Source organism: Trematomus bernacchii, unplaced genomic scaffold, assembly GCF_902827165.1.
Source record: "Trematomus bernacchii unplaced genomic scaffold, fTreBer1.1, whole genome shotgun sequence".
Taxonomy (NCBI): domain Eukaryota; kingdom Metazoa; phylum Chordata; class Actinopteri; order Perciformes; family Nototheniidae; genus Trematomus; species Trematomus bernacchii.
Window position 1 is genome coordinate 10467462 of NW_022987698.1, and position 71862 is coordinate 10539323.

The 71862-nt window shown below is 39.7% G+C and overlaps 5 protein-coding genes and 1 long non-coding RNA gene across 7 annotated transcripts; 3 read left to right on the plus strand and 3 right to left on the minus strand.

Annotated features, from left to right (window-relative positions):
- Positions 1–17429: 17429 nt before the first annotated feature.
- LOC117489663 (potassium voltage-gated channel subfamily A member 10) lies at positions 17430–19115 on the plus strand. Its single transcript, XM_034139127.1, has one exon. The coding sequence runs from the start codon at positions 17430–17432 to the stop codon at positions 19113–19115; it is 1686 nt and encodes a 561-aa protein (XP_033995018.1).
- Positions 19116–27298: 8183 nt separating this feature from the next.
- LOC117489913 lies at positions 27299–31800 on the plus strand. The gene is made up of 6 exons (XM_034139494.1): positions 27299–27585; positions 28329–28936; positions 29047–29157; positions 29516–29577; positions 30707–30967; positions 31171–31800. The coding sequence occupies exons 2-6, from the start codon at positions 28339–28341 to the stop codon at positions 31207–31209; spliced, it is 1071 nt and encodes a 356-aa protein (XP_033995385.1). The 5' UTR covers positions 27299–27585; positions 28329–28338; the 3' UTR covers positions 31210–31800.
- A 2548-nt stretch (positions 31801–34348) lies between these two features.
- On the minus strand, positions 34349–36330 carry rplp2 (ribosomal protein, large P2). The gene is made up of 5 exons (XM_034139320.1): positions 36213–36330; positions 35049–35172; positions 34897–34945; positions 34710–34808; positions 34349–34478 (listed from the first exon to the last, which is right to left on the minus strand). Exons 2-5 carry the CDS (start codon positions 35169–35171, stop codon positions 34402–34404), a joined length of 348 nt encoding a protein of 115 aa, XP_033995211.1. The 5' UTR covers position 35172; positions 36213–36330; the 3' UTR covers positions 34349–34401.
- Positions 36331–39519: 3189 nt separating this feature from the next.
- On the minus strand, positions 39520–42127 carry LOC117489787 (adenosine receptor A1-like). The gene is made up of 2 exons (XM_034139321.1): positions 41772–42127; positions 39520–40211 (listed from the first exon to the last, which is right to left on the minus strand). The coding sequence occupies exons 1-2, from the start codon at positions 42125–42127 to the stop codon at positions 39572–39574; spliced, it is 996 nt and encodes a 331-aa protein (XP_033995212.1). The 3' UTR covers positions 39520–39571.
- Positions 42128–49488: 7361 nt separating this feature from the next.
- LOC117489788 (adenosine receptor A1-like) lies at positions 49489–53172 on the plus strand. Of its 2 annotated transcripts, XR_004556625.1 has the most exons (3): positions 49489–49861; positions 50112–51098; positions 52073–53172. XR_004556625.1 is itself a non-coding variant. In XM_034139322.1 (2 exons), exons 1-2 carry the CDS (start codon positions 49533–49535, stop codon positions 50758–50760), a joined length of 978 nt encoding a protein of 325 aa, XP_033995213.1. In that variant the 5' UTR covers positions 49489–49532; the 3' UTR covers positions 50761–51245. The 2 variants fall into 2 exon arrangements, 1 of the variants encoding a protein (XP_033995213.1); XM_034139322.1 differs by lacking the exon at positions 52073–53172 and having other exon boundaries at positions 50112–51245.
- A 429-nt stretch (positions 53173–53601) lies between these two features.
- Positions 53602–60282, minus strand: LOC117489790. The gene is made up of 2 exons (XR_004556626.1): positions 60115–60282; positions 53602–55031 (listed from the first exon to the last, which is right to left on the minus strand). It is a non-coding gene; the product is annotated as an uncharacterized LOC117489790 (long non-coding RNA).
- Positions 60283–71862: the final 11580 nt, after the last annotated feature.

Sequence of the window (71862 nt, forward strand, 5' to 3'; positions counted from 1 at the left end):
CCATCAACGTTGGTACAGTGGATAATGGATTTTCTTTCTATGAAATGAAATGTGAGAGAATAATGTAAATAATAACTAATGGATGAAGGAGCAAAAACCATGTACAATATACTGTATGTGAAGTCTGGATTTAAAATGTAGTATTATCTGCACTTTACAAGACAAAAAGGACAATCTAAGGACAAGAAAAACATGTGAAATAAAAAATGCATATAATCCTTCCAAATGATCATAACCCTGACGAAGTAATATCAATAATGAAGCCAATAATAATTCAACTGAAATGCTGTGGTGTCTTTTTTTGTTTCACTTTCTTTGCTTGAAATGTGCTTTTCAATGTGAAGAAGAATATGTAAAAGGTATTTGTTCCCAAGTTTCTCCAGCCTTTTCCCTTCACATCACATTGTTGGCAGGGGTATTTAATCCAAAAATGATTTAAGGAGCTATTTTTAGCCGAAGAGCGTCTGCGCTGATGCAAAACGCCATGCATCGATCAAAGGCCTCTTTGTTGTTATTCTTAGGACATCCAGCGTCTTTGTAGCCAGGGGCTGTGTGGGAGACATTTTCAAACGCCTCCTGGTATCTTCAGCTTCATCCTCCCTTTAAGTGCACGGTATATGCTCCCTGCAGTTAAAAGAGAGCGCGGGGTGTTCTATTAATAGCCTTTTTGTTGGAGAAAGAGGAGGATGGATGTGAGCAGAGGAGGAGACGGAGAGAAAGGTGAAGAGGAAGGAAAAACATCTTAAAAAATCCTTCATAGTGAACTCTTAAAGCAGCACAAACCTGACAACCATGTGCAAGGAGCCACAATAGGAAAGATGACACTCAAAATGACTGTGTTTTTCGGGGCAAAATGTTTACTTCAGATTTTCTCCCACTGCAATTTGGCCATTATACACGAAGGTATAATTTATGTCTCTCAGGTGATGTTATACTCCTTTCTTCCGATGATAAATGTTTGCATCTGCTCTCCTGTCACATTGTACTATTTTGGAGGTAACTGCCATCTGGTGTTGTGCTGCTGTCTGCTATCTTTAGTCCGCTTGTGGTTAAACCACAGCTCTGCATTGCTAGCGGGAACTCTTGGGGCCTCGGTGCTTTAGCTACATCTCTGCTGTATTCATTCATCTTGCTTTGATCCGCGTTGCACCACTCTGCAGCTCTGTGTGCTGAAACCAGGGCAGACAGGGAGAGGCAGGTGGGATGGAGAGCACAGGCCTGCTGCAGGTGGCCAACACTGCCTGTTGTGGTTGTTGTTGTTGTTAGGGTATGTGTGTGTGGGTATTAGTCAGCGAGGGTAGCATGCCCACAGGAGCACGGTTGAGCAGTCAGACTGGTTTGCCCTGTGAGTACCAGCTTGTAATTAGGAGAGCGCTGTGGGACTTGTGCTAATCCAACAGGGCTGCCCTGGCACCGGACCACACCCCGTTATTAGGAGTCCTTCAGCTTTTCACACTCATTAACTCCTGCCCTGATATCATCCACCAGTCCTCCTCACTGAGAAGCCTTGCTTCCTAAATATACTTTCATCATCAAGAGAAACATACTGTAGCCGGGACTGGTTATAGTTGTTCAGTGAAGATTCAATTGTTGGAGATGTTCAGTTTTATTTGGGACCTTGTTTGTGCAGTGATGAGGGGGAAAATAAAAATGCATTACCGCCCTCTAGGGGTGCTGCTGCAGAAATGACACAATGTGCATCAGTCTCTCCCTGATTAAGACTAAAGAAAGGTACTTTTTTTTCATGAGGATATAAGTCAGTGAAGAAATATACTGATTCTTTACTTAAAAACACAATAACCCCAAATACTTTTTCTTAAAAATGTATATTATATTTAAAAACGATCTACTAGATAGCAAAAGTAAAAGTAGGCTTCTCATTAATGACCCCGTATACTACCTTACAATAAATAAATAACATTTTCTAAGTACTGTAGCATATTACTAATTCAAACTGTTATTTGAAAAAACAGACATGGGTATTGGGAAATGTATATCTGAAGTGTAAATACAGGCCCAAATGGTGTTTTTGTGTGTGGCTACAAGAATTGTTTTTCGCAATTTCTGCCCAAATTCTTAGAAATGCCTCACATTAAAACTTAATCATACGGTGTTATGCTGAATCTTTATCTGGAAATCCACAATAACTGCAGATGTCAAATAACTACAAAATGGTACTCTGAAATGTAGTACAGTTGAAGTATAAATGTATAGGTATTCAGCAGCAAGCTCAAAATACTTGTAAGTATACCTCAATATTTATATTATTTAAGTATAGTACTTTGATGTATATCCCTTCCACCACCACCTGAAACAAAATCAATCAGGATATATTCTGCACATTACTCATTGGTCTAATCTGTAGTTAAGTCTCTTCTCATGATGAGATAAGTAACCCTATCGTTGCGTTTCCAGACATAATGGCACATGTCCACACTCCCTCCAGAGTCATATAGAGGATCAATACACTTATAGATTGTGACGGCCGCATTGAGTGGGATCGAGAACAAATACACACTCTCACACATAAACACACTAGCACACTAGCACACACGCACACACACACACACACACACACACACACACACACACACACACACACACACACACACACACACACACACACACACACACACACACACACACACACACACACACACAGCCTCCTCCCCCTCTCTGGGGGTGAAATATGGGCTGGGTTAAGGTCAGTGAGCCGTGCATCGCATCTCACAGGGGATGGTGAACCTGATACAGCACACACTGGACAGATGCTCCTGAGCTCATAAGCGCAAACATCAAACCAGGAGACATGAAGTAATATGAAAGCCCAGCTGGTATGGAAACTGGAGAAAATCCTCTATACATAATGACTAAGTGGGCAGAGTAAACAAAGTGGGCAGAGGTCACAGGGGACCCAGTGATGGTCAGGCTGTTGGACTGGATAAGCGTCACTACCAGGTGTCAGTGTGGTGTTTGCACTGTATACAACGACCCTCTGACCTGAGGTGAGGAGGGCTGGATAAACACTGACACCATCCTGGTAGAAGTGAGTTTAATCTGAGTAACGGAAGCACGTTTGCCAGTCGGTGTCACATGAGGCAACACCATATGGAGTAAAAATAAAGTGAGTTTATGTTTAGGAGCCCTGAGCTGTTTGTGCTGAAAGGTTAGAGGGTTAGTTCAGGTGACTGTGAGGTTATCTGGTCACCTTCCAATCAGCAGGTTGTAGGTCCGATTCCAGCCCTTGGGCAAGACACGCCCCAAATTGTTTCCGATGGCCAACGGTATGTGAATGTTGACTTCCTTAAGCAGGTGGCAACTCTTACCTCTGCATGACTGTTTGTGAAGGGGTGAATGCTGTATATCAGGCGTGTTCAAACCTTTTTCAGCGAGGGCCGCATACAGAAAAATATACGAAGGGCTGGGCCACTCCCTAGAGGTGAGGTATATTGCCTCATAAGTTCAGTTATAAGTTGGAAAAATCAATCCAATGTAGGTAAATTATTCTTAATACTTAAAAATGCTGTTAGAAAAAAAACTGCCTAAATCACAGTTCTCGATAGGGTTTTATTTATTGTGTTGGCAGCTCATTCCTTAAAACAGAAGCTTCAGATTGCTTAAAATAAGAGGAAATATGAAGGGTACATTTCAAGGTTGTTGTCTAAATTTGTTATTGTGCTTTTTCTTATCAACTTAAAAACATGTTCTTACAAATTTAGAACATGTTTTCAACTTTAATTGACTGAATTTATTAGAAAATTGGGCTAATTAACACATGACTACTGTGTAATATATTTGAACATGTATATTTAAGAAGTACAATATAAGACAAGCAGAAGTTTATTATACTTAAGTCATTATACTTTTTTAATTTGCTGAGGGCCGATTCAAAATGGTCCGCGGGCCGCATTTGGCCCCCGGGCCGTAGTTTGGACACCTCTGCTGTATATGTAATAGTGCTTTGAGGAGTCGTAAAGACTGGAAGATGCGCCTTATAAAATGCAGTCCATTTATTATTTTGTATGGAGAGATTTATGAATGAAAGGACAACAAAACAAAATAAACAACAACAGTCTATAAGCTAAAGATGCTGGGAATGGGTTAATGTGGTGCAGGGTATAAGGTTATGTAAAAAAAATCCACCTGCTTATAAATTGCTTTTTATACTCTGTAAGTAATGGCTTTGCTCATGATTGAGGGAAAAATACATAATGGTGCTCATTCTACTCAACATTTGACTTTTAGGACTGCAAAGAAAAACAGACTCAAATTACTTTTCTTAAAACGTATTTAATGAATAATTAATGTCATTTTGGGGAAATTTTCTTAGTTGCTTTCTTGCTGAGAGGTAATACTAAGTTAAGTCTTGTATCTGAATGTTTTAGTATGAAGACAGTAGCCTGGAGAAGGTTAGCTTATATTAGCATGGACACTCAAACAAGGGGGAAAGAGTAAGCAGGATCTGGACTCCAGCATTGGTTGCTGGCAAAAACTAGTCGGGCATATAAAACTGCAACTTAATACTTTTTTAGCGGGCTTGTCTGTGTATTTTCTGACCCTGGTAGATGTTCACCACCAATTTGTTCTTGTCTTTATGCTACGCTAAGCTAACCAGCTAACGGTGCCTGCTTCATTTTTAATGTACAGACATGAGAGTAGTGTTATTCTTCTTATTCACTCTCAGCATGAAAGCAAATAATGAATGTCCTGAAATAGGTTTATTCCATTTACTATAAACACTGATACCTCAATAGAAAGTGAAATCCCAAAAGCATACTTAATGGATTACCATAATTTCTAGTATTATCAATATAAAGTATAAACACCAGCAATAGGGATTTCTCACAACTGGTAACCCATTAGTGTCCCATATTGATTGTTTAAAACTGATCTACTGTATAACGCATTAGGGAATCATTGATTAATCAATCATAAATACATTAGTTACAACATATTAAAAGGTCATATTAGAAATTGATATAACAGAAGTCTAATTAAACTTTTTTTTCAGGATCATTCTTCACTTTGCTTGCCACTTAAATACCAGAATAGTCACAATTTCTCCACATTGTATATCTTTGAGCCCTGGCAAAGAATGCAGCGCCTAGAAATGGCATGAAAACACTGCACACCATGAACATAAAACATTTATAAATAGAAGCAAGTCAGTGCATATTAAAGCTGAGATGTGAAAGCACCTGAAAGCAATACAAAAAAAAGCTCTAAATTGTATTTAAAATGACAGGCAATAATGTGATTGCCAAAATAGATAGTTATGATGGATTAAAACCTTGAACCTTGAGCTTCCCATAACCAATACAGTAAGTTGTTAAAATAAGTCATAGGGATAATTTCTCTTTCTTTTCCTTAATGTGAACATCATTCTTGCTGCTGGCTACATCTGGTGGAGGCCATTTCTAACACACAGACCAGGGAAAGAATGTCAGGAGCTTTAAATATCCTGCGTTAGTTAATATTTTATTATCATCTAAGTCCCAGGGCCTCTCCCCTTTTTACATCCCTCTTCTAACTCTGAGATTGTGCACAGAGCAGGAAGGGGAAATCTGTGATGCCTTCACTGCATTTTGTTTTACTCCCCTCTCTCCAACACTATGTATTCATGTTGTGCTGCAAATAATTTGGCTACTGTCTGCTTATCAGCACAGTAATGCATGTTTCTCTCTAGAGAGAACATTATGGCGGCTGATATGAGACACTGTCTTATCAGAACAATTAGAAGAGAGAGGAATCTTGTGGAGGAAAATTAAATCTTGATAAATCGAAGACATCCAAATGTGCCTGAATGTGCTTGATAAGAATTTCAATTTAAAGTGACAAACAGAAAATCAGCTCAACAGCAGCACGAAAGCTGCGTGTGAGCGTGGTTGTGTGTCTGTGTTTAAGATGAATTTGTCCCTCAGTGCTCAAGAAGCTTATTCATTATGTATGCAATGATTTCATGATGAAGAGAGGGCCTCACTGTGTGGATAGTGCAGCTTGTGCTCTAGGAGCAGTGGGCAGCTATCGTACAGTGACCGGGGAGCGGAGGTGGGGGGGTTTGGTGCCTTGCTCAAGGGCCCCTCGGCAGTGACCAGTAGGTGAAATGAGTCCCTACAGACTGAAACACTGCTGCTCCTAAAGAATTGTTAAGATTAAGAAGAAAACCTGCATAAGGTGCCTTAAAGGTTAATGGGTTCATCAAAACGTACGTCTAATTTTGTTGTTTTGGCCATCATTTATAATAACATTTATTGCCTTCAGTCACTTAAAGGTGGGGTAGGTAAGTTTGAGAAACCGGCTCGAGATACACTTTTTGTTATATTCCATGGAATGCTCTTAACATCCCGATAGCAATGAATATATTAAATGCTTTGACAATAAATACATACAACATTTCATCTGTGGAAGCCGTAATACTGTAAAAAGCACGACCAATCATTTTAGCCGACCCCGGCTAAAATAATTGGATGGCCTACCTGCCTGTCAGCCTTCCATCTGTGCACAAACTTATCTCGTGCCCTCATTGGTCATGTGCGCGTTCGTGTGTGTTGGAGGAGGGGCTCTGTAAGGAAGTGGCAGATTTTTTCCGGCTGTGTATTTTCAAATTCTAGCGCACTCGAGCTGGTTTCTCCAAAATTACCTACCCCACCTTTAAAGTAAATCCATATCATATTTGCTGTTGTTTTTGGTGTGTTAGCTTTGAGAATTGCCTTTAAAAAAGAAAGGAGTATAGTTAACCTAGGATTGACTGTCATCTTGTTTCCTATCATCTAATTTTAATACAATTCTTCCCAGAGCAAAATGTTATCATAACAAATACAAATTTGTCCAAAACAGTCGGAAAAAAACACATATTTCCAGTAAAAGGGGCCCTATTTTGCCTTTTGGGGTTTACCCTTTCCTGTAGTGTGTGATATTGGTTTGTGTCTACAAAGGCTTTCAATCCCAAAGTTCCCTAGTAAGGGAGTTTCTGCTGCAGCACAGGCAGTCTGAGAAATCAAAATACCTTTTTGAACATTACCCATTACATCATTTGAAAATATTGATTAATGCAGCTAAATATTTTTCCATTCTATACCTGACCCTAAAATAAAATAATAAAAAGTCGACATCTGCATCCTGAAGGAGACACTGGAGCTGGTTGCCTGCTGACATAATGGGGTTCCTGGTGGATCGTTCATGTCAGTTTCAAGCAACAGGGAGGAGAGATAGTGAAGGAGGTTTAGCAGCTTGCCTTCATTTATAATTCATGTTTGATCAAAGAGAGTGATGCAGTCGAAAACCTTGGAGGTGAACAAAGCCTAAACACAATGGAAGAAATTATGTTATATCGAGCATGTAATTACTTTTACAACATTTAATGTATTTTTTCCATCACATAAAAAAGATACATGTGATAAATGAACACACTGCTTATCAATAAACTACCCCTTTTTTTCCCGACCTATACTAAAGCGTATTAAACCTGTGCCATTACTTCTGCAATCTTAAAGATTTATAGCAGCTCTTTTCTTCCGAAGCAGCAACCCATGCAGTCCCAGCACGGCAACAAAGGCCAACAATGCTCCACTGGATGAGGAGATAGCCTGTGTGGCAGAGTTGAATACCTGCCCGTCTGTCCCCGGCAACACGGTGGCAACCTGGGCTTTCTCAGTACCTTTGAGACACACATGCCGTGGTATCTATTTCCTGCACGTACCAATACCAATGGAAGCTACACAAGGCACAGCGCAAGTGTTTGGTGCAGAAAGATTTGATAAGCCAAGAATAAATCTAGTTCCAGCAGAAAATAGCATTTGGATGATGGTTATTGTGCAGATTTTAAAGCTGCACTCTGATAACAAGGCATATTTTGAACTCAAGAGAATGAGATTATATGGGAGGTAGAGGATGAATGCATTTTCTTTCTTAGGGATACAACAGTACCATGTTTATTGCTGAATGTTGGTAAACAGCAAATAACACTTACTCATGGTTACTATAGTCCTGCATTTAAAATGCAATATTATATTGTTGCCCTGGGATGTTTTCACCTATGGTTGTCATTGTATGTGTTGGCAAAACCACCAATATCATGACAGCCTCATACTGTATCATGCTTTTAGGAACGCACAAAACTGTGATTCAAGCTATGAAATTATTTGTTGGTTTCAGGAAACATCCCGATTATCTGCAGACTTAGGAAGACCATGCATTTAAAATGCCAGAGTTGGGCAGGTCAAATGTTAACCATATGCTCCATCTTAGCTTAGCGTGTGGTAATGTCATCAGTTTTAAAAGTCTTTGGTCATAAACCACAGGGTTGGACAAATTAAAATGTTGACGTGATTGTGGCACAAGGTTTTTTTTAAAGTCAGAGGATTACCAATTCTTTCTAATGTATCCATAGGGGGAAACTCATTTATGTACCAAATGTTGTGACCATCCAGATGTAGGGATATTTCACTAGATAAGTAAACACGTTCAATTGCTGCTGGCAAAGACTCAGGCTCCAATTTGTAAAGATGCAATCTTGAACAAAATTGGTCAGTAATCCCAGTGATGGACCAAACAACAGACCAACATGGTCAACCCAAAAGCTACACCACTAGCATGACTAAAAGTCATCGTAAACAAACTTTGTATGTCAGATATGCCATGTTAAAGTAAAGCAAAGTATTTGTCTTTCTGATGCCTCAACCAAAAGGCATCACTGTCATTGTTGCTTGTTGTGCATTTAAACTGTCAACTCCCACTGACTTTCACGACAGGCTAAAAGAACAAGAGAGAGGGCAGAGAGGTGAACGCACACACACACAAACTGGCGTGTGACCAATGAATCCTACAAACGAGTGTGAAATGTGATAGAGAGCCAAGCAAGAACACCTGGCATGCAGGTGCAGGGATTCAGGACTTTACTAGCGTTGAGAAAAATGAGCCCTGTGCTGAACAAACAGAAGTTCACTTTCACAGTTTCTGGGCGCCTCACACTGAAGAGAGGACAAACAGACAGACAGGTGAAGGGACCAGGGTTTCTATTCTGAGATGACAAAGAACTTAGAGGTATCGAGTGACATCTACTGTCCTCATGTGAAGGTCGTGTGGATTGTGTTACCTTTGAAGTATTATTACATTATTGCAGGATATTTAAAACAAAACAGGAGAGTGTCTTCTGTACAAACTCTGCAATAACACGATGTAAACAGGAAGCTCTGTGAGGATTTGGAAGTTACCCAAATCGATTGAAGCTATGTTGCTCAAAACATCTGTCTTGTTTAAGGAGTATTTAACTCTATCTGCCCTGCCTTCTGTCAAAACCTCTCGCTTTAGAGAGATTTAAAACTGCTCCTTAAGACGCTGCCATTAACTGTTTGGATATTTAATGTGAGAGGATGTGTGGGTGAGTTAGGAAAAGCTTCTTTCACCACTGGATAACAAGGTACATATAATGTAATGCTTTCTAACAGTGCTTATAATGAAATAAAATGCTACTCTGATTATTTGAAGACAAAGTAGCCGTAGTTTAGGTATTAATGTATGTTTCATTTCATGTAATCATTTATTTGGCAGGGACAATGCACAGTAATGAACACTTAAAACATTAAAATGTATCAAGCGTAACAGTGCCAGATTTAGCTTTGAGCTAGTTTCCATCCCTCACATAAAACATTTAAGAAAATTACATTTTACAAACATAGCAAAAACTAAATACATGATATGCAAAAAGTGCAAGAGAGCAAGAGCAGCATACACAAGTATGTTACATTGATTATTATTTGTTTTAGTTGACCAAACGTTCCTAATTTCCTTGGTTGTGGATTGTCTTTTAAAAGTGTTTTACCCAGATAATCATAATTGAAAAAAGGTTGTATTTGATGATCCTATTGATAATTCCTCACTGTTATCATGTTTATAATCTACAGCAGGCCATATGGGGAAATGAGGAGGAGGCTCGGAAATTCGGGAGGCTTGCGCTGAGCTTGGCACGCCTGCATGGCCTCCATGGACCCTCCCCGTCCAACGGTGAGCAATGTTGATATCCAAATAGTGGGTGGTGCATGGCATTCATCCTCCCTGTGTGGGGCTGGACAGAACATGATTATTCTCACTGCGTGTGATAGGTATCCTCTATCTGTGGTCTTTGTATGCTCTAACAGAAGAAGAAGTGCGAAAAAAATCTGATGCTGTTAAAAAATTGAAACCACGTAGGATTGCCGTGTTAAGCACTCTGATTGGTTGTGATCAGAAGCCTCCTCCCCACCGCGTAGGGTCCAAAGAGTCATGCAAGATTAGCACTTGTCTTTTGATTAGTGCGGCTGGAAACCATCCAGACATTTCAATTAAGCCTGTAGTATTTAGAACACACAGTTTATCTGTGAGGGTGATTCTCCGGGCTGATCTCCTGTGTTTTATAATCTCCTTAGTGGAGTAAAAGTCCTCAGTGTCAGCTACAGGCCAAATCCTTCTCTCAAAACAATAAAGGGAAGTGTGCGCTGATAGAGGAAAGAACAAATATTGTAGTAATCCAGAATTTGTTGACAAACCAGCTGACTACAGTCACAGAAAAATAGGTTCTGCTTGTTGTTGAGGTACTTTAATGTTTGACCCTGATGGTGGATGGTTTCCGGTTCATTTAAAGGTGAAAGGTTTCTCTGTGATAATCCTAAATCTGAATTAAAGACGTGTAGGCATGAGCAGGGCTTTGTGACATCAGAACTAGTTTATAAATGAATCCTGGTCAAATATGTAATTTACCTCAGTGTGATGTGAAAACGTTAAACCTCCAGTGCTCAGGGACTGGGAATGTTTTTTTTAGACACCTAGTGTTTAGCAGTTTGAATACAAAATATTTCTACATTTCATTCTATATATTTAATCAGGCTAAATCATTGGCTAGATATAACTTTTAGCATTTGGTACTTACTAGGGCATTAAAGAGTTTGGTAAAAAGAAAAAAGCACGAGACATAAACTACAATTCAAATAGAGTACTTCTGCTTTAGGTTTGTAACATTGTCAATGTTATCAGCTTTGTTGCAATGAGGCTGTATACAGGTTAATTACACCTGTGTCATTGTAGTAAAACTTTTCACAGTCTATATAAGGTTAGCAAGTTACAAGTTGTGTAAAACTCAGGAGCGTTAGGGCAGGGTTTTTATGACCCCATCCAGATTTCAGCTTGTCACAGGAATTTTCTCTTCCAGGCATCATACCTTCATTTGATAGCGTAGAGAGGACAGGAAAGAAGGGGAGAGAGGAAGGATGACATGCAACAAATGTCCACACTGAACTGAGTTAAAGGGCTTTTATATCCTGTTAACCTGTTAAGCCCGGAGCCTGTTTTTCAGGCCTCAGGCTCGAAAATGACGTGCCCAGAATAAATGACTATATCTTCACTTCTAAAAGGGGTAAATTAATAATCTTTTTTCTCAAAGCAATGATAAACCTGTGAGTTGGCTGTAGAAAAGTCAGAATCAATATAAATGTTTTTATTTCAAAGTAAATTCAGATTGAACATAGTAAAAAAATGTCCGCCTAAAAAAACAAAACATTACTTATAGTGAAAACCACCCTTGAATGATGGGATAGTAGACTTAAAGCTTTAGGAATCCAAACTATAACATATAATAAGTACCCTGTATCAAGATTGATGTAAAACAAGTGACATTTGACCTTTTTAGAGAGGTTTAGAAAAAGTAGGACTCACCTCTGGGTACATTTGGGTGTATTTGCCGTATCTCTGGAACCCATTGGTTGATTTTGGTGATTGACACCTCTTTGTAACCGTTAGAGCCAATAGAATTGAGAGGGCGTTCCTAAATCCATCTAAACATTACCATTGCGGAGTGAGAGTGATACGCACGTAGCCTGCCCAAAACCGGAAGCTCCGTTACACTCTATATGAAAAATACGTTTATTGCCATAAATGTTATTATCAATAATCATTTCAAAGTAACACAGAGACATTGGATTTAACCTTCAGCAGCGTTGATATGCGTTGTAATGCCCTTGAACAAAACTTTTGATCAGAAAACAGCAAAGGTAAGACGTATTTGCCGTTTTGGCCCCGTAAAGTGAAGTTGTGTGTTGTCTTTCCTGGCTTTCGCTGCCGTGAGTTTTGGTCGCACAGTGATGATACTTATACCAATGGAATCTGTGGAATCTCAGCTTTCATATGCTATCTAGGTTGTGCAGATAGCATGAAGTATAACATACCGCTACCGTGAGTTATGTGCTAAGTGCGTTTGTATGATTGTAATTCAACTTTTTTTAAATTATATTTCTACAATTGCATTTCTGTTTTATTCAGACTTAAGGTATATTTTTTCTTTAGTGTCTTCTGTCATTGTTCTTGCTGCGTATGTTGGCCGGGACAGTCTTAATAAAGAGAATATTTAATCTCATTAAAGCTTTAAATTAAGAAGCCACACATTTAGGGACATTGGAATTACATGGTGCAGTTTTGTTAGTTTTTTTGACCAGAGTAGAAGTTCCAAAATAATTTAAAATAAATTAAAATGCATATTTACAACCTATCTTTTTTGATGAATCATCTCTTAAAAATATATCAGTTTAAAAAAAACAGTTTTATGTGTCCACATCTAGGTAGCAAGTGACCCGACAAGGGATCACCAACCTGTGATTGAGAAACCCTGGTCACTGTTTGACACTGAATCCATATGAACTTGTTTTCTTCTTTGAGCTGCGTGCGGTTTTCTATACTGTGTCTGTTATGCCCTTGTATGCTCCTGACCCAACCTTGTATGTTATTTTCAATGAGGAGAACCTCTGCCTGAATATATAGGATTACTAGACTGGAATAACCAGCTGCCTTTACAACTGCTATAAGATTACCAGGCTGGAATATCTAATCCGTGCTACCTGACATGCACTTTGAAATTATGTCACCCTTAATGGACTAGCATATGGGCTTTTAAGATAGAATTACTCAGATCATGTGCACGAGATGAGAGCCCACAGATTTAGTTACTTTGACATTTACAAAGACTAATAGAGTGTAGGGAAATAAGTCTAGAGGTGCATGTCAAAAAAGAAAAACTCAGACAAAAGACCCTAACGTTTACCCAGAGATTCCCCATCAAGCAACCAATCACTAGAACCAATAACCATAGACACAAACACTCCGGTGGCTGTGATTTTTATGATTGAGAATAATGTGTACTCTGACTGGATTCATCAGAGCAGAGCTGGATAATATGAAAATATATTGACGGAGGGGAAATCTAGCTGATACAGCACCACACAAAAAGAAAATACAGACAAATAGACAAATTCAAAAATTCAAATAAATCAACAACAAATTGGATTAGAAATTAAACTTAAAAAAAGTTATTATCAATGGACAAATCTAATCTACTTCATCAACAATTCACTCAAATGTAAGGCAGGGATCCCACAAAACATCCAACAGGAAACACTTATCATAGAAAATATGTCAATGTACATTAAAAAAGCAGGACAGTAGAGAATGATAATGCATATAGCTTGCCCTAAAAGGGTTTGGATTGGCAGACAACTATAGTAAGCTTTTATCTGCTGAAAATAGTGGAGCATTAAGGAGATAAAGAACCATATTGTTCTTTAATGAAAACCAATGTACAATACATTGGCTATGTGGCAGGAAACACGTCTCCAAATGAATGCTGAGTTTAAATAATATTTTGTTGACCCCTTAGTGGCCCCCAAAAAAATCAGCCATTGCAGGTTTTGACTAGTCCTTTGTATTTACATATCATGCGTCTTTATATTATTGCTCTTCTTCATTTCGTATGACTTACTTTAAAAAATAAGAGTGCCTGGTGCACGCGTCCATGTTTAAGCCGGACCAGGGGCTTTTTTTGCATTACATCCCTCCTCTTCTTTCCAGAAACAAAACTTGAAACAAGAGTTTATACTAGATGAGTGTTAGGAAATATAATGCATCTTTTTTAAATAATCTACCCAACAAAAAATTATAAAAACTGGCCCTAATTATAACATAAATAACACTCACAGGAGCTACTTTCCTGTATAAAGAGTTAATTGTTTTAAGTAAATCCATATTAATTATAAATGTATCTAACAGAGACATTGCTGTAAATATGCAATAACTGGTAAAACAAAAAAGTTATTATTCACAGTTACAAGATTAGCAAAAAACAAGTATCAGAAAACAAGAATACAAGGAAACAAATATTAAGAGTAGAGAAAACTACTTTATTATCAGATTAAAAAAAAACAATACAAAATCCCCTAAAAATATATTACTCATAAAATATTATGAATGCAGGATCATAACCTGTTATTAAGTATCTTCACAGTCGTTCATTTTACTTTGACTGAACACACTAGAGCTTTTTAGATCACTTCGGTGTTGAAGTTTATTTCCCTTATATTCCTATCGCACAAAGACGAGCTGTGTGAAGGTGCGCAGGACGTGTTTATACCTCTGCACCATCAGTACATGCACAACCAAGCTGATCGAGAAACTGCTTCGTCAACACTGTTAACGGGTAAGGTGACGGTGTCATCGGGGAGGGATGGACGCAGGGAAGGATGGATGAAGGACGGACGGACGGAGGGACGATATCCCTGAGACGAGTGACATTGCAGTAGCTGCAGCCCACCTCATCCTGTGGCTCGTATCTCACCCATTAACCTCCCCTCTCCCTCTCTTTCTGACACAAATCGTTTAGCAGGGGAATGGATCGATTATTTACCCTCTCAGTCTGACTCCTGCAGTCTATGATCCCTCCATCACGGTCTGTCTTCCTGTCTCTCTTTGCCTGTAGCAAATTATATTATGAAGTGTTTAAGTGGCGGGTCATGCCTCAGCTGACTGCGTTCTCAATGACATGTCTAGGACATCACACAAGAAAAAGATCCCTTTAAATCGTGCATGTCAAGTCAGCTGGTGTTTGTTTGTGCACTTGAACGTCTCTGGCACACCTTTATCTATACCTTGGGTACAAACAAATGAAGTGTATATTCATCGATGAGCATCATGTCCCCCGTGAGGACACATCATGAGATTTCTTGAGGTGACAGTGCATGATGATGTATAGCAAAGTCTCGAAACAGTCTTCTGTGACCTTGGATGCATCTGCTCGTGCCTGCAGTGGTGCTGCTCGCGCCGCAATGTTACAGAGGACCTGCAGGCAGCTAACTCCAGGCTGCGGCACGAGCGGAGTGAGAGAGGAGGGGGTGATTTCTTCCTGACTTTAGGCAACTGGTTCTCTATCAGGTAACACAATATTCAACTTATGTTGCCAAATTGGCCGCTCTTCTGAAAAAGAAGATTAACTTTGATTAAAGTTTGCACTCCTTGAGGGTATTCAAGTGGAGTAATACAAGGAAGTGCAGTCTTTGTGTGATTATAATGTGACCTTTGAATTAGGCTTGGTATATATTGCATAATTCTATGACATATTTTTCACAGCCAGAGAGCTACTGTTTTAATGTGACAGATTTTCAGTAGCGGGCAGGTGCTGGCAGGGACAACATAAATGAGAAAAACACATCTGCAGAAAAGTCTGTTATTCTAAACACAGTAAACACTCCTATAAATCTATAATTGACACCTCTGGGGGAAACGAGTGCCCAGAATAAATGACCTCAGTGAAAACCTCAAGTATTCATCAATGGTATCGATCCTAGAGTGCTGCTTGATTCTTGTTTTTTTGGCACGAATTGGCATGTGTCTATGGATTTCAGCAAAGGCATACAGAAATAAAGTAAGATTTAGATTTCAGGGAGGAGTTGGAAAACCTTTGTGACCGTTTCATAGAAAACTGGTATCGCTAAGGATATAAACCAGACAGGGCTGAATCCCCTGGGCAGATGTATGCTGCTGCAGGTATTGTGCAGCTGTGACAAGTGCTGTATCAGGGGAAGAATACAGTATAATCCCCAAGGTGAGGCTGGATTGGATGATCCTGCATGTGGATGCTTACTCTGCAGGAAAGTGGGGAAAGAGAGGGTCCCACTCTCCCCTCACCACGTCAAACAGTGATTGGCTCCTTCAGGAGAGCTACCTTTATCTTCCTCACTTATCCCATGCAGAGGAGAGAGCAGGGAGAACAGAGCCAGGTGACCCCCACATTCAAAACAGTGAGTTTCCTTAGTGTGTGTGTGCGTGTGTGTTTGTCTTAGTTTGTGCATGTGTAAGTTTGTGTGTGGTTACCTCTGGGATCTCTGGTTTCATATAGGGTGTTACATTACCCAATGGGAGCTTTAATAGAGCTAGAGACACTCTCAATTGTGAGTCTGGATGCGAGAGATTGAAGGGAGGAAGGGGGAGCAGAGCGGAGCTGCCAGGCAGGACAGAGCGGGCACAACAACTGAGAGCAGAGCCGGGGACACGGGTGAGTGGTGCGGACCTACGCATACAGCTGGATTTAAACTTTACACTTACAATAAAAACATATTTGTATGTTTTTGTGGGTGCTTTGATAAGGGTAGTGATGTCATGTCAGTGTATCTGTTTTATTTCAATGCTGTGTGAGATGAAGTTAGTAAAGTAAGATTTTAGTCACAAAAAGTTAATTTTAGAAAGAATAAAAAGTGTCTAAGACAAGTGTAGATTTACAACACTTTTGTTCAGTTTGCTGTATCTTCACCTGTCCTTTGTCTTGGACTCAATAACACCTCTTTGCTGAAATGGTACAATCAAATCATTTATCTTTTTGCTCATATCGTATCATGATGACCTTCGATAAGAAGATACAGGCAAAGATACGTTATCTGCTACGATGCAAATGGAAATAGAACCAGATGAGTGTCTCTGAGTGTGCAGGGCCTTTGGTGTCGAGTGGACACAGGGGTTGCAGCTAAAAAGTGTGTCAGGATTTAGTTACCTGTCTAAATGACAAATGGAATGATAAACAGCTACTTAGAGATAAAGTTAATGTGAGCAGGGATTGGCCGAAACAGTTTAGACACTGACGTTCAAACAAAAGGAAATCAATGGTTTCTGCTTCCAGTCATAAGATATGATGTCTTTTTTCATTAGGAAATCAAACATGTTCAGTTTTGCCGCACATGATCAGCAATAGCAGGTGCTACCTATACCCCATGTAAGCACTTTCATGGCTCATTTTGCAGAGCTTGTGTTTTCATTTAGTTCATGCTTGGGAATTGAAAAAGAACTATACAAGCACAGCATCCGATGGCCAATTCTCTGCTGATGCAAACACGAGCTGACAGAAAATCTCTTTACCGACAAAACTGTTTTGCACTATTTGACAAAATATTAAATGCCATTTTTCCTTCCGCCTCTACAGATTACACCGAGGACTAAATCAAAACGTGGCGTACGGCTGCCTGAATGATAACCAGGAGGAGGGAACCCCTGCCAGCCTCTTCAGCCTGGCTCTGGTCGCGGTGCCCCCTCTGTCTCCTGCATGTGAACCGGGCTGATAGCCGGCGCTGTGGATAGCCACAAGACGGACAATGGAGGTGCCCCTTGTTAATTTTGAGAACATGGATGATGTTGGCATTAACCTGGGGGACCCGAATGACTCCGGGTACCCGACTTCACCCCCCTCAGAGGCTCCCGATCAGAATCTTTTGCCCCACCGCCTGAGTTCACCTCATCAGTCGCCACACAGAGGACGACGTAGACATCATTCTGGTCATGAAGGACTCTCACCTTCCACTCCTCCGTCTCTCACAGCTAAAGCAAACTCCAGCAGTGGCAGCCTGATCTCTAATCTGAAGCTCCTGATCCACAGTGAGTCTCCCACTGACAGTGTCTTCAGTAAGATGGCTAAGGATTGCTACGAGAATGAAGATTTGTTTGAAAAGCATTGTATTGAAGAAAAAGACGAGAAAGTTGTCATCAATGTTTCGGGTCTGATGTTCGAGACCCAGCTTAGCACCTTGAATAACTTTCCAGAGACACTGCTGGGTGACCCAATGAAGAGGATAAGATACTTTGACCCGATGAAAAACGAGTACTTTTTTGACAGAAACCGCCCATCTTTTGATGGCGTTCTGTACTACTACCAGTCAGGGGGGAAAATCCGCAGACCGGCCAATGTTCCCTTAGATGTTTTCGCCAACGAAATGGTCTTCTATGAGTTGGGTCATGAAGCGATGGAGCAGTTCCGCGAAGACGAAGGGTTTGTCACAGAGCCGGAGGTCCTTTTACCCACCAATGAACTCAAACGGCAATTCTGGCTCCTGTTTGAATACCCAGAAAGCTCTAGTGCAGCCAAATCTGTCGCTCTGGTTTCTGTGTTTGTCATCGTCATTTCAATCGTCATCTTCTGCCTAGAGACTCTGCCGGTGTTCAGAGAAGACTCTGACTTTCATCCAGCGTTAACCCAACTCATCAACGGGACCCAAGGTTCTGGTCCTCCCATTAAAGACGTGTTTGCATATTTAACAGACCCCTTTTTCATTGTGGAGACTATCTGCATAATTTGGTTCTGCTTTGAAGTCGGTGTCCGTTTTATCGTGTGCCCCAGCAAAAGAGATTTCTTCAATAACATCATGAACACCATCGACATTGTCTCTATAATTCCCTACTTTGTGACCCTTGGAACTGAGCTGGCTACGACCCCTGACGAGGATTTGAACTCCAGTCAGAACATGTCCCTGGCAATCCTAAGAATCATCCGTCTAGTGAGAGTCTTCAGGATTTTTAAACTTTCCCGACACTCCAAAGGGCTTCAGATCCTGGGGCAGACCTTGAAAGCCAGTATGAGGGAACTTGGGCTGCTCATCTTCTTCCTTTTCATAGGAGTCATCCTGTTCTCAAGTGCCATCTACTTTGCAGAAGTGGATGAGCCGGAGACGCACTTTGTGAGCATCCCCGACGGCTTCTGGTGGGCGGTGGTGACAATGACCACTGTGGGATACGGAGACATGTGCCCCGTCACAATGGGAGGCAAAATGGTGGGCACCCTCTGTGCCATTGCTGGTGTCCTGACCATCGCCTTGCCCGTCCCTGTCATCGTCTCTAACTTTAACTATTTTTACCATCGTGGGAATGAGCAGGAGGAGAAACAGATGATGGATGCGGCTGCAGAGGCTGCCCAGAAAATATCAGCCGCAAACAAGTATGGAAGCACACCCTCACTAAACAAAAGTAACGGCAACTGGCAGAGCGAGAAAAATTGCACAAACTGCTAATATAGTAAGAGAAACTCTTTATATTTATTAAGGGCAAGAGAGACACATGGACAAATCAAACCAGCAGTGAGATGCGCTGCTGTTTAACTTTCTCAGTATTTTGTACTCGGAACATGGCAGCATTATTTTGTTCATATGATGACAGTATTAAAAGGACCTGTGTGGTGGGACAGCCTTTACACAAGTTGTCTGTCCGCTTGTGGATGTGTCAAAGTGCAATTAACACAACTACTCAGCAATTACTTGGTCCGTTAACTTCCAATAGAGGTTTATTGTCATCTTTCTTTCAGTGCAATTTAAAGACATTCACCTGTTATGACTGTTAAAGTAAACAAGAAAATAGTCAGTTGTATATTTGACCCAAATGTCCTTGAGGGTGTGTGTAAAACTACTGTTATCCCACAAAAGAAAACACTGCTGTGATCATCGAAGCACTTATACTGTAAGCATACTTAGAGCTTGTATTACCTCATCGCATTTAGTCTACACTTTAGTATAATCAGCAAAACCTATATAAAACTTGGCATGATTTTCAAGGTCAGGCGAATGCATCCAGTGTAAGGCATGCGGACCTGAGCACACACTTTGTGTTCTCAGCTAATCTAAAGTTGTGAACGCTCAGCCAGCAGCACCTCTCCATATGACACAGCGTAACAATATCTGTGCTGTGTGACAAATATTTTGCACATCTGCGGTTGCTCTTGTAAAAAAAGCTGCAAAAATAAATATCTGCAATGACATTCACTGCATTATAGTACATGCCCTATTTACATGCTTTTAAAATGACAAGCTGTTTTTATTCTCATGGTTTCAATTTTTGTATTATCTGGCATTTTGCACTAGATTTTAATCTTCTACCATTATTATGATGTACATATACACTTTCAAATCATATTAAATTATGCACTGAGAGTTTTTTCCCATATCTTTTGAGCACTTTTGGAGCTTAACACCATCAGCTGCTGGCTGGAAAAACAAATGTCTTAGTGTTTAGCAAAGGGTGATGAAATATGTATTTGTGATCAGATGAAGGGAATAGCAGAGAGAGCAAAGACGTTGCACTCTTTTTTCCGTCTCCGTTTACCTTTGTTCTCTCACTTGTATTGCATGGCATAGTGCGCTGAAACAAGGTTTAATCCGTAAGAGTTGTCAGTTATTATCAGCAACTGATAGTTTGACATATTTATTGTACCTTAATATATTATATCAATCATATAGTAATGATCATTATATTTCATGTGATAGGAAAAGCCAATACTTAAACTGGATTTGTAAAATGATGTGGTTTGTGTCTCATCAGGAAATTGGTCCTATACTGTATATGCATGCCACATTTCAAACTTGTATGTGAGTTTATTAAATATATGAACACAGCTTGTATTGGAATGGCAGTGGATGTAACACAATCAATGCCTTTATAATAATCCTACAATATGCAATAATGACGACAAGTGGGTGTTTTTCCCCCATGGAAAGAGCAATACTTGTAATTAATTGAATTGATATGCAATAAGGTGACATCAGTTAGTCACGTTAATACTCAGCACTTTACTATGTTATGTTATGTGCCTTTCATTAAACATGTATCCTAACTATGTAAAGCTTCCCTCTGATGATTTCCCTTCTGGGATAAACTGTTCTTGTGACATCGAGCCAATTTAAGAATTTACCACAATGTGATGAATGGAGGTGTGAGTGTCTGCAGAGCTGAAATACTCATGATCACCTCATGTTAGCATTTATTAACGCCTTCTCACTTCACTGATATCATGATGGCATCCCTCTCTCACTCCCGTTCTGCCTCTCTTTCTCTCTCTCTCCAGCGTGTCACATTATTTGAGGGATTAAGAGCCTGGTTAGTGTTTTTTTTATATATCTGGTGTCGTGATGTAGATGGCAGGCTGGAGGAGCAGACGTTTTCTCACTGTGTGTGTTCTGTGACAACATGCTATCTAATTAAGAAATGAGTAGGATACAGAAGGGACCATAAAAAGTGTTGACCAAATCATGCATACAGTATATGCAAAAGATGCAAAGCTGACATATTGAGATGTTTTTGTAGTTGTTGGGCGCTATCAGGAAAATACACTTTTTTTTTTCTATCGTCAGAAATCTTCACAAGATGGAGAAATTGTGAGTGCTGTGAGCTTGACAATGTTCTGACGGGGATAGCTTCAAAAGCAAAAGCACCAAATGAAATATGCAGAACCAAATGAATCATTTATAAGATTATCTATCTTGGCCTACAAGGCTGCAAGCTGGCTGTTTCATTTGATGCTTTTCTGTCCAAAAATGTCTAATCATTCTCAAAGTTAAAACAATATCTCATGATGATTATCTCGGGCGATTACTTCCTCTGTAAGCTGTTAAAGTCACTTCCTGCTGAAACATGCTGCCTGTTTTTTTTGAAGGTCTTACGGGTCTTAGTGGTCAAGTCAGCGAGCTGCCCTTTTGCCCCTCTGATCACTGATCGTACAGAGATACCCCAAAAACAACTCCAGATAGCTTTTTAGCATTTAACAGACAGGTGGCTCAAGGTCAAAGCTAATGTGATGCTGCCATTTATAATTCATCGGGTGTTCCACAAGGAGATCACATCCATCCTGCCTTAGATAAAGATTTACCCAAAGAAATCTATTCAAAGACCGGCAGAGTGTCCAATCACTGTGACACAGCAGACTGTACTGCAACCCTTAATGGATCTAAAAATATAGTATTGTTGCATGACTTTGTTCTTCCCTTCACTCTTTGACAAGCTGTGCCCCTCTCCCTGAAAGGAAACAAAGGATGGATCTCACACGAAAGCTCAGACTGTGAGTCTCATATCAGTAGATTAGGTTTCTGTTTCGTCAGCAGACACTTTATAAGTCAATTTCAGATCTGCAGAGACAGCAGGCTGTACTGTAGTTCACTCCCTCCAGAGGGCAAAGTCAAAGTTGGAGCTGGGCGGCTTGTGTTTATTTTAAATCCGTCCAAGGTCTCCTGTTTCTTCCACTGACGCTAACTCTCCTGCACGCAGGACAGAGCACAGGGTGGCATCAGGCTGCAGCACTGCTGTCGTGACCTTGCCATTATATTTTTGATCAAAGTGCCAACGCAGTTCTGCTTTGTAGCACAGCAGGTGTAATATTGAGTGACAAAGCAATCCTCATGGGTTAAATATTGATCAGAGTTCAGCACCTACTGTATTACTTGAGCCATTGATTCTCTGCTCTGACTTTGCTGACCAAGAATATTTAGACATGGGTTTTGCATTACTTGTATAGCTTCTTTATTGACGCCAGGGATAATATGATTGAACAGGAAATCAGACGTGGTTTTCACCAAAAGGGGAAGGCTGCATTAAGGCAAATGAGCAGCACATTTTTGGCTTGAGGTGAACTAAGCTTGTGAGGCTCCATCTGCTCTCTCAGCACTGGAGCGGATGGAGGACAGACAGGTGGACACAACCTGCTTCATACGTGGGTGATGGGAGATCAGCCATCCTAAAACAGTGTGATAAAACACTCATGTTCTGGAAGTAATCCAGTTTTTCTGATATCATTAAGGCATCCTGCACGTCCTCCCATTTATTGCTGTCTCAGATATCACTTTGACACATTACTCAACTTGAATATGTCATATAATATTATCTCGATAATAGTTAAACAATAAATGGGCATTTCTTCCTCTGCTGTTACTTTAATGCATGGGTCTTCAAACGGGGTTATGTGACCCCAAGGGTTACTACAGGGGCCCCCACATGATTGTTTGATAATATTTTGAAAGGTTAGGGTTTATCTTTCTTATATATGTAAAAGATAAATGGGTCTATATGTGACAAAAACAAAGCATTTAATCAATCCTGTGACTGTAACCTATGCTAAAGCACTGTGTCACAACTATTCATCATGGCAAAGTTGTGGCTAAGAATTATAATTTGTTATAGTTTCGTATTGAGTGCACCATCAAAAGGTATGTTTATACTGTACATGGCACTTTAGGCCATTGTTACTGTATGCCCAGTTTAACATGCAACAGAATGTCTAAACGGTGACCCCATTGACCCCTGCTTGAAAGGATAAAAATTATGATATTATGAACTATCATAAAAAATACTCAGGCAGGGTTTATGTTTGCCTGGCCTGCATTAACAGTAAGAACACTATTTAATAGTGTAAAGTTGTTACTATGAGAACCAGGGTATCTACCTTATTTCTCTGTGCTCCATTGTAGAAAAATGCGGCCCAGTGAGTAGGCTTTAATGTTCTATAGTTACTCAACTACTGTAGTTTGATTTCGACACACAAACCTGATGCTGTCAAACAATATGTGACAGAAAATAGTCTCCAACACAATACGACGTTAACTTCTGTTCTCAAAACTTCTATTTAAAACTACAGTGCCCAGTTAGAGCTACTGTACTTCAAAGCCCTTTCATGATATCTGTTGCATTATCTCTTCATTTAAAGTTGTATATTAACTTCCATTTGTTCATTTTAGCCTTTGTGGGCAAGATACTAGTATTTCTGAAGTTGTCACGGAATATATGTCGCTTACAATAATGTATTCTCTCTTACGCTCGCCTTTTACTGATATAACAAGAAACTGCTGTGATCTTATCGAGACTTCATGGCAGAAGGGCTTAAACTTAAATTATTCAAATGACATTTTGGTCTACTTTAATAATTCAGAGTGGCTTGAGGTAACGCTTCTGATGACCAGCTCTCCATATATCAAATACACCATTATAATTAATGTCATCCTAAATCAATAAAGCATTTAGGGTACATTCTATACACAGGTAGTTCATAATTTCAGTTTATACATTACTGGAGTACTATAATGCTTTGTTGCTCAGTTTTGCTCTACCTGGATGAACCATCTATCACTTTAAGATTAGAGAGGGGAGTCCCAGGACAGAGAGGGCGAGCAATGATTCAAAGCGATAAAGATTTATGACAGATAGCTGCACAGCGCCCACTCAGCTGCAGTGCGTCAGCCTTGGAGGTCAGCGGACAGAGTTTGTGGGCCGAAATATGAGTCCTTCATTTGCCCTGCTTAACACCCGTGACAAATGAAGAGGGTCACCTGAAGTGGAAGATCAGCTGGGATCAGTGTTGCCTTCAGGTGCCCGCAGGGTGCTCTTCACATCTCTGACAGGAACAAATGTAAATAACTATTAGAGAGACAATAAACAAAGAACAGGAGTGATCCAGCTGTAGTACATAACAAAGATGAACCTGGAACACAACATAGAAAAAATACCTTATTTATTCTGATAATAAGAAAAACTTCTGATTACAACCAAAGGCATAGCTTCCAGAATAAAGTCCTGTATTTCAATTTAATTGTTTAGTTAATAACATGATTGTTATTGGTATTGTGTATTGGTCGCTTCACAAACTAACAATTTTTCTTAACATTTGTTTCAATATCTAAAAATGGACTGGGAGAGCGTGATGAGAAAGTAATCAGCTCACCCAAGTAAAAATACAAATACTGCAACTTAGAAATACCTCATTTCATGTTACGGTTAGAGCTAGGGTTAAGGTTAGGCCTGCTTTGAAAATGGGAAGTATTATATTTAACTTAGCGGCAGTGTTATTTTAAGTTAATTATCAGTTTCATTTCTATATGATTTTGGCCTGCTACAAAATGTTTAAATCATATCCACAAACATATTTAGTATGAAAACTTTATTGATGCCAGATTTGTGACAAAAAATAAAATAAGTCAGGCGTTAAAGTGCCTGTGTGCATGAGCATTATTGTATTATATTATAATTTATGCATCAATATGTGAGTAATAAATGACCGTTTTACATTGTAGCTGGTCAGCATGGAGATTATTTAACACTTTTACATTTCAACAAAGTGCTAAATGTATTGGAGTAGAACCTAAAATATTTAGTAGTAAAAATAGTAAAGTACAAGTATGGGTACATTGTATTTTTATTTGTACTGAACAGGGTTAGGCAGCATGTTAGCAGGTATCTTTTTTCAAAGTGTTTAGCGTGACACCTTGTGGTATTTCTGTGGTACTACACTAAAGCAAGCTCTTGGAAGGTATTTACTGATTTGTTTGCTTTTGATAGCTATATATTTTATATATATAGTGTGTTGGCTTGTTTTAAATACATCATTTCCTTTATAGCTACCATTCTCCTTTTTAATACCTAATACAGGTCCTGGATTAATTCTCACTTCGCTGCTTAAATATTAGGATAAGTGCGGAAAGCCATATTTGTATATGTAGGAGTATTTCTAACTTTCCATAAGAGCATAAAATAGAGATATTTAGGCCAATCTGTATCACAAGGACACACTCATTTTGATAAAAGTGTTCTGTCCTCTTTGGAAAATGCAGTACAAACCAAAATAAGATGATGTGTTAACTCTATACCCAGTTACACAATAACAAGCTCGACATTAAAGCCGTGATGTAACTGAAAGCGTCTTGTGTTTCCAGTAAACCAGTCAGATAAGAGATAACTCGTGAAATCAGAGTCATAAAAACAGTTGCTCAATAGGGAAATAAGCAAGAGGAGAAGCTATGCAAAATAGATTAACTTTGCTCACATTCACTACAGCTTTACATTGTACAGTTGTATCAGGCCAATCTTAGTCCATGGAGGAAAATGTAGGCATTACAAAAAGTACAAAAATTCCCTTTAGGTGAAGTTATAATAACTTGGTCCTTTAACTGGAAGCGTGTTGCTCGTTGTGAATGACTAACCAAATTACAGGTGGTGAAAATGTATTTTAGATCATCGATATAACCATAGAAATATGTTTTCAACACTGCCTTTCCTTCAAAAGTAACAAATTAATCAGCAGCTATATGGATAGCCAAAACAAACCTTAAGTTTTGGATAACTTTTTTACACCAAACAATTCAACATGAAAAATTATTTATCATATTTAAAATAATTGCTAAATTATAACATAGTCTACTTGTACAATATATCCCATACATAAACCTAATTAAGTAGGCACAGTTATCTTAAGGTATTCAAATATTAGGTATTTACAAAATACTTTTATTGATAGAAATATATAAAATGTATATAAAATACTACAAACTAAAGACACTGAGTTGACCATAAATTGGAATTAGAAAAACAAAATGATCGTATTAAGTGTATTCAATACAATTGCCTGTCACATCTTATTCCTTGGATTGTGTGTTTTGGAGATTTACAAATAAGTCAAATATAGACAGACAAAAAGAAACATATTCAGAAAATGTACAACAATAAACCTGTTGTCAATACAGCTAACACAACATATATATAAAAAAGGTTAATTGCTCAAGTAAAATGTAATAATTCATCTTATTCTATACATAAGAACTATAACCTCAGACAATCCCTCTTGTTTTATTCAACTGTATATTTAATGGAAGACTATTCTACCTATAGTGTCTGCTGTTTACTGTTGTTCTCTACCATATGCAGACTTATTGCTTCTGTGTTATTATGTTGAATGATGTACCGATACTGCAAACCAGTATTCCATTAAAATTGATGAATGTTTATTGTGCGTAAAAGCCCATTTCAGAATCGTATTGAATTACTGGATTATGACTATTGATGCATTAATGTGTTCATCACAGCCGGTAAATGTGGAGTTTATTATATTTACTTTGTATACTGCTGCTGGATATCTTACCTATTATACAATTCCATCATTTATTTACTAGTTTCTTTTTTATTGTTTTGTTTTAGCTAACAATCTGAAGCTGTAAAGTAACTATCAGTTAAAGTTGTGATATAAATGTAGTGGAGTAGGCTAAAGGGTAAAATATTGGATTACAAAATATAATGGACTAAAAGTGTAAAGGAGCAGGAAATAGAAATACTCAAGTAAAATAACTCAACATTTTACTTCAGTACAGTAGGCTACTTGGGTAAATAGACATACTTATTTACATTCCCATTGAACATAATGTAGGCCTACGTGGGATGCAGTTTGTTAGGCTCACTCATGTTACATATTTCATTTCTAAGTGTTTTCAGGAAACAGCATAAAGACCTTTATATATATATATACAGTCTATGATCAAGACACATGGGGGTGTTTCTTCTAAAGCCGGTCTCTTAAAGGAAATGAGCTCCGCAGCACGTGCTTCCTGTAAAACCTGGCCCAGCCAGCGGGGAGGGGGCATTTACAGCAGAAGCGATATCTTCGGTGAAACTGTAAACAACAAGAGTTGAAACCCTGACGTCTGTGCGCTCACCTGCACACCAGGAAGTCTTACTTCCTCGTCCCACGCCCACTGTCATTTACAGTAGTGAATGTGACGTCATGCGGCTCCAGGTAAGGTAAGGAGGCAGGGACGTGTCCAAACATGGGTGGAGATTGCGAGCAGGTAGACGCTTTGCGCACAGTCCCGTCAGGAGACACAAGTTCACACTGTGTACCTGCTGAGTACTTACACGGATCTCTGCAGGGAGTCACACTGTTCCTCTGTTGCTGTAGGAGACGAGGTGAGTCCACAGATACAGAAATATGACACATTCAAAGACTACTGCACTACTTACTTCCTATTTCTCTAACTTAAGTGTTAAATGTTTTTACATTTCTGCAGCTATGACATCCAAAGAGTAGCACTGTAATACAATACATAGGTTAATGCAGGGCTCTTTCTGGTAACATTCTAAAGAAGTATATAATGTGTTAAAAAAGTATTTCTCTATGTAGTTTGATTAACTGTTTTATTGATAAATTGCTTACGTTGTTTTTTAAGCAAAAAGTAGTTCTAGCTTCCTGATTCCGAAACTGTGCTGTGATAATAAACTGAGTAGCTTTCGGTTTTTGCCTGTTGCCCAGACAAACAAGCTGTCAACAAGTCAACATTGGCTTTAGAGAAGTGTAGCTACGTTTACTTACATTTTTTAAGACCAAATGATTACATTTTAAATGTATTGTTAATTCAAAATGAAACAGTCCTTTGTTTCAACCTCTACGGCTGCAAATAAGGACAACTTTCATTATCAATTTATTTGCTGTCAATTTTGATTAATTGTTCATCCTTCATTTTTTTGGGGAAAAATGCCCAGATTGACGTCTTGAAATATATTGTATTGTCCGATGGAAACCCTGTCATATTAGCTCTTAAGGCTTTTTTCCAAAATGCTGCTTAGACCACACGTAATTTGTGACTTGAATTGGCAGAAAGTTCATTGCAAACCCATATGAACCTATTGTATGTTGTTTCTTTCTCCTGTAGTCTTTCCACAATGGAAACACAAACAGAAAAACAAAGGCCTCATAACGGCCAGTTGATCTATGTGCCTCACAAGGATACAATCCGCCTGCTGGAGGCGTACGTCCAGCGCAGCCTCAGCTTAAATGACGGGACACTGGGGCACAGGAGGGCTGGGAGGAAAGAAAAGTGGGTGACAATGCCAAGGAAGCTTAGACGACACTCCAGCGACCCTTCCTCTTACCTGGTCGATGGATTAAAAGACGATGGGGAAATTGGTAAATTTTATCCAGCTCAAACCCTCGTAGTTGAGCCCGAGAAACCTCAGAAGGAAATAGAGAAACTCACCAAAAAGTCTAAGAAGAACAAGAAGCCATCATTCTGGAAAAGCTTCCTTGGTTTATTCTCTCGAAAGAATAGTGAGGATAACGATGAAGAGGACAGTCCACCAGAAATACCAGAGGCCTCTGACACTGTGACCCCCAGCCAGCCAACTACTCCAGCCAGTTCACCAAAAAGAAAGTCCATGAGGAGGAAATCGTTAAAGAAAAGGTTCTCCAAAAGGCGGATATCTCTGAATAAATCAAATAGAATTAGTCAACTCAACTCTGCTGACATCACTCGAGTTGAATGTAAGTTCTACAAAATGTAACAAAATATATGATTCAATGTTCAAAAAAATTCAACCAGAATAAGTGGAAATATCAGATGTAAATTAACAAATAATGTATTGTTTTTACAGCTCTTGTCAGCGTGGAACCAACACAACATTACTACGAGAAGGTGTCAGAGGAACTAGAAAAAATTATCCACGAGGTACAAGAAAAAGAGGAAGTTAAACCTCTGTCTGATGGTGAGAAACTGTTTCTCTTCACTTTCCTTTAGCTGTGCCTGGCAGTATAAAAATAAAAATGCTTTAAAAGAGCATTTTTCATTTGACAGAAAATGTGGTGATCAAACAAAACAAGTCAGTTCAACTCACAACCCAATTTCTCTGATAAATGTAATGGGTTGAATATTAAAAGTTGTTTTGTCTTTGTGGAGTTACAAAACTTCTCCATCCTGTCATTTGTCTTGGCTTAGCATTTTAGTTCTGCATTACTATAATCACTCAAAGATGAATTTAATCCCTATAATGCCATACATTATTATATTAAATATATTGATTATACTTGCAAGCGGGAGATATAATCAGCTTTGTTTTCTCTCAGAGGAAGTAATCAACAGGATCATTGCATTGACAAAAGAGGAGGGTGATGCCATAGATGACAAGGTTGGTATTTATTGCTGCTTTGAGTAAAAAACAAGCTAGATGAAACTTTGTTTAGTGTTTGATAATTTGGAAATATTGACATGACTGATACTCGTAATGCTTCACTCTTTGGTTCTTCATAAGATTATATAATCTGTTAATTATTAAAGAATAACGATGGTGATCGAGCAGTTTCAACCGAAAGCCAAAGCACATCAATAAACCATGATCGCTGCTATAAAAAATTCTCAATGATAAGAAGTACAAACTCCATCACATAGCCTGATGTTGAATCAACAACCTGTTATACATTCGTACTTCATCATTCTATGTTATGTAGTGAGTAACATTTTCTGGTGCAATAGCTTTTCATTTTCTGATCTGATGAAATAAAGCAATTCAAAATCAAGTCTCGCCAAAACCGGTCTTGGTCTTGTCAGTGTTGGCTCGCTCCATACAGGAAGTAATCGTCAAGCACAAATAATTTATTACCAAACATCCACTCCTTTTTTCTCAAGAAGAGAAAGTAAAATCTAATAGATTTACTGAAAACATCTTGAGTATCTAAATGTATTGCCGCTGGAAATAGTAATGTTAGGGTCCAGAGCTCTTAAACAGTGTTTCTCAATTTAACGTGGTCTAATGTCAAATAGAAAAAACAGCCTTTTATAATTTTGTACATCACCAATCTGTGATATTTGGTGAGAAACTTTGACATTTCCTGGTGCAACAACTTTTCATTTTCTGATCTGTCCTCCTGACCTCGGCAATAAATCATCTAGCCGCAGAGAGACAGGGTGTGCCATATTGATAACAATAGTGGGAGTCATGAAGCCTGCAATCAAAACAAGCAGGTTGACAACACTTAAGCACATTAGTGATTCACTCTCTGTACATTTTAAAGAAAATAATCAGCAGATTAAGTGGAAGTGTTAAATGTCTTATTGTTAAACCTTGCAGGAAGATTACAGCAAATGTCCTATAACTTCAGTTGAAAGTATTACTAACTTTAGCTGGGAACCTGCAGGAATAATACAACTAAAGAAAGGCTATTTTAAGGTGTTTCCACATGAGTGTTTACTAGCAGTAAACTCCCTTACAGGTCAAAGTGTTCTTGAGTTACTGACAGTCTTCCTCTCCTTATCCCCAGCTGAAAGACAACCCCACCCTGAGCAGCTTCTTCCAGGGGATGTCGTACTCTTCCTTCCAGAAGTTGGCTGATGCGTATCTGGAGACGGAGGCGTTGCCGACCCACAATCCTCCCACGGTCCTCCCCACAGCACCTGAGCTTGTTAAGTTGGCCTTCACACTCGACTTTACAGCCAGGATAGTCGGGCTCTCCAAACAAAATATAGGTCACATCACCGGTCTGGGGAGCCGTTACCTTCAGGACCGATTCGAATACCAACAGGTAAGAATCCCACCTGTTGAAAAGAGATAAAATAGAAAAAACAGAACGGCACAGATAGACAGCTTTGGTGGTCTATTTTTGCTATCTTTAAACCTCACAATGATTCAGCTTCTGTGAAAATGGCAGTGCAACATAGGAACAGTCACAAAAAAGGAATCTGACTGCCAAAAGGTGTTTAAAAACTCTTCCTTGTCGTTTTTCAGGCATGTTCGGATCATCCAGTGTCGGACTATGATGACTGAGAAACATTGCTGCAAGGGAAGCGTTCAACTTCTTTCAGTGCCACAGATGTGGTGAAAGATGATGTCGCAAGTTGAATTTCCCCTTTTATGAACACAATGGGCTACCTAAAAGACATTTTAAGCTTTCAAACCACACATGGTTTGTGAGAATGGTCTGCTTTGTGAGAAAAAACGCATGTTCTCCTGCTGTGCCAGGATGTTATGTGAAAAACCAGTTTAATGGCTTGGGAAAGAGTAATGTGCACTTTTCAAATTGAAAGGAAAAATAACTTAAAACATAAGGACTCCTAGAACATGTAGCAGTGTTTCAGAATCCCAAATTGGTAATTCTACAAAAACACTCAAATGTGATGCTCTTTTTTACAAATCCATCATTGAGTTGTATACTTTCTGTACATTAATTTGTAATTATGAGCAATGTAATAACTGTTGTATATAAGCTAGACACCTCTGTGCAATATTTTTGTAGAATTTTTAATTGAGCTAAGCTTTATAGACAACTACACTGAAATGTGACATTTTTACAATGTTTGCAAATATGAATGCTGGCATTCATAGAACTCAAATTAAAAACATATTTAATTAAATGCTTACATTTGTTTGTTTCTTTGTTATTATCAAACCATAAGTCACTGTCATGATTCAATAGTTGGTAATATAACTTGGTTATCTTGAACTGTGCAATGAATAAGGCTTTCTTAAACATGCCTTGCTAATGGCACTTTTCTTCAAAGGTCAAATCTATTGGATTTATAAAAGGAAAAAAAAGATAAGATACGAGTGAACAACAAGATATTTTTTGGCACGGGGTCGCAGGATGAATTGTGCCAACAAAACAATTAAAAGATTTTTCAGTGAATGAAGCAAGCAGGCAATATTTTTTTTAGGGTTCACAAGTTAAAAAGATCAAGAAGCACTGCCCTATTACATAAGGCAGGCTATCGTGTCAAGATGTAGGAATGAACAAGACTTTGATTCTGCCACACCTCTCTAGTACATACTTTACTGCCTACTTTCTGAACTGCAGAGTCACAGCTTGCAGCAGGGAAGTTTTTGTGTGGAAGTGCATAATGCCCATACTGTAAATGCTGTAACCGTAAGCACAGTTAGGGTGGAGCAGCTAAACATTGATAGATGTGTTCTTCAGTATTATAATTGTTGACAGCAACATAATAAAGTCTGTCAGCTCTGTGCTTAAGGCATGATGGCGTGATGCCAGGAAGCCTTAGCAACAAAACTAAAGACTGCTTTATTAAGATCCTGCCAGATATAATGGGCTCACAGGGGATTCCTGTGCATTCTGCAAACTGGTGCTATGCAACATGTGTTCACATGCATCAGGGGGAAATAGGGTGGTAGAGCAAATGTAGAAAAAGATGGACACTTTTTTCATTGACTGCCATGTGAAATCTAAGCTAACTCTATCCTAACATAAAACATTCATGTTTCTTTACACTCAGGAGTTTTTCTATTTTATAAAAGATGATTCAACTTACTTTGTTAATTAATTCAGGTGACTGTTAGGTAGTGTGAGGAAAAAAGTGTTAGAAAAGTTTACATTTACAACATATTGGAGAAACTTTAATACTAATTAGTGCATAAATTAAACTGGTAAATATACATATTTATTTTTCTATTTTGTGCAGGGGAATTCAGAGATGTCTTTGTGTATTTTGGCCCTTTGCCTTGCTAAATCTTTGACGCTGCGTATGTAACACACACAAACAAAAGAGGCCATGAAGCAGGTTGTGGAATAATCTATGGTCACATTTCCTCCCAGGATTGCTTAAGAGTATAGTGAGAAGTTCAGTGACTAAATAAGTAGTTCAATCGAAATGTAGTTTGTATTAAATAACAAAAGATTAATTGTGATATGACTGATGATTCACATGTCATTTAAAACATAGCCAGGCTGTCAGATCAACACAAATACTGTGTCATAGGTGTTTTTCCCAGCAGACAGTTGGCTCATGGAGGGGAACATTATTTCTGCCAAGTTGCTTCCATTTAGCAATACACTAGGCTCCTGCTTCTGGACTGCAGCCATTACTAATGTTACCAGTTAAAAAACAGTGACAGACATCTATTAAAGCAAAAAAAGTTGAACCGTCTCACCATAAAATGTGAGTTAGAGCAGGGGTTCGTGACCCCCACTCGTGGGGGTCGCGGGATGATTACAAAATAAAAATTGAAAATTAACAATTGTTTTAAATTATTATTAATAACGTGTGCATAGACATTTTTCAGGGGCGGACTGGCCATCTGTAGAATTTCCCCGCAGCGAGGCTGACATTGACAATCCACTAGCGCAGTGTTTCTCAAACCTTTTCATACCAAGGACCACTTAACCAATAAAAAAACACTCACGGACCACCTAACTCTATCCAAACAAATATCCAAAAATAAAAAGGCCTGCTTCCCACTCTTAACAGTTTATAACAAATTACAGCCTAATAATGACAGCTTAACTTCTCTACATCGCCTCGTTCACACATTAAATCAACAATACAAATACAACTACATATTATATAAGCATTTAGTTCAAATAAGATTTAAAATGCTCACACGTTTTACACCTCTTATGAAATGTAGACTACATTTATTACGGAGTTTACCTCCGCTGTGGAACATAATTGTGTTACCTATTACTGTACAAGGAGCTTTAAAAAAAAAAAATGTATATATATATATATATATACACACTGACCATTAGTTAAAGGCCTGTTTAGCTGATGTTCAACAATAACACCTATGTAAAAAGAACTTTGCAATTACATGCGTTTTTTAGTACAAAAGATAACAGCCAAAGTGTCAGATAACTGTAAAGCGGCAGCTGTTTTGTATCGTGGTGGTCAGTTGGATCATGGTTTATCCCTTTAAGCCGCAGTCATTATGTGGTTTCAGCTTTCTGTCCAGCAGCAGGACGGAGCAGACCGACCACATGCAGACTCTGCGTTGCTTAATGATGGCAGGTTGCTCAGTCTGGACTATTTTTAGCCGACAACAAAAATAACTTCAAGCCTTTTAAGCCAGGCATTTTATTTCCAACTCCTAATGGTAATGTTTTGGGGAATAATAACGATTGCACAGTTGGTGAAAGTCACTTTAAAGTAATTGAAAATGACAGAAAGACAATATGTTGAGTGTAAACCTTTTACTTTTTTATTGCTTTTTAGAGATAGAGAATGCAGATTAATCGAAGAGTCCGAAGCCCATGTCTTCATCTGACTCTTCTGATTCCTCTTTCTTCTCCTCCTTTTTCTCTTCCGCTGGAAACGAGACATAAAAGACAACAATCACTACTACAGACAAATATCAATTACAATATTTAACAGCACTTTTGTTCAATAATCAACTTCAGGACTTCTACATGCCATCACAATTTGATTCATTTGCAAGGGCATTTAAGTATTTGCTATGAAAATACAATTTAAAACAATTCTACAGAAACTGAAAACATCTATTTATAAATTAAAGCTAATATTGAGTAGTATACACACCAGCAGCAGGTGCAGCCCCAGCCCCAACAGCAGCAGCAGCGGCAGCGGCAGGAGCCGCCACAGCACCACCTGCTGGTACGGAGGTTAACTTAGAGAGGCCTGTGGAAAAAAGGTAGAAACAAATGTTAGCCATCTTCCTTTAAAAACATCTTAAAATATTCAATGCATGTTTTCTAGAAGGGCTGACCTGAGTTCATGACTTCGTTGATGTCTTTTCCATTCAACTCGCTGATGACCTGCAGAGAAAAATAAGACTCAACTTTAGCCACAGAGCATATTCAGGAAAATAAAGCTCAACAGTTTTAAGATTGCATAATGTGAAGTTGTTAAATGGCATACTTTGTTTAAACGGTCGTCATCGGCCTCGATTCCTACGCTGCCCAAGATGGCCTTGATGTCTTTTGCAGAGGGGCTGGTGTTTCCACCGAGCACAGCCAGGAGGTAAGCGGCCACGTAACGCATTCTATATTGAAAGAAAAGTTATTAAAGATGATGGGTTAACAATGTATATGCACACTTTCAAGGTATACAACTTTGGTGTCTCAATCCTTATTTCCTGTTTGTTCCTGTCTCAAATTGTCATTATCTTTGAGTTAGACATTTGATTGGATCAAAAAAAGGATTGTAAATATGTCAACTTGGACTCTAGTTATTTGTGATGTGAAATTTGAAACAAATATTTGACATTTTAAAATCATTGTGTGAAGATAATTAAAGCAATGATACATAAACGATTTATTATACTCTGTTGACAAATATAATCGAATTGAATATTCATTTATCTTCTCTTATTGTGGTATAATATACGACCAGCGGCCATAATCATGTGCTTAATAATAACAACTGAACTACTATGAAAAAGGGCCCACGTGTATTTTGCAGGGATGTTATTACCGATAAAGCCCACTGTTGCAGCATTGCTTGTAATCACTACTAGGAAGCTGATATTCATGCTTTCCACGCAGCAGGGTTATTTTTAACTAACTATTGCGACGTCGTGGTGTACGTACCTTGAGTAAAACCGTAAGAACACATTACTCGGGAATATAATAGGAGTTGTTCCTCAAGAATAATATACATTTTCTGAATGTGGAACGTTATTTATCTCTCTGATGAATATGTTTGGGAGGAGCCCAGTTTGACGTTAGCTTAGCTATAAGCTTTAGCTGTCCGTACATTGAAACGATGCTTAGACCTCCAACACAGTCACATCAAATCAAGAATCACAGGCCAGTGGTAAGATAGCATTTTACACATTTGAGCTGTCCTTTCTTCTTCAGAAGTGTCACCATGTTTGGCTGTGATGCATTCAAGTTAAAGCTAATAGGGACAGCATGGCGGACCAGCGTCTCTCACTGTCCTCCATTTTTGACAACAATATTTATCTACTGCGCCACATCTTTCAGAAACAAAAAGCAATAGTCGAATACATGTACCATTAGAAATAATATATACAGTATCTAATCGACATTCACGGTTTAAGTTATTCACATTTTGACTTACTTTAAGTCTTAACAGACACGAAACGTCGGTCACGCTAGAGAATCCAGAAGAGGGGAAGAGGAAGGGCCGGGATTTGAGAGGAGTGAAATTGCGTCGATTTGATTGGCCCGCTGGAGTGACGCAGTCCATGATTAGAATACACAAGTGAATGAAATCCGCCTTATATCACCACACTACTGTAGCCTATGTGTTAGTATTTAATCAACAAAATGTTAACATTTTATATTCCTATATTAAATAATGGCTTATTAGAGTGATGTTAAACCTTATCATGATTGAGTGCTTTTATTATGTTCTATAAGTAATGCTTTAAGAAGATCATCTCCATTAAATACAGTAGGCTATATGAAAACAGAATAGGCCTACTACCAAGTGTCCAGTAGTTCAGAAAGTATTCAGGTGATTCACTAATAATAAGTGCAACAGTTTCCTCTTAAATATACTAAAATAGTACAAGTAAGATGCATGAAAATAAAATAATTAAGTTGAGTAAAGTAGGTTACCTGAAATGCTTAAGTACTAAAGTACAGTACATGTGTAGATGTACAGTCTACCACTGGAAGTATGTTGGAGTATATGTAGTTTGTATGATTTTCTGTTTCTTCTCGATTTTTCTATGTCCCTAACCTTTGTTTATTCTTTGTGGCTTAATTGTTTTTCTTGTGTATAACAATCCTGTATTATCAGTTTTGTGTAATGCAGAAGTATATTCCCGGTAAAATGTAACCTATTTTAACTATTAAAATAACCCACAATGCATCAAAACAGTTTATTTTTATTTTATTTTTATTATATTGTTAGATTGTTATTAGGCCTACTAATGTATTTATATGTAGCAGGATAATGTTGTGGTTGGTATAAATGGATATTATTTAATAATTGGGGAGGTAATACACAACAAGTTAAGTAAAGTATCTACTCTGATACTTAATTTACAATGAAAAAAAAATATTTTAAGAGTACAATAAAAGATGCATTTATATTGCATGTTGCAATGGCTTTAGCCAGAACAGAATCCTAACTTGATCAACAAAAGCAGAACAGTATATGACAGAACAAGGATCTGGTTAATTGCATACATTATTTATTTCCGTAGATCCATCAAAAAACATAGTCCAGAAATCATTACATTGCTGTATCTCTGGTTAGGACGGAGCTATAACTCTTTACTGGCCATTTGTTATTTAGAAAACACACATAAGATAATACATATAATTGGTTACCCTCTTTTCACAACCTACAATTCAAACAACTCCTCCTGTCTTGTCTGGGTAAAGAGCCAGTTGAACAGAAAGACCAAGCAATCTGACACAAACTCTGCAATCACTTTCACATTTGTCACATACCACATTTTATAGACAAACTCTCCCAGAAACACAAGGAAAAAAATGACCAAGAATCCGAGGAAGATGCGGTCCATATGAAAGTTTGCCTTTTGTCTAAAGGTCTTCTGCTCCCAAGGTATGGAGCGCTGAGCTTCAGAGTATTTACCAAAGTGTAGCAAAGCTTCCTCGCCATCCAGCTCTTCCACCGGAGCCTCAGGGTCCTGGTCACTGTCTGCTGCGTCAGCGTCAGCCATTTTAATGTGGTTTTCGTGCTGGAATATTCAAGTTTTCTTTAGTTGTCTGAGAAAATTGATATGATAAAGTTTAAGGAAATACATTTAGCATACCCAAGTACTGATGTTTTTGTTTGTTTTGTTTTTAAGATGAATGTGAATGGTCTTACCTCAAAAATGATTAGTTTAGGAGCAAAATAAGATGCGCACACACAATTGAACCTCTTGGCTTTGTGTCTTCACAGTCACTTAGACCATGCTCATGCCCCTTCAGCACCTTGCAGGGCCACAGGAGTGTGTGGTGCTAAGATGGTTAATGCCAGGCTGGTGATGCAGCACCTCCCTCACTAAGAAGAGGGCTGGGGATTAGAACACACTCAGCAGTTTTAAATCCCTCATCGAGGATGAAGGTGACAGATGGTAAAAAAAGTATTGATATGTTTGTTAGGGACACACTGAGACAGACAGATAGAGAGTGAGGGTTTACAAGGAAAGCATGTCATTTACAAATGGACCAAGCATACCAGCGTAGTGAATTAACACAAAAATGGGAAAAACAATAACATGCAATAGGCACTTCAAATGCACATATCGAATTATAAACTTAAACTTGCATATTCTAAACAAGTTTAGACATTTTTTTCTTATGCTTTAGGTTCTGTTCAGTGTGGCACGGAAGGGATCCAGGGGGAAGTCAAACTGATGACAAAGCAGAACTGGTGCAGCTTTAGCAGAAGCTTTAGCTTTACAGTTGGAATAAATCACCACAGCATAAAGCTCTCTTGGTAATTTGCTCAAATACTTCAGAGCCTTTTCAACACCCTGCCACGACTATTGAAAAATGGCTAAAACTAGCTGAATTAGCTGAAGAGATGCATCCTGTGACAAAGAGTAATGGCTGGATTGATTAAATGTTACTATTATACTATACTATTAAATTGTTCCATTTGGCTTTGTAACTTTATGGATAATTAGCATTCTATATGCTAGAATTGATCATTGAGTTAGTATTTACCTCAAAGAACCATTTTGCTCAAATACAGCCCCAAAGTTGCTGCAGACTCTCGTTTAAAATATTTAAACAATTTACATATAACATATAAATAGTTGTACATGCGAAATAAGAACCGTAACATTAGTATTATAAATGAAAATGGCATGCTTGTTTATTCTGGTGAATTTAGAAAAAAATGTGTTGAACATTAAATGTATGTTTGCATCACTTATCCTGTTGACAATATATAGTACAATTCAATATGAATCAAATAAGGAGGCCTTAAATAAAAACAAAATAATGCAACTCGATGAGGCTTACTTTTCTTAAAATCTATTTGTGTCAAAGAGATACAAATGGGCCAGACATGAACTTGTCCCACGACTCAACATTCCAAATATCAATTATCTCATGAGTGCCATCGGGGCACCATCTTACTGCCATCTACAAAGGAGGGCTGTACATCTTTGTAGCGATGGATTGACCCTTTTCACATTATCGGTTCCATTAAGTTGATACATGTCAATGTATCAAATCTTTCAAGTTTGACTTTTTTTGCATAATATGGCGACAGTTTTTCAATAATACATGCACATTTGACAGCTAGTGCTGACCATCCCATAAGACTTCTCTTCAATGCATTGAGAGTTATCATCAGTTTAGACATGAGCGACTGCACCATTATCCGACAGCCCGCATGAGTGAGCAGCAGTTGGGAAAACTCGGGGACTCATGACCACTGTTACCTGGTACAGGCCGGCCAAATTACTTCAACAAGATTTGTTTGTTCATTTTGCACATCCCTTGTTAAATTTGTACATCCACCTTCTCAGTCAGGGTAGGTGTGCTGGTGGGGCACGGGGTGGGCTCTGAGGGTTTACATAACATGCAGTGGCGAGTGATCTTGATCAGCGTGAGACGGAACACCTTTATCCTGAACGCATAAACCATTGGGTTGAGTGCTGAGTTCACATGGGACATGAAAATGCCCACATACATGGCAAACTTGGGTATGCTACACTCAGGGCAGAAGAAGTCAATGCAGTTCATGATGTGTATTGGCAGCCAACACACAGCGAAGAGGAACACCACCAAGGCCAGAGATTTGGCCAGTTTCAGCTCCTTCCGAAAGTACCTCTCTGCATCACACGTGGCTTCAGCGCGCCGGTTGAGCTGTCGCCGGATCACCCTAAAGATCTCCGCATACAGAGCGATCATTATGGACAGAGGAACCACAACCCAGCCAAAGAAATTGAAGTACACCATGTAGTCCATCCTCATGACAGCGGTGAATTCACAGACTATTTCGCTGGAACTGGTGAGGTTCCCTTCGAGGTTATCGAGGTTATTCCATCCAAGCATTGGAACCAATCCAGTGAGGAAGGAGAGGATCCAACACAGACAGACTGCCACACATGCCCTCCTCTGCGTCACTATGGTGGTGTACCTGAGAAGGAAAACAAATGGAGTTTTTAATCACTTTAATGCACACTGTGCTACCGGTTCTTTGAACAAATGCCAGTCTATACATTATTGTTCAGAAGCATTTTTCTCAAGTGCCAGCTTCTGACATCAGGATTCGACTGATAAACAAAAAGTATGGGCAACTGCCAAAGTCCCTTAACAAACTGTGCGTTATTTAGGCAGACAGGAACATTTTCATTTGCCTAAAAGCTTCTGGTGTCTGGCCCATCGATTTGCCCCAATGATGCAGACAACAATATATATTGTGCCATGTCAGACATTGATACTGAAGACCAACTCCTCTTGACTCTTTGAAGCTTAAAGCACATACTTTATCTGTTGGTTGAAGGGAAAAAACAAGGAGGATCAGAAAAATGAGGGTTTTGCTGTTTGAGAAAGTAATTATATTCAATGATGGTCACCCATATGTTGGTTTTGGTAAGACCATTTTGTATATATAAGGATGTACTTGATTTGATTATACTTGTATGGGAAGCTGTATAATGTGGTATCAATTAAATTTCGGTCTGAGAATAAATAGCACTTACATCAAATACACAATCATATCCAGTCAGGGATTATGCAGACATCCGCTTCCTTTTGGTCTCAGTTATAAATATTTTATTGTGTTTACGGTAAACAGAGTGTACTTGATATTGTAATACTAAACTGTGTCGTCACCATATCCTTCATCCATCACAACCAGGCCAAACTAATCTCTATTTTCTATTAATCTGACTATAAATCCTGAGAAAAACAAATGTTCTTTTGGCTGATAATATTTACTTGTGCAAAGTTCTGTAACAAGCTACATCTACATAAACCAAGTCTCTTATATGGTAAAGCAACTTTAGAAAGCATGCAGATTAGATTACATTTCACCAAGATATTGTTACATTTAGTTTAATCTGTCAATGGCTATAGTTACCAGGATCTCTTGGTGCTCAGTTACCTCAGTGCTTCAGGCTTAGTAACACGTGGAGCATGGAACAGGAATTGTGTTATTCCTCATTTAACAAACTGATTTTTGTTTTTGTAGGATTAACATGCGAAATGCATTACTTACAGAACTCAAACTAAATCCTGACTGTAATAATGTTCAGCCCTAAATGACCAAGTGCATAGTTTTGTGCTGCTTTATTGTATTTGTTTGAGTCTTGTGTTTTCTAGTTATGTGTTTTGTGTTGAAATGTATCTGCCTATTGTTTATTTGTTGTTGAATTTTATGTATTATTATTATTACATGTCATTTGTTAGACGCTTTTATCCAAAGCGACTTACATACATTCAGTACTGTGGACAATCCCCACAGGAGCAATTTGGGAGAAGTGTCTTGCCCAGGGACACAACGACATGCTGACTGCAGTGGGACTCGAACTTGCTACCCCCTGATTCGAAGTCCAGCGCTCTAGACACTGAGCCACAGCCGCCCATTATGTATTGCAAATTACTTTGGACTATAAATGCTGTGTTGTGTGACATTGATTAATGTTACTTACCTTTCCTTAAATAACCATAAAGATAAAATACAACAGTTCCTCACCTGGTGGGAATCATGACTCGCAGATATCGGTCGATGGCGATGGCTAGCAGGGAAAGGATGGAGCTCTGGGTGATGATCAGCAGCAGGCAGGACAGGAAGAGGCAGGTGTGAAACTGAGTGTTAAATCCCAGGCTAATGATGATAGCCAGAGGGATGACCAGAACTCCTACTGCAATATCAGCCACGGCCAGAGACACGATGAAGCAGAAGGTGGTGTTGCGGAGAGCCCGGTTCACACACACAGCCAGCACCACCAGCACATTGCCCACCACAGAGGCCAGGGCAATAGCTGTCTCAATGGAGATGTACATCATGTCCACATGCTCCCGCCGCTTGATACCAGGAGAAGAAGACATTTCTGCTCTTTACAAATCTTTACCTTTACTCAGATAGTGAAGAAGAAAAAAAGAATTGGCTAATGAAACTTCTTGACTCCACTTTGGGTTCTTTCAGATAAAAACAACTCCCATTATGCTCCCTCTGAGAAAGAAGTGTACTTTTTTCTTGGCCAGAATTACACAACGAATGGCCCTTGTGCTCCTGAAGGGATGTTGGATGTTTAATCCTCAGCATGTTGTTCAAGCTTTGCTCAGGACTGGATACCAGTGCATCACTACTCTTCTACATCCTTCTCTCTCTTAGTCACTCTCTCACTGGTCTGCGAAAAACGGGTCATAAAATCAAGGGGAGGGACTTTGCTTTCCGCAGCACCCTGCAGCAATAGTTTTGCTCACATTAAGTGTTTGTGCGTGTGTGTGGTTTATGAGAGGTGCTGTGGTGCATTACATAATCACAAGGGTGTTAATAATGACAAGCTCTCAACTGAAGATTGATGTGCATTAGAGCTTTATCTTAATACAAATTCATCCATATCAGCATGGAAGTAAGTGGACGAAAGTGCATTGCCAAAGAGATGCTTTAAAACAAAGTCAAAATTACAGTTTTGAAATCTGAGGGCACTGACAAGTTGAATTTATAAATATAAAATGTCCTGCTCATCCTCGTTACCATTCTCTATTGATCACACCTAAGGGATCCTTATCCAAAATGTTTGTGCCTCGCTTTTGTCAAGAAAGAAAATAAAGAGCAAGTATCCTTCCTAAATTGTGAATTCCCTTCTTTTAAAGGAAATTATCTTCTCATTTTTATTGAGGGCAATAATGCAAACAAATTATATGATTATTGTGTTGCTGTTTTTATCATTTATTATTCCTATTATTGTTAAAATCTTTTTTAGTAGACCTGAAGATTCCTCCTTTCTTTGTGTGGACCTAAAATATGGTCATACATGTTGCATTTGAATTCTGCAACATAAAAAAGAGAGATACATGAGGTTATTTGCAGTTATTGTGATATGTTTAATCCTCATTTAATCCATCAACTATAATTGTAAATCATATTTCATTAGTAACTCTGTGTTTGTATTGAGAATTCTGTACAAAAGCTGCAAAGAACTTTACATTTTCAAATTATTTATGGGTATTTATGCTGTTTTAATGTCCACAGTTAAGTGGTGTTTTATTTTTTTTATTTACAATCTTTTCTATAACTTGTACTCTGCAGGGTAAACTGTATAAGATCCAAATGTTCAATCACTTTAAAAAAAAAATACTAAATCTAATTTTCTGTTCGAGAAAAGCCTTTGGCAGAACTATCACTGAGCAAGCAATCAATGAGATGGTCTTCAGTTGCTTAAGGAAGCAAATTCAGTGTCTGCCTATAAATATATTCAGTCCGGTCACTTTACTTATCTTGTTTTTGTATATAAAGGAAGAGATGAGTCAGGATGTTGTGTTATAGGACATTGCCTATATGTTCTCAGGCTCTGGTCCATGTAGTGTTCGTGAGCTGACAATAAATCAGTTTTATTAAGCCTCTGTCGTCCTATGCCTTCATTAGTTTAAGAGGAAAGCATTAACACTTACGGATATGCAATAACTGTAAATGTCAAAAACACTGCAGTATCTTCCAACATATTCATTCAGGTCTTCCTCAGATTGATTCAGTACTGTAAAGCTTATTTTATAGTGTGGTTATATATGAGCAATTCTAGTAACAATAATATACTATTTGAGGATATTATAATAATTGATTATAATATTGATTGATAATAATTGATTAGCCAATAATTGATGTTATTTATAAGTAACATTATCATATCACTACACATTTAAATGAAAAAAAACATTAGACATATGACATCATTGGTAACCATACATAATGATATCTTCCACTGGTATTCCTCTACAGAAGACTCCCCTTTGTTGTACCAAACAAAAACATCAATATCTATAAAGAGAAGTAATGAATTTGATTATGGTTTTGCAGGGATCCGCTTGCACATGTGCCACAGAGATTACATGACATTAAAGTTCCTGTTACCGGTTCCAATTAACCAAATTATTCTCAAAATCCTCACAGAGCAGCCCAACTAAATGCTGAATTAATTTCACTTTGACATAATTATTCTAGTGCTCTGCTGTCTCTGGTTGTGTCTATATTAATTGGTCAACCTCAGGAGTTTCAGAAATGGTATTAGTGTTTGAATCAATAAAAAAAAGAATCAGGCAGTGGTTTTTAATATTATATGTACCAATCAACTCCTTCTGCAGCAGTTAGTGGTTCTAGTGAGATGGGGGAGTGCATCCTGAGTGGTTTGGTTAGACTTGGGTTAGCATGTAAGCGAGAGGTAGCTACATATGCGATAATGATGCTAATCGTAGCATCCAAGTTAAAACGTAATAGAGAAGTGTTATATATTATGAGGGATAATACTGTAGAACAAAAGGGGTCTGTATGAGGTTGGTAAAATAAGGTAATCTTTGTAAGTTAGAGAGTTATTTTATTAGGTAGGTAACTTTATGCATTGTTAAGGTTAATTTAAATTCACTATGCTCAATTATGTGTAGACTAGCTAACATCAAAGTTGTGTTGAAGAGCAGCATACTGTACGTGAAATTAATTCATTACACTTGTGAAACCAACTTATTATGGCTGTAGAACGTGAACATGTAACTTAATGCCTGCATTTAAGGACGATGAATAGCCTAGTCAATGCTTTAGTGACAAGGAAATAATTTGTTTAAATATTAAATATGACGTTATGTGTGACTTTAGTTCAAATGAAGCTTATTAATTGCATCACATTTGTTCTTCCAAAGTAACGTAAAAATAAAAAGGACCCTGACACAATACACAATCCAACATGTTGAACAGAAGAGAACTAGAGAATGCAATTCCTGAAGAAATTGCTAGTGGGAATGCTTTATGCTGAAAAGCTGACGCTAAACTGCTATGCTGAAATGTAATGTGCAAGAAGAAAGTGAAGAATTTAGATTGAAATGATACATGAACACTGGGGGCTTGAATGTGTGATGAGAGAAGAAAAGAAAGTAAAAAGGCTTGGAAAAGCAGCAGAATATTTAAACTGCAAACTTTTGAACTCATTTGATGGCGAATGATCTGTCGCCATGCCAACAGCATTTGATGACATCCCATAATACGCCTAGATGCGTTGATGGCTGCATCGTTACCAAACCTGTGAAGTGTTGGGCCATTTGGAGCATTTTCACTGAAGTTATGAGAAAACCATGTTTCATGGTGAGCATTGTGTTGCCATGGCAACGGCAATTGAAGAAATCTCAAAACTGTCCCGTAGATGTCTTCACGGCTGGACTGTTAGCACACATGTGAAGTTTGAGCACTTTTTGAACATTTTCATATGAGTTATAGCGACATCGTCTTTTATGGCGAGGGATGCGTTTCCATGGAAACGGCATATGATAACACCCCATAATTGACGTAGAGCTGTTGAGGGCTGGACCGTTAACCATTATCTGAAGTCTGGTGCTGTTTTGACCCTTTTCATAGGCGTTACGACAACATCGTGTTTTATAGCGAGGGATGCGTTTCCATGGAAACGGCATATGGTGAGATGTCATATTTGACGTAGAGCTGTTGAGGCATGGAGAGGTGATATACAGGTGAAGATTGTGGGACGACCGGACCGTGTCCATTGGAGCTACAGCGACATCGTGTTTTATGGCGAGGGATGCGTTTCCATGGCAACAGCCTATGGTGAGATCTCAGATTTGTCGTAAAGCTGTTGAGGCATGGAACGGTGATATACAAGCGAAGTTTGGGGGACGATCGGACCGTGTCCATTGGAGTTACAGCGACATTGTGTCTACTGAGGGTCTACTGGCTCGATTGCGCCCTTGGCCAAGAGGACGGATAACTCTTGGGCCAGAGCTAAGGCCTTCGCCGAATCGCTGACAACTGTCATTTTGACCCGGCCAAAGGCTAGGGGCCGGAACTGCAGTTCGTACCCCTGGGTTAAGGTGGAGCCCCTTGGGGGGCGCCGGTAAGGCTCTGAGGCACGAGGCTGCCTAGAAGGCCGGGGACCAGGGGCACGAAAGCCACCAGGAGGCGGTTGAGTAGGCCGCTGGGACCTCCGCAGACCACCACTGTAAGCTGGTGGCTGAGTGCGGCTGCTAGAGGGGCCCCTGGGCCTGCTGGGAGTCGGCACAGGCCTATGAAGACCCGAGAGCTGCTGCCTGGTCCGCCTAGCTTGGGCAGCACGCTCCAGTGACTCCAGGGCAGCTGCCCCAAACAGCTCCCCTGGCTCGACTGGCACACTACGGAGGACATGTCTCCGACAGTGGTGACTGAGCAAGCCAAACCTGGCGACGAGTCTGCACCAATAAGGACATAACTCGTCCCAATTCTCTAGACATTAGGGCAAAGACTTGCAGTGATGCATCACTGAGGCCCAGCAAAGAAGGCTCGGCCGGAGCCTGCTGCAGAGAGGTAGAGACAGCCAGCATCAGATGGGAGAGGGAGTTCCCGTTACGACCCATGCGTGCCGCTGTGTCGTAGGCCTCACAGAGCAGTTCGTCTGTGACCCTGCACTGAGCATGACCTGGCATCAGGCCTTGGAGCCTCATCAGGAGCCAGAATCGGGGAGGCGATGGCAGGCTCAATGGATGGCAAGCGACCCAGCCCCACCCTCGCCGGATCCTGCATGGCAGCAGAGTGGTAGAGGGCCCTGGTGTCTCTCCAGCATGCATGGAGCTCCCTCAGGTACTCCTCTACAGGGAGGAGGTTCAGCATCTGACAAAGTGGTGTGCCGACAATAACCTGGCCCTTAACACAACAAAAACAAAATAACTCATATGGCGCGTTCACACCAGAGTACTTTTCCCACAATAGTTCATCAGAACTCAGATATATTTGCGTTCACACCAAAAAGCCCCCTGAACTAAATTAGTTCATCAGAACCATTTTTACCCCCTTTTCCGTCCCTGCTAGAGAGCAGGGACTTTCGTGGGAGAAAAAGGTTCCTATGTCTGATTGGCTGGGCGGAATGCAAACCACGCCCCTTAAAACTCCCAAAAAGTTTTGTGAAGCTGCCATTTTATTATCCTCGCATTAGCATTATTAGCATTAGCATTAGCCCAGCGCACAAACGCAGAGAGACTAACTTATGGCAACACAAAAGAAAACATGGGAGCGGTGGAGATGAGGAGGTGTCGGAGTTCTGGCGATTTACTCGGAAGGCTTCAGTAGAAGCTGCTGGGAGTCCCAGCAGCTTCTACTGAAGCCAGTCCCCAACTCCGGGGACTTCCGGCCGGGGACTCCGGGTGGCAGTATACGCCGTGAAGTGGTTTGCGGCCTGCCAGTAAACCCAAAGCAGAAGAAGAAGAAGTGACGTCAGCGGCTTCATTTGCCTAATCCACCCCCAGGAACTCATTGCGGTGTGAACGCGATCTGCTTTAGTTCATCAGAACTAAAAGAGTTCTCATGAACTATTGTGGGAAAAGAACTTGGTGTGAACGCTCCTATTGTGGACTTCAGGAAATCGAAAGGCAACACACACACTCCCATCCACATAAATGGAATGGCGGTGGAGCGTGTGTCTAGCTTCAAGTTCCTGGGGGTCCACATATCCGATTACCTCTCATGGTCCAAAAATACCACCAGCATAGTAAAGAAGGCTCACCAGCGTCTCTTCTTCCTGTGGAGACTAAAAAAAGGTCACCTCTCTGCTCAGATTCTGGTGAACTTTTATCGCTGCACCATTGAGAGCATCCTGACCAGCTGTATCACAGCCTGGTATGGGAACTGTACAATGCATTGCAGAGGGTGACGAAAATCGCCCAACGCATCATCGGTGTCCCACTCCCTGCCATCGAGGACATCCAGGGGATACGGTGTTTGCAGAGGGAGCACAACATCTTTAAAGACACCTCTCATCCTGCAAACTATCTGTTTGTCCTCCTACCCTCGGGGAGGCGCCTCAGGAGCCTCCGGTCCAAGACCTGCAGGTTCAGGGTCAGCTTCTTCCCCAGGGCTGTTACCCTGCTGAACTCTGCTCCCTGATAGACTCAAGCCCATACCCACCACCCACCTGTTTATATATTTTACTGTCAATGCCGTTTACACTGTATATATTCATCTGTTTATCGCCTATTTATAATTATTCTATTTATAATAATTCTATTTATAATTATTTTTATTATGTAGACTCCTGCACTGCTATTTTGCACTTCTGGTCAGATGCCTAACTTACATTTTCATGTACTATGTAATGACAATAAAGTTGAATCTGAATCTGAAATATGATTTCCCAAATCTGTGTATACTTTTTACAGTAATCTCGAATTAATCAGGCCACTTCAGGGCCCCAATTCACTGTCTGTATAATTGAATAGTCTTTGGAGAATTATTTTTTATTGAAAGTAAGTTTAAATAATTGTTAACTGGCTTTATAATTTTTTTCTGTGACAGAATAAACTTTATACATGACAAGTTAATGGCAGCAAATATAACTGTCACCTTTGCAAAATGTCAATTATAGACATATAAACAAACTTAATTAAAAATAATATATCAAGTGTAATTTGGGCTAATTCGATAGTTGAACGCAAATATGGTAATCAAGATTGTAATCAAGTATTGTATGTAAGTCAGTAACATTCATTATTTTGATGCATATTATAAGATGACAAATACACCACCAGTGGTACAAAGACAACACAGCAGATAAGTGAGAGAAAAAAATTAAGAGAGCATTCTCAGAGTTTAAGAACAAGGATGTGGGATTCTTATTGGTATCAAAAGTATTATATGCTGTTACTGTAACTGAATTGACAAATGCAGCACAATACAAATCAATTCAGTGTTGACCGTGACATTGTACCTGAAAGAAACTCATGGATTAGTGGAATAGTGGCTTGTTGACCTTGATGTTTGCATGGTGAAAGTGGTTGTGGCTTACTTACCTTCCATGCTTTAGGGCAGCAGTTTAAAAACAAAGTAGTTTGCATGGTCACAAATCTGTGTCAATAATCACAAAACCTAAAATGTGGTATCTAAGGTAAAATTACTTTAACGGTAAAGTTACTTGTGTAAGATACATTTGTTGTCAAGTAATAACTCTCATTTCCTCTTGATGGGACTCTTATGGTCCTTTTTCTTCTTTTTTCTTGAAACCACAATATTTTTATTTTATCCAGCTTTAAAAAAAAGGAAATTCTATAATGCAATGACAAACAAGTATAATGTCATTAGCCTGCAAAAAGATGCAGATGCATAGCTTGAAGGCAAAGTAAAAAAACTTGTGTGGCCAAGTACTTCCTCAAAGGTTTCACAATAACTAGATGAATGATATAAATGCCCAAGTGCACAATCTCAGACTCACATTCAGACACGCAACACCATCAGTTATCAAACATTAGTCAGAGAGTCACAGGAAGCACAATGGATGTGGATGAAATGATCTACACGTTTTTCGAGGTGCTCATTGCTGTTAGCTGCTGTCTTGGTAATATGTTGGTGATTTTGGCGCTGTGGACCAGTAAAAGCATTCAGGAGCCCACCTTCAGTCTTATCGTCAGTCTGGCTGTGGCTGACTTTCTGGTCGGCTGCGTTGCCATACCGATGGCTGTGGTGGTGGTCGGACGAGTGCCCACTTCATTTCATGGCTGTGTCTTCATCAGCTGTGTGGTCATCCTGTTGACTCTGGTCTCAGTTTTGTCCCTCATGGCTATTTCTGTGGACCGCTTCCTCCGGGTGCATATCCCTCTCTGGTAAGACCTCTTCTGGATTGTTTATTGTGCAGAGAAAAGTAAAATATTGCTGCTCAATTTGGCTTTAAATCATAAGCCTTACATCAATATCTATTTTATCTTAAACTCATCTCTTGCCCTTTTGCATGGCTTGCACTATAAAAAAACTGTACATCACTACAATGACTTGATTGTTTCATATGATTTGTAAATGCACTTTGTATTTTTAATACATAATTAATGTTATCAGTAATACATTTTTTCTTTGTAGGTACAAAAGGACTGTGACGCAGAGACATTCTTGCCTTGTGGTCGCAGCATGTTGGCTTGTTGCAATACCACTGAGTTTTGCTCCAATGCTTGGATGGTACAACCATGGCACCCTGTCTAAGTCAGTAAACTCTACCATTATCTGCAAGTTTATTGCTGTCATGCCCATGTCATACCTGGTTTACTTCAACTTTGTTCTCTGCACCCTGATACCTCTGTTGGTGATGACCACTCTTTACGGCTACATCTTCTGCACCATCCGAGGAAACCTTCGAAATAAACCAGGCAACGGGGCCCAGAAACAGTGTCAGAAGTATCTGAAGAAAGAGAAACAGCTGGCAGGATCTCTGTCCCTGGTCTTGGCTCTGTTTGCCTTGTCCTGGCTCCCTATCCACATTATAAACTGCATTACTTACTTCCGTGGGAAGAACGATATACCAGTTGTATATATCTATGTTGGCATCCTGCTTTCTCATGCTAACTCGGCTGTAAACCCAGTTGTGTATGCGTTCAAAATAGAAAAGATCAAGACAGCGTACCTAAAGCTCTGGAGACAGTATATCTCATGTGGAGAAATAAATCAAGGATCTCAGACAAGCCAGACAACAGACAATACTCCCAGTAGTAACAGTGATGCCAATAATGAGTAAAGGAAAATTTCCTTGTTTGTCTTCGCTTCTTTCGTTAGTATTTGGGATAATGGCATAAGATGATAGCATAAGATGTATTGATACGGTAAACACATCTAGCCTCAGAAAGATATGTTATGTTCAGGATTGTGTGTGTGTGAGTGGGAGTGTAGCGAAAACAGTCTTGCAGAGAAGAAGGGCAACTTCCACTTGTCTAAGAGCTTTATTTTAGTTTCACATCAGTGTTATTTTTCTGTTTCCATCAAGTTTCAGTTCTTCATGTGTATTTCAACAGAAAGCGCTGTTTGATGGTAAAAACCTTCACAATCTTCGAAAGAGAATACAACTTTAAAAACCAGGTCTGTTTTCAGAAATCTCAAGCACAATTATCATTGTTATCTATACTTTAGAAACATTCTTGTACTGCTTGTAAACTTAATAATAAAATGATGGCGCTTTTCCACTGCAGCATGTAGCACGGTTTAAGCTTTTTTTTGCTTTTCCACTAGCGGTAGTTCCGGCTCAGGGCTACTTTTTCACCTTTTTTCTGGCCCTCCAAAATCAAGGTTCTTACCGGGCCAACAACCGGGCTGAATATGCTAAACTAGTGACGTAAACACTCTCGACTGCTGAGAGAACCGCTGGCAAGGGGGCTACAACTACAACAAAATGAACATATTTAACCTTGATTTAATTGTAATACACGTTTCAAAATGATGCCGAAGTAACAACATACTGATACCGGTCTGCAGACAAGACGGCAGGCGAAAAACCTTTTAAAATGCGTGTTTTCTGAATGGAGATCGGATCGATCAGGCTAAGCTAACGTTGTATATGCTCCGTCCACACTCACAACAACGGCCTACAGACATAAATAAACCAGCGACTGTATTCGCCATGACACAGACAGTCTGTGGTTTGTACTTGTTTAACTTTTGTCTAGTTTCTGAACAGATATGAGGAGCTGTGAGCTCTGAGTGCTAACAGCTAACGGCTGATGTTTTGGTTTCGTGGTTTGCATTGAAGATGACGTCACAGCAGTTTTACGCAGCGTCGCTCCGCCCGCTGAACAGCCGATCGCCCTGCCTACACTGCGTTACTATAGTTACTACCCCAGTTCCTAAACTGTAATGGAAACGCAGCATAAAGTGAGCCTGGCCTACCAAGGCCTAACCATACCGTACTAAGCCGTGCTAGGTCCTGCAGTAGAAAAGCGCCATTAGAAACCAATGACACATTATTCAAAAGCTCTGCAACACGTTATTTTATGTTCAGACTGTATCATATATACTGTATCATTTGTATAGCTTTTTTTTCTTGTCGCTCCCAAAAGGAAGAAGAAAAAACACCAGACACATTTCAAAAGATTCAGTGTAACAGAACAATACCACAAAAGGAACTAATCTCTGACACAAACCTTTCACATGTCAGGAAGGAGAAATGTATTGTAAAGCTGTTGTATTGGATTTTATTATGTAACATATATGTTCACATTTTTCTGTTCAATGGGTTCTATATATAGATATATATATATATATTTTTTTCCTACTGGTTCACAACCAAACCCACGTTCTTGGAGAAATTAATTTAGGTCTGCTAAATGTAAAAATAAATCAAGATCAGTCAGTTATTTAAATGCTATTATCGGTAATGAGTCACAACAAGATATAGTATTTGTGTAGCCAGGAGAGATTTTAATGAATAGACACCAAACCGTCAGCTTCTCACAAATAATGGCACTGACACCTGATTTCATTGGTACATCAATTTAATTCAAAGATGAATAAACGTTTTCTTCCGTGAGCAGTATTTATTTTATTAGCCTGTCATTTGTTTTGTGATTTATGTTTGTCTTACTTTGTTATTTCTGAAATTCATCTGAAGTAGGAGTTGTTATTAGATCTGAAATCAAATGTTTGTTTTTTTAAGTTCCTTATTTCCTCATCAAGAAATCCAATGTATATACAGCTACATTATTCTGTACCTACAGCAGCTTTTGTAATTAGTACAAAGTCAATTACAATTGTCTGTAATGTTCATGAATAAAGTCTATTAGTGAGCATTTACTTTTCTGTCTTCTGTAAATTGGTTTTGCATATTTACGAGCCACAATTTTTAGCTAGTGTACTTTTACATTTTTAAAGTCCAGAGGTTCTCAAACTTTTCAGGGCTCACTACAAGTTGTACTCTTACTATGCCATTGAAAGTAGTTTTATCCTAAAACTTATTGATGTAATATGTACAATTGTGTCAGAGTTTCTATTGGCCCAAAATATAATACCAATAGAATTTATACCAAACTATTTTACAAACCCCCAGGTTCCACTGAACACTTTTTGAGAATCACTCCTTTAGTCTACATTAAACAGGGGCACTTTCAAATCAGGTTTTCAACTTGTAATACAGCATGCAAATTAAAAAAAACACTTCCTTTTGCGAATGCATTAACCACAATGTCATTTCCTATTTTATCATGAACATTACATTGCATTTAGCTGACGCTTACAATAAGTGCATTCGACCAAGAAGATACAAATTTGAAGAAAACAGAATCGTATAAGTACATCAGGTTTCATGGAGCCAAACCATTTTAAGTGCTACTCAACTGGCTTTAGATAAGCCAGTCCTTTGTTAGTATATAAGTGCTTTGTTAGTAATTGTATTGCTCGAAGTGGAGTCGAAGTTTGAAGTATGAAGTTTGCATACTGTACAGATTCATATCTAAACACATTGAGTTTATAGTGACTCATTTTGTAACTATTTTCTCAAAGGATCTATTAAAACTTTTTTTTTTTTTTAGCAATACATCAGATTCAGTCAACTATCACACTAAACAACATTCTACATTTTAGGCAATCCAAATTAGTTTCGTATGGCTTTATTTCATTGATTACCAATGTATCTGATAAACATCTCTTGCTGTACAACCCATTAATAATAATAAATGACTCTTTATTTTCACAAATTCAATTCAATCAGGCAAAACAATTAAAATGTCAAATAAAACACACAGAAAATGGAACAAAATACTCAACAATTAGAAACATATTCATAGATTGTATTCATAACACTATTTTAAATATTTTAGCATCTAGCATTTAACATCATTGGTGTTAAATATAACGTTAAAAAAAACATTTGGTAAAAAAACATGGGAATGTAATATTTAAGCTAATATTTAAAGGTGGGGTAGGTAATTTTGGAGAAACCAGCTCGAGTGCGCAAGAATTTGAAAATAAACAGCTGGAAAAAATCTGCCACTTCCTTACAGAGCCCCTCCTCCAACACACACGAACGCGCACATGACCAATGAGGGCACGAGATAAGTTTGTGCACAGATGGAAGGCTGACAGGCAGGTAGGCCATCCAGTTATTTTAGCCGGGCCGGCTAAAATGATTGGTCGTACTTTTTACAGTACTACGGCTTCCACAGATGAAATATTTTTATGGATTTTTTGTCAAAGCACTTAAGATATTCATTGCTATCGGGATGTTAAGAGCATTCCATGGAATATAACAAAAAGTGTATCTCGAGCCGGTTTCTCAAACTTACCTACCCCACCTTTAAGCTATTTCAAGCTGACAATTTTTCATACTTTGATTCGGTACAAATGTGACTGAATTACGCAGCGACGGCCATGAAAGAGCCTTTATATGTCAGTATTGCAATGAGCCTTACGATGTTTGTGAACATGGCCCTAGATACACAGAGTATAGTTACCAAACTTTCCATAATCTTCAGAGTGATGATAGTCTTTGGCCACATGATGGCGTCAGAGTGGCCCCTTTACCACCCATGTGAATGAGCTTCATCCCAAGCACTCATTGTACCTCTCAAGAAAGGTATTAGACTGTATAGTTATCGCCTGAGTAGGATTTACTCCATCCCACAAACTATACAACCTACTACCTCACCTTGCCAGGCTCAATTTCCGGCACCAAATATCATGACTTTATTCTATGTGCCAACTTCAGTAGGTGTTGTCATTAGATTAGACTAGTTCCATCAGTATATCTGTCTATATACTATATATAGTCTTCTACTCAAAGGTGAAGAACGCGCTATCTCCTAAATCTACTTTACTTGATGTGTCCATGAGTTCCTTTATCCACAGAGCCTCCCATGTACATACAGGCTTTGGCTTGGAAGATCAACCTGTCTCCTTAGGAAAGACAGTAGATTGTATAGTTATCTCAGAGGGAGGACAAAAACCCCACAACTATTCAATCTACTACCTCAGCCTTAAGGACAGATACTCTTGCAGGCAGCAGTAGACATCTATTTGGTCCAACTGTGAGACAAAAACAAAGAGACAATAAGTTATCTTTTGGATCCACCCGAGACAAACAATTGTTAACAAGTATTTTCAACATGTGTATTGGCCAAGATGTGAAGGTTTTCCTGCATGTTGTCCATTTAGTACTCTAAAATAAATTCCCTATGACATTTAATTGTGACTTTGGTTGCCGTAAGCTGCTGCAATATCAAAAATAACATTCACAAATACCAACTGTTAAACAACATTATTCAAATGACAAACCCATCGCCATGAAATTAGGTATTCTGTTAACAGTTTTATAAGTAATTACCTTCTAGGAGCATACAGTCTCTATGCTTACCACATTTTAGCCTGAGTTGTAAACTCAAGGGTCAGTTCACCATACTTACAATTAGCTTGACAGTGCAACTGTGTTTATGTAAGTGTTGTTCAGTATCTGACCGATAGCATTGCTCTCCGCAAGTATTTTGCCAGTGTTTTAGAACAACAGGTGATCGGCTACACTGCCCATACTGGTGATGTGCAAAATAAATGCTGCTTTCTTAATGATTAGTACTTTAAATACAAAATAAACCATGCACTGTAGAACCCAGAGAGCTTACTTTCATGAAAAAGGTTTATGATTTAGGGCAGCTGTGCCAAGTATCAGTGCCTATTTTACTCGAAAACTTGGCTCTCCAGCTCCTATCCCTCAGAGATTTGAAAAAGCAAAGTTTAAGCATGTTTCACCCAGTTCAGTCATTTCTGTCTCTACAACCAGAAAGCAAAGGAAGAACGATGGAAAATGGCAGTACCTCGGCCATCTTAGAAAGTCGTTTGGCACCAGTACCAAACATCTGTGGTGCAACCTGTTAACTTTTGCCTCTTCCTTCCAACCCCTATCCAGAAGAAATAGTGTTTATTTTCCCTCAAAGAATAGCAGAGGGGATGTTGAGACTGGCTAAAAGAATTGCTTGTTCATAAATTACTTCATAGAGTTGATTGTTGCTGATTCCCAAATGCGTGCCAAGATATTCAGCAAGTGATTTTTTGTTTTCGCTTGAGGTCGTTTAATAGGGGAGCTGAAGGTTTGACTTTAGAATATTGTCCTTTTTGCTCCGTGTGAAAGCCACTTAAAGTCCATTGAAAAGGGAGTCTGTTTACCGTGCCAACAGCTAGAGTCTGGGACACAAGCTGGGCAGAGCTGTCTGGTCCCCGACAGAGCCGTACTTTGGCTGAGCGGACTGAGCCCAGACACTGTTATGGTAGACAACGATGGTCAACCCATGCAAAAGCCAGGGTGCTTTGCATAAATTAGCATGTGAACCATGGTGGCTGAAAAGCGGCTGGGCAGGTCATTAACATTCGGAATTTCTCTTTGGCCTAATTAATGCCGACAGTGATTGAAATGTTTTGGCAAGCTTTTCAGCTATGGTGCCAGGGCATGCACATTGGGGCAGAATGAAAAGGCACAAGGGCATCAGCGAGTGGGAGGCCTTAATTGAGATGTTGAATTAATTAGACAGTAAATGGTATCAAAATCTTCTAAATGCCTCGCCAACGCAAAGAGGATGGAGTGAAAGCAGAAGTGGACTCAACTTTCTATACAGGAAAAGTTGTGGGCTATAAACATTTGTTGTGGTGATGGACTATTATTCTGTTCGATGGTGATGCATTGAAAACTTCTAGAAACATTTATTTGTTTCAAGATGTGTGCTCATCCATCTTAAGTTATACAAAATATGAAAATAATATCAGACTAAAAACATAAAGTGTTTTTTGCATTCTTTCATTAAATGAACAGCAGCCAGTCTGATTGAAACATCAGTTCTTCTACAGCTACTATAACTTTAGACAAGTTGTAATTCCCATACAGAATACATCACCCAACCCCAGGCCAGTTAGGCATGCAGACTGGTACACTTTTTTAGTCATTCTTACCTTGATTGTTTCCCAATATCCTGTTTGTTAATGCATTAAAACCAAAGCTGCTATAACCCCAACTAGTACCTCCTTTACGATTAAGTGTGGGTAGGTTTCAATCGTAAAACTAAAGCAATTGTTCTTATCTTGTTCAAATGTTCCCATTTGGTGTGATGGTTTGCCTTTGACAGTAAGTCAGTCCCCAAGCTGCAGATGATAGGAAAATGGCTGCCCTGTTGCAGAGTATAACGAAGGAATAGTATTATAAATCCATGACCTTCATGTAAGACTCATTTGGAACAATCAATGCCCCACAAAACATATCAGTGACACGTTCATTCACTGTTGCCTTAAATAGAGATGCCTATAGCTGCTTCTCTAAAAGTAGTAAACGTTGAACTTAATAAAGATATCCGTGATGTCAAATGCACAGGCGCCGAAAAAAATAAGAATATAGTAGATGAAGACGCAAAAAATACCCTTTACAGGTTGGCGTTTGTCCACGATGATCGACGGAAACGAGGGACGACTGTGAGGGACAGACTGATTGTTTCTGTTGTGCTGCTCTCTCCAATATTTGGTGCCAAGAAATGGGCATTGTCTGCGTGCCAAGCTGAATCTCAATGAGACAAAAAGGGGGGTGATGTCGTGGATGCAGCATGGCAGAACCCATCACTGAGGGGGGAGGAGAGTATTGGCAGCCAAGCAATGAGACGATGCCATGTCAGAAAGAGGCTATGATACCACCACACAATAAGGTATAGTGGCATAGCTTGCTGCCAGATGCTCAGTGTCCTTGCCATGTAAGCTAGGTGTTTTATAGAAAAGTCCATTGTGCCATAAGAAGACTTTGTCTTTATGTTGGACAAGTGGTTATGAGCCTCAGGAGTTTACCTCTTCTTGGCAGCTGATGTGTCTTGACATCTTTATTAGAACATCAATTCTACACTATAAGCTAATTGTAATTTCAAAGGAAAGCACCATATAACCGAGTCGTATTTTATTACAAAAACTACTTCTCAATTGAATCCAGAAGAGTAATCCTATCTGCTGTTATGTTTAACACAGACTAATGTTGAGAGCATTAAAGTTTCAGTATAAACTGGACTGATTTTAATGTGCGGACTTGCAGAAACCTCTAGATAGAGGACTTCTTTGGTGCTTTGACTGTGATGGTGTTTTTTCCACAAGGAAATTCAGGTCTTTAAACTATTGAATCAGTTAGTGTTTGCTTATTCCAATCTACAATCTTTTGGGAAATGTACAATTAAACACAACGTTATTTAATTTTAAATTCCATTCTCCTGATTACTCTCTATCCTATTTATTTTTCTCTTATTTTCCCAGTACGCAAATACTTTTCTGTTCAAGTATTAGGACATTTTAATAACTAAAATGTAAGGGTTTGAGGGATATTACAAAAACTTAAAATGAGCACATTTGTGTTTTGGACAAATCGGTCATATCTCTTACCAACAGTTTGTATTAAAGTTAAGCTGCTTGATTTCAATACAAAGGCCTGAAAGCTTAAACAGTATGAGGAGAATGTTTGGAGTTGAAAGTTAAGTAAACTATTGTCATATATACGTGGCTGTATTTTGTCACAGGAAACCTGCCAATTATATATTTCACACTTTAAGACAAATGCAAGGCCTCTTATAGAACTCTGGACCTTTCAGATGTTACTCTCAAGATAGATTTCTAATAGCATTTGCTCAACGGTTTGAACTTGTAGTATTTTAAATGTGAAATGGCCGTGGTCAAAAGAATCAGATCAAATGCTGTTTATAGGCCATAAGTCTGTTTTGCTAACAAACAGGAAGAGCTGAATATGTGTATGCGGTATGAACTGATAAAAGCACCAACCGAAAAACAAAATAGACTTTGATCCTGTTAACCACGGAGTCAATTGAACGAAGGGGAGGAGAGAAGTGCAAATAGCAGAGGATATGGCTTTCCAAACAACATGTCGTCAAGCAAGTTCATGTGAGGATAACTGGGGGAGGAGGAAATAAGTTAATTTTCTCTCTTACTGCCCTCCTTTTTTTTTTTCTTCATTCACCGTATGTCACAATCTGCCCTTATCACACACTTAAACACAAACCCAAATGCTGACTCGACTGTATGCAAACAAAACCACACACAGCTGCACAGCAAGTATCGTGTGCCAAAATGTTTGCAATCAGTCCACAAGAAGACTGACCGGTTGATATACAGTTTGAGGGCAATCTGTAAAGTAAAAAAAGTTAGTTATTCTTGTTTATGTACCATTTTAGTAATGTTTTTATAGCTTTTGCACCTCTTGTGGTTAGAAAAAACAAACCAGTCTTGATATAAAACCAAGACCCTGCCATCTTACAATGCAAGCCCCTTCATGTATAGAACAATGCTTGCAACAGAGGGATCTGGTTCATACTGGTTTGTGAACAGGTCTATCAAACCGCAGCGTTCAAGAACATGTCAAGAAGTGATACGATTTGCCTGTGTGATATACAAACCACAGATATTTTTAAGATGCTTTTACTAGCCTGTGGGATACTTTTTCATTATGTGGTTTAATAAATGATGAACAGTAGTCACAGTATAGTTATAGAATATAATGTATTGCCTTGCAGATTTCTCGCACCTTCGAAGCAACCCTGCAACACAGAAACCGAAATGTTTAATCAAAAGGGCTAAATGCCTTTTATCTCCCCCTAGAATTTCCTGTTTGAAACTTAGAGGCAATTATTACTTTTGATGGGGTGAAATGCGTTTGTTCTAAGTGCCGAGTTGTAGTGTCTTAAGGCCCTGACTTGCAGTAAATTATACTTAAATGTTGGTTTTTACTAGTCCTGTACTTTAAGAGGCAGTAACACAACCACAAAAACGTCTTTTACTCGGGGCATTTGTTTATATCGTTCAGTTTGTGTAAACAGACTGAACGTTACAGTAACTATAAAAAAAAGGCTTTGTATCATTATTTCTGAATGCATTCGAAAGAAGAAACTACCGTATTTAAAAGTAAATCCTACTGTGTATTAATCGAACTGAAACGTTTGAGATTAAGGCATTGCGTTTAGTGCAAAGCAGACACGTGTACAGTATGGAAGTAGACCAGAAAGGAAGTGCAAAAGAAAGGAATAAAGGGAGACTTCAGTACAAAGAGGAATATCAATACCTAAACAGAAGCAGAATTAAAAAATAGAAATACCTGGAGGTGAGTTTTTTGTACAGGTCGGGCTTGTGTTCACCTTCAGAGAATTAGGCCAGGTTGGCGGCGAAAAGAAAAAAAAAGGCGGGTTAGGAAGCAGACAAGAATGCATTTCCACATCCCTCTCTTTCGCCTGCAAGACAAGGGAAAGGCTGAGCAGTGTACCAGCAACCCCACTTGAACAAGGGCTGGGGCTTGAGAGCAGATTCTGGGCCATGCCCTCCTCTCTCCCTGCCCACTTTTGCCCCGCTGCCAAGAGGCAGAGACAGCAAGGAGAAAGAGACGCAGGAAAATAAATCATGAAGTCACAAATTTGTGCTTACAAGGCTCTAGTAAAGATATCAAATCCACCCGTAATATGCATACAATTAGACTGAGCTGAGCTTTAGGGAGAACTCACAGTTAATAGACTTAACTCACCACCACATAAAGCGGATCAGTCATATGAACTGTAGATTATGTGTCATCAAAAACACATCTCACTTGACAGTAGGATTAGGGGGTGGGGGGGGGGGAGAAATAGACAGAGAAGTAAGCTCGGGGGGAAAAAATCAGAAGTGATACTTACACGCTGTCTTGAAGCACAGCCAGAGGGTTTGACAGATTTATCTGAAGTTGGTCAAACAATTCAGTGCCAGATATTCCTGAAGCATTTCAAAGTAAATGAGTTAAAGACTGCTCTCCGTGCAGTAAAGCCTTTTGTCAGCAGTTGGCACCATTCCCAGGTAGTACATGCCTCAGAGTTCCCATTTGCAGTAGTTACTCCGAATGTCTTTAGTTGTTCTGCACCTGCCTGTGGTTTTTTTCATATTTTTTGCTGAGTCGATAGAGAGGAAATGTAACACCTGATATTCTGATTTAATTTGAGTGGAATATTGAATAGAAAGCAGTCATTACTGTCAACATAACAGATTAAACGGGTAATTATCCTTAAATCTGTGTCATGGAGCTCTGAAGCGAGATAAGGGCAAGGAAAGGGTAAATCTCTGCGAGCAAGAAATCCAAAAAAAGGTTTAACGTAGACCTTCCCCAACAGATTGAAGGAATACACTAAAATAATCCAATGTGCAAGTCTCGAGTAGAGCACCACGATTTAATTTCTTTAATGTGTCCACGCTACAGAGTGCCACAGAAAGTCTTTCCTCAGGCAATATCCAAGACAGCTTCCTGTGTGACGTCACTGACTCTTCATTTTTTTTTTAAAGCAACTATGTCCATACATAAACTTGAAATCCTGTATCTCCTCATGCAGTCTTCTTTCCAGGACACTTTCTCTTCATATCCTTCAAGAATTGGTAGTTTAATTAAACAAAAAAGCAAGCATGAATCACTGTGCTGACATCTCAGGCAGATTCGAGGAGAGGAGAGGAGCTGCTAACAAATCTTAACTCTGTGTCTTTCTCTTCCTGCTCACGAACACTGAGCTTGTAAAAGTTTCAGCTGCAAGGATTCGGGTCTGCCTCTATTGGCACCGTTTCAAAAAAGCACTGCCTGTTTCAGAAAAAGGCAGGGGACAAGTCTGCAAGGGGAGCACCGGCTCTTTGTACTCTCTCTCCCGCCTCTCAGGGACTCGGGGCAGTGACCGCTCCCAGGACTTTTACTCTCTGCTCTCAGGGTAATGCCACCTCGTGCCAGCTCAGGCATCTGCTCGTCTGTAAGGGATCCACAGCTCTCTGGGTCACTGTGAAGAGGCTGTCCTTTATATCACAGACACCTAGAGAATAGGAAATGCAAGCTACAGCACTATTTCCTGGATACTTTGTCCTCCATTTCAGATGTGTGTCAAGCTCTCACGAGGCTCGGCGCTGCTTGTGTTACAGCTCACACAAGCTTCTGCCTCTATTTCTGCTTTGAGTTGCTTAGGGTTTCTCATCTAGCCTTCCAAGTTGTTTATTTGTCACCACTTCTCAAGATTTATTTCTCTTGTGTGGTGTTAACCTGCAACATTTGCCCTAAAAAAATAATGCACTTGATATAAAGTGCACAAAAGTTTATGTTCCCAATACCAACACACTTTAACTCTCACTAGTGTTATTCTCATATTCCAAGGGTAAGCTCTCCCTCTGCTCACATTATTGTAAAGCCTCTCTGTGCAGGTGTCATATAGAGGACACTGAGGTTCTCTGAGCATTGTGTACTGCCAGCAGCAGGCAGAAAGGAGAACTGTGTGAAACAATATTTGCCAACACTCATGTTTTTCTTACCCCAGTGCGGCCACAAGTTAGTGATGTGAGGAGTGATGACAGTAAAAGCATAAAAAGTAGAATATTATTAAAACTTTCTGGAATTAAGACTGTCTTTGTTTCCCTATCGTCTAAAAAGCTGTCAGCACTTCAGAAACACACTGACCCTTCACACAGCTATCTGTGCAATGGCCCAATGGGAAGGGTGTAAAGATCACATGACCGCTGTAAGCTGTACAAGTTATCAGAAACAACTGCTCCTTCTCAGAGGTTATAAAAACACAGTTCTCTCTGCAACTTACAATAAGCAGCATACTGTACAGGATGCTAAAGAAAACACTGCACATTCTATGAAAACATGCTCTTCCAGCTGGTGAAATCATACACTTACAAACTCTCAACTTTTATGATTGTGGATTATTGAGACTGAGCACGAGTTATGTGAAAGGTGGTAAACGGATGTTTTGATATAATTATGCCACAAACACAGGCCCCATTTACTTCCATTCATTCAACATTTCAACCATTTGCTGTTTCTTATACATTGATTCTTTGTTCACAAACAAAGCATGCAAAGAGCAAAGTTTTCTATACCAATTCAAGGGTCCACAGGGTAGGTAACTGATATTTAAATGGGAACTATGGAGGTGAAGGATTCCTTTAAATAGTCACTAATGGTCCAAATCTTATAAAAGTATGCTCTTATGCAGCCCTTCAGTCACACATTTATATGTGTGTGTGTGTTTGTGCAGTGAATAATCACACACATTGGAATGCATCTATGTTAGTGTACTTATGAGGATTGAGTTGTTCTTAATAGTTTGTATGGCGCCAGCGTCTGAGGTCTCTCCACTGGGACCATCCAGTTGAGAGCCTGCTCACAATACAGCAGTGACGTCATCAGGACAGTCATTGTGTACTTCAGTTATTATGGGTCACTAAGGGCAAATCATGCACCATGTGTTTCACTGTATGGCAATAATACGATCCCCTGTTATGATGCTGAGAAGATTCTGTTGTCAAAGAACAGAGTGAAGGGATGTTCTCAATTTGTCCTTTATTAGATTTGACACGTTAACGCTTGAACATTCATGGGGAACTTTTGTTTCAGTGTTGTCCAGGGGCGTTTCCTGGACCTGGAAACATTTGGGGCTTAGCCCACAGTTCATTAAGGTACATTAAGGTACTGCGCTACAGTGGAATTTTCTACTGCAACACTCCCCACAAGCACATACACAGTACACCTGCGACTGTTACAATGGAGGCTCGATAATCAGCTCACGGCATATAGGTGTAAGCAGGGGTAAAGTGCTATTTTTTATAAGTGGGGGGCGGACCTAACCTCCTCTAGGGGGGTCCTCACCTCCTATAGGGCGGTCCTCACCTCCTCTAGGGGGGTCCGGGGGTATGCTCCCCCAGGAAGATTTTTTTTTAAATATTGAAGTTAAAAGCATCAAGCTGGTGCACTTTGAGAGCAAAATTAAGAGACATGGATACATCTTTCAACACCCATATGAAACAGAACTGTAAACAGATTTACTTTTTCTTTATGGATATTTTACAAATCACTCCCCTGTGACTATGTAATGTAAGGCAGCTTCTAGCTTCATGTCGAACACTGACAGTAAGTCAACATTTTCCAGAGAGCTTTCTTTGAAATCACCAGGTAACGCTAAAAAACATAACATTTATATTGTATGACAAAGTGTTAATTTAAAGGGCCCATGTCATGGCCATTTCCACTGATCATAATTACATTGTTGAGGTATACTAAAATAGATTTATACTGTGCAATTTTCCAAACTCACATTGGTTTCGCATACAGCATCTCTGTCAAGCATGTGTATTCAGCAGTATTCACTTTCTCCACTAAACGACTCGTTGGAGCTCTTGCCCCCCCCTCCCTGTGAGCCTAGTGTGCTCCGATTGGTCAGCTCAGCCACTCTGTTCTGATTAGTCAACCACCAGAGAGGCTCCGCCCGCTTTTTTCGGGGAACATCAGTGTAATGGTACAGCTGATATTTTATACTAACTAACCGAACTGAACCTACAACTGTTGTTATAGAAGAGTGTGACGGCCCCAGGGCCTTTGTGCAGGTGTGTTGCAGGGCTTACGGTGGGGTGGAGCTGAAGAGGGTAATCAGCGCGATCACGGACACCTCCGTAGCCGGTGCTATTAATCCCAGCGGCCCGGAGTCTCTCTCCAAAGCGGCTGCAGAAGGACGAACTGAGCGACCCTCTCCCCTCGACCACCTATCTCTGCATTTACCACAATAAATGTGCCGTGGTTTTGTAAACTCGTGTATGTCTCCTTGCCTTTCCGTTGTGGCCTACGAGCCGACATAACAAAGAGTAAGTTATTTTTACCTGTAATAAACTACTACTGTTTGATGAGAAATCAAATCATGGTTTGCTAATATATGAATTCAGGGAAGAAAGGATAGGCCTACTAAGTATTTCCATTAAACTTTATTTTTTGAAATGTACAAAATGAACATAAATATACATATATACACACGGTATATCATCCATTCCTCCTCCTCTTGCCTGCGCACAGCCGGTGCGGTGCGGTGCCTTTTAGCACGAGGCCTCAGTAGTAGTAGAAGTCCCGTCCCCGTCATGGATTGTCCGCCAGGATCTGGCTGGACAAAATCAAATGCAAATCACAAAATATTAGAGAAACTTAGTTGTTTTAGATTCGTTAGTAGTAGTTGTGTAATGAACAGCTTGCCTGCTAATATGCTAACCTAGCTTTGTTTACCTTGGTAGCTAACACGATATGAACGTTAGCTTGGAGGAAAGGCAACTATAATGCAGTGTAATAAAACTACTATGAACAAAAGCTAGTGGTTCATATTAGGCTAGCAATAACGTGTTTATAATTGCAATCGTATACGGGTATTCTGCTACCATACAATGTAACTTGCATGAATACATTGTTTTGCGCTAGCATACAGCTAGCCTCGTTAGCTACATGCAATATATGTACTGTCACAATGTACGGTAAATCACCCGGACTATACTGTATGAGTATTCCGTGTGTGTGACTGCAGACATTCTCCTGCCATGACAAACATGTAAGGCCATCTGCTGATATTGTAGTTGATATATTTAAACGCTAGCAACGTAGCATCACAAAAATGTTTTTCCGACCAAATCTAGCTCTAGCTCCGTGTGTTAGATCGGTTGCATACACGCTACGCCAGCTATAATGTAATTACGTTTCGCGACTGACCGCACGGCAAATCACCCGGAGTATACTGTCAATAGGTATTTTGTGTGTGAATGCAGACATTCTCCTGCTATGAGATACATGTATGCAAGGCCATCTGCTGATATTAGAGTTGATATATGGAAACTCTAGCAACTTAGTTAGCACAGTTAGCACTGTGTCAATGGCTTAGCAGTCCAACACAGTTTACACATTTAAACAGTCTTGTTTGATAAATACACAAATAACAATGCAAACTTACAGGTTGTATACCCGGATCTTCCCCTGCTCCAAACGGTCCAAACAAGCTGTGCATATCCGGCCTCAAACTGGGCAATGTTTTGGAAGCTTTCGTCTGTGAAATGCCGGTTCTTCGAACCTCTGGAGGAGGAACACGCCGCTGCTGGTGTGGCCATAGCTCTTCGGGATTGGTCCATTTCGTTCCGGGTACCGCATGACATCAGGCGGTACCCGGAAGAATCAAATGGGCAGTGACGTATCTCCAACGAGGCGTTTTGGGGAGGTATTTTCTGTGTTAGAGTTTTACTCGCTACAGGGTGTACTTTGAGGGTTTTGACTCTGCACACCGTTTACATGCATAAAAACCTTCATAACACACAAGGGGACGGGTAATAACCGGAAAAGCATGATATGGGAGCTTTAATATCTCTGGCTAGCTATAGCTACTTGCTAACGGTTTAGCTTACCTGCGCGATTCAAAGTAACGTCAACAACGTAGCTGTAATTTATGCTTTGCTTACATGTTCGCATAACTTGAAAGTTTACTGACATTTACATACCTTGTTTACCTGGCTCGAGTGGTGGCTCTGGGGTTGTTGTGTGAGCCACCAATTGAGAATTGTCTCTTTTTTAAGAAGAAATGTTCTTATGTCCATCTTCAAAAACTCAGAGTCCGACTGACAGTTTAAGCATTGTCACAGCTCACAGGATAGGTACCTGTCAGCCAATAAGACACGTTTATTTCCATAAATCTCTCTGGTGATTGGTCTGGTGTCTTGCCTCTGTTGCATTCACTGAACACGGGAAATTACACTCCTGCCGTCCTCTCTAGTGTCATGATGAGGTTCAGGTAAAGCACAGTTAATGTATTATATTATTTTGGGAGAATTGTCCGGGGCTAAAGAAAAAAGGCCAGGCGACGCGCCTGGTGTTGTCTCTTTATCTTCTCACGAAGCCAAACCTTTGGTCCAATACCACATGTGTACTAACAAACAAATCATTTTGTGGTGAGAGGAATAGAAACTTGATATTCTAGCTCAGGGGTACTCAAACTTTTTTGTTAAAGGTCCACTTGTGAATTTTATACAAGGTCACTGCACTGGTCCGGATCAATGCCAGTAAAGTCTGCCCCCCCCCCCCCCCGGAGCGGAGCAACGAAACTGAAATTAAGAAGCAGTTTCGGCGCGTTATGCATGGGGCCCCCATGAGGGGGTTTCTCGACATGTCGTTGCAGTAAGTTAAAGCTCCCATGTCATGCTTTTCCGGTTATTACCCGTCCCCTTGTGTGTTATGAAGGTTTTTATGCATGTAAACGGTGTGCAGAGTCAAAACCCTCAAAGTACACCCTGTAGCGAGTAAAACTCGAACACAGAAAATACCTCCCCAAAACGCCTCGTTGGAGATACGTCACTGCCCATTTGAGTCTTCCATTTAGTTCCGGGTACCGCATGATGTCATGCGGTACCCGGAACGAAATGGACCAATCCCGAAGAGCTATGGCCACACCCAGCGGTGCTGGCCGCACCCTCTGCCAGCCTAACATTCTGTTTCCTGAAATGTGAGGAGAAATCTGAGCTGTTTGTCCTACCGACGGAAGAACCACGACGAAGTCAGTGGTTGAAATTTCTTTTTAACACTGTTCCTTCAGAGGTTCGAAGAACCGGCATTTCACAGACGAAAGCTTCCAAAACATTGTCCAGTTTGAGGCCGGATATGCACAGCATTTGAAACTGAAGGACGATGCTATTCCTAGTTTGTTTGGACCGTTTGGAGCAGGGGAAGATTCGGGTACACAACCTGTAAGTTTGCATTGTTATTTGTGTATTTATCAAACAAGACTGTTTAAATGTATAAACTGTGTCGGACTGCTAAGCCATTGACACAGTGCTAACTGTGCTAACTAAGTTGCTAGCGTTTCCATATATCAACTCTAATATCAGCAGATGGCCTTCCATACAGTACATGTATCTCATAGCAGGAGAATGTCTGCATTCACACACAAAATACTCATAGACAGTATACTCCGGGTGATTTGCCGTGCGGTCAGTCGCGAAACGTAATTACATTATAGCTGGCATAGCGTGTATGCTACCGAGCTAACCAACGGAGCTAGACATGGGTTTGCTCGGAAAAACATTTGTGTTATGCCAGCTACAATGAATGTAGCAGACTACCCGTATAAGATTGCAATTGTAAACACGTTCTTGCTAGCCTAATATGAATCACTAGCTTTTGTTCATAGTGGTTTTATTACACTAAACAAGCCCAGCTTACTGGGCTAACGACGTTGCTAGCGTTTAAATATATCAACTACAATGTCAGCAGATGGCCTTACATGTTTGTCATGGCAGGAGAATGTCTGCAGTCACACACGGAATAGTCATACAGTATACTCCGGGTGATTTACCGTACATTGTGACAGTACATGTACATACTGCATGTATAGCTAACGAGGCTAGCTATACATGCTAGCGCAAAAACAATGTATTCATGACAGTTACAATGAATGACCGAACGTAGCAGACTACCCGTATACGATTGCAATTATAAACACGTTATTGCTAGCCTAATATGAACCACTAGCTTTTGTTCATAGTAGTTTTATTACTCTACATTATAGTTGCCGTTCCTCCGAGCTAGCGTTCATATCGTGTTAGCTACCAAAGTAAACAAAGCTAGGTTAGCATATTAGCTGGCAAGCTACTGTGTTCATTAGATAGACTCCTACCACAACTACTACTAACGAATCTAAAACAACTAAGTTTCTCTAATATTTTGTGATTTGCATTTGATTTCGTCCAGCCAGATCCTGCCGGACAATACATGACGGGACTACCACACTGATGCATCGTCCTAAAAAGCCCCGGCTGCGATAGGCAAGATGCCGACAACGGGGAGGAATTGATGATATACCGTGTATATATGTATATTTATGTTCATTTTGTACATTTCTAAAAATAAAGTTTAATGGAAATACTTAGTAGGCCTATCCTTTCTTCCCTGAATTATTTGCTCCTATAACATATCATTCATATATAGCAAACCATGATTTGATTTCTCATCAAACAGTAGTAGTTTATAACAGGTAAAAATAACTTACTCTTTGTTATGACCGGCTCGTAGGCCACAACGGAAAGACAAGGCATACACGAGTTTACAAAACCACGGCACATTTATTGTGGTAAATGCAGAGATAGGTGGTCGAGGGGAGAGGATCGCCGAGCCGCTTTGGAGAGAGACAGGGGCCGCCGTGTGACTCCGGGCAGCTGGGCTTAATAGCACCTCGGCTCCGGCCAGTTGTCCGTGATCGCGCTGATTAGCCTCTTCAGCTCCACCCCATCGTAAGACAAAGGCCCTGGGGCCGTCACACTCTTCTATAACAACAGTTGTAGGTACAGTTCGGTTAGTTAGCGTATAAAATATACGGCTGTACCGACGCCATTATAAGACTGATGTTCCGCTGAGAGCGAGCCGAAAAAAGCACTGTTAGACATGGGCGGAGCCTCTCTGGTGGTTGAATAATCAGAACAGAGTGGCCGAGCTGACCAATCGGAGCACACTAGGCTCACAGGGAGGGGGGGGCAAGAGCTCCAACGAGTCGTTTAGTGGAGAGAGTGAATACTGCTGAATACACATACTTGACAGAGATGCTGTATGCGAAACCAATGTGAGTTTGGAAAATTGCACAGTATAAATCTATTTTAGTATACCTCAACAATGTAATTATGATCAGTGGAAATGGCCATGACATGAGCCCTTTAAAGGGTGTTTCATGTTGTCGTTGCTGTGGACCTTCTTAATCTACCTTCGTTGGGGGCCCCCTTCTGGTCCAAGCACTTGCCTGCCTTGCCTGTCGGCAAACGGCGCCCCTTTATACACACACACATTCAATACATACATACATACCAGCGACGTGCAGTCAGTGGAGGCAGGGGAGGCAGAGCCTCGCCTGTCATACTCCAATGTAACGGAAAAACAATTAAAGAAAAACTAAATAATAATAATAATAAAATGTCTCCACTGATCTTGTGTAAATGTGATTTCTGTATGATTCCAATCGCATTTTATAGTCAAAATCAGCAAATTTGCCGAGCTCCGCTACGGGAGCGATGAGAAGTGAAGCAGGGACGAGCACTGCCTCACGTAAGCCCACAGTAACTTGCTGGAGCGCGGGCACTAATTTAGCGCGGCCACTTATTTTGTGAGCGCGCTCAAGCCATTTACTGTGGGGTGAGGTGAGGCACAGATGAGCTCTGCCTCACTTCAGAATGCGTCACCCCACAGAAACTGGCTGGAAAGCGGGCCCTAAGCGCATGCCTGTTACCATCTCACTGTAGGTCAACAATGTAATGTTTGTAGATCCCTTTATTACATTTATCCTCGCCATCCATAGTCTCTAAATAACTTATTTCACGTATATATGATATTTAGGCTCGCTGGTCTCATCGTACAACGGCAATGAAAAAAGCACCAGGAGAGGCAGCCATAACCTCTGCCGCACTGAAGGGGGCGCACGTGAGCCCACAGGTTCTTGTTGCTACTGTTATTCTACCGCAAACAACAAACTAGACTTTTGAAACTACAGGAAGATAAGGAGGACTTTTACAAAACAGTAATAGAGATTGTTGTCCAGAAGGATAGCATGGACTTATATTCATCTTCAAGTCAAGGTAAGACCACAACTGTAATGAAAATGGGATCTTACTGAGAAAGAACAATCCAATATTTAGATTTTGGGTATCCTTTTGTTGATCGGTCTGTTTAAAATTAATCATAGCATCAGACTAAAAAAGCTTTTGAAAATAACAGAATATTTCGATTAAGGTCAAAATAGGCTATAATATTTGTAAATCTGACTCTGAAAGAGTCAGTGCCTCACCAGCCATGAACCTCACCGCACGTCACTGATACATACAGTATGATGGCTTGAACTAGTGGGAGAAATGGCACTGTTTTTCTGTAGCCAATGCCTTGAACCTCGGCAAAAAAGGCATTAGAAGCATTAGAAAGTCAAGGTACACTTGCGGTTAACTTGCAGTCTGCAATGTAAATATATATGCACGTTCATTCTCACAACGCGTCAGACACAAGAAAATATACATTAATTTACATCAGAATCAGAATTATTTTATTTTGTAGAATTTTTATTTTTTATAATGGGACACAGGGTTCGGTCCGGATTGATTTGCAGTTCGGTCCGGATCCGGACCTTGGTCCGGAGTTTGAGAAGCCCTGGCTTCTGAGACAGCAGCAGAGGATTACATACTCATAGTACAAGTGAAAGCGTTAAAGCAATATGTTGTGATTATTAATGACTTCATATGGTACTATTAGCCGCTTTCACACCAAGTACTTTGCCATACTTAGTTCCCAGCACCTAGTTCCCAGCACTTAGTACCCCCATGGAACTAAGAGCCGATCGCGTTCACACCGGAATAAGTTCCCTGAGGGAAGATAACGCAAATGAAGTCGCTGACGTCACTTCTTCTTCTGCTTTGGGTTTACTGGCAGGCCGCAAACAACTTCACGGCGTATACTGCCACCCGAAGTCCCCGGCCGGAAGTCCCCGGAGTTGGGGACTGGCTTCAGTAAAAGCTGCTGGGACTCCCAGCCAGAACGCCGACACCTCCTCATCACTCCACCGCTCCAATGCTAATAATGCTAATGCCAGCAAATACAATGGCGGCTTCAAAAAACTTTTCCGAGTTTTACGGGGAGTGGTTTGCAATTCGCCCAGCCAATCAGAAATTAGAACTTTTTTCTCCCCAGGAAAGTACCACCTCTCTAGCAGGCACTACAAAGGGGGTACAAGTTCTCATGAACAAGTTATCTTTTTGGTGTGAATGCAAAATCCCAGGAACTATCGGAACTAAACGGGAAAAGTACGGGGAAAAAAAAAAGTACGGTGTGAAAGCGCCTCTTGATATCCCAAAATACTTGAGCCAACGTTTAGAAAACCAATTTCTTCTCTATTTTTGTTCCATGTCAGGGACAGAAATGCTTTTATTTAGGTCTGATTGTCCAACACTTTGGTCTAGGAAAAAACATCTTATTGGACAGAAACACCCGGCCTAGCATAATCCTCAGAAGAGCAATACACTTTTTGGATCGTGT

What these genes read in the sequence shown, in the direction of transcription:
- LOC117489663 (XM_034139127.1), top strand. Translation starts at nt 17,430, where the DNA reads ATGGAGGTGCCCCTTGTTAATTTTGAGAACATGGATGATGTTGGCATT.
- LOC117489913 (XM_034139494.1), top strand. Translation starts at nt 28,339, where the DNA reads ATGGAAACACAAACAGAAAAACAAAGGCCTCATAACGGCCAGTTGATC. An exon ending in TGACATCACTCGAGTTGAAT is followed by an intron (nt 28,937 to 29,046) that starts GTAAGTTCTACA and finishes TTGTTTTTACAG; the next exon opens with CTCTTGTCAGCGTGGAACCA. An exon ending in ACCGATTCGAATACCAACAG is followed by an intron (nt 30,968 to 31,170) that starts GTAAGAATCCCA and finishes GTCGTTTTTCAG; the next exon opens with GCATGTTCGGATCATCCAGT.
- rplp2 (XM_034139320.1), bottom strand. Translation starts at nt 35,171, where the DNA reads ATGCGTTACGTGGCCGCTTACCTCCTGGCTGTGCTCGGTGGAAACACC. An exon ending in ATGACGACCGTTTAAACAAA is followed by an intron (nt 34,946 to 35,048) that starts GTATGCCATTTA and finishes TTTTCTCTGCAG; the next exon opens with GTCATCAGCGAGTTGAATGG. An exon ending in CAACGAAGTCATGAACTCAG is followed by an intron (nt 34,809 to 34,896) that starts GTCAGCCCTTCT and finishes TTTTTTCCACAG; the next exon opens with GCCTCTCTAAGTTAACCTCC.
- LOC117489787 (XM_034139321.1), bottom strand. Translation starts at nt 42,127, where the DNA reads ATGTCTTCTTCTCCTGGTATCAAGCGGCGGGAGCATGTGGACATGATG. An exon ending in CGAGTCATGATTCCCACCAG is followed by an intron (nt 40,212 to 41,771) that starts GTGAGGAACTGT and finishes TTTCCTTCTCAG; the next exon opens with GTACACCACCATAGTGACGC.
- LOC117489788 (XM_034139322.1), top strand. Translation starts at nt 49,533, where the DNA reads ATGGATGTGGATGAAATGATCTACACGTTTTTCGAGGTGCTCATTGCT. An exon ending in CGGGTGCATATCCCTCTCTG is followed by an intron (nt 49,862 to 50,111) that starts GTAAGACCTCTT and finishes TTTTCTTTGTAG; the next exon opens with GTACAAAAGGACTGTGACGC.